This window comes from Leptosomus discolor, chromosome 13 (genome assembly GCF_034619465.1).
Source record: "Leptosomus discolor isolate bLepDis1 chromosome 13, bLepDis1.hap2, whole genome shotgun sequence".
NCBI classification, from domain to species: Eukaryota; Metazoa; Chordata; class Aves; order Leptosomiformes; family Leptosomidae; genus Leptosomus; species Leptosomus discolor.
This window is the reverse complement of record NC_141403.1, coordinates 20512358-20584446: the sequence shown is the minus strand read 5'-3', so window position 1 is coordinate 20584446 and position 72089 is coordinate 20512358. Positions and strand designations below refer to the sequence as shown.

Sequence of the window (72089 nt, the reverse complement as noted above, 5' to 3'; positions counted from 1 at the left end):
TTCCTAGCAAACACAACGTTTGTTGTGGGTTTTTCTAATTTCTCAAAGTGGAATGATTGGCAATGCAGCAGAATTACAGTGTTTACCCCCTTCACCTTCTTCATTTCATTGGCTAACTACCTGCTTCGGCCTAGGATAAAGTTTATAGGTGGGGCTCATCTGCAACTCAACCTGGAGCGCTCACACTTTCCATAAAACGCCAGTTGAGATGCCCAAGTGCCAGTGCTCACATCATGCCCTTCCCTCCTGCAGCCAAGTTCTGCCACAGCCAACTCAGGCAATTAACAAAGAACAACGAAAAAGTTTTCTTAACACTGTCCGTTATTCTTCACTAACATTAAAAATTTGCTTTTTATATATATGTTCAAATAAATTGCAAAAAGACGCTGTTCCAGCTGAGGAACTGAGTTGTGCTGTCCATGGGGATGTCACCACTTACCAGCAGTACTGCGAAAGCTTCGCGTCTGCTTCATGGGCAGATGCAGGCACATGCACGTAACATTTTAGAGGGTAAACTCCTGAAATTGTAGCATGACATGGAACATATCTCTCCATTCCAAGACAGACTTTTCTACTGTACCAGAACTTATTCTTTCTTTTTCACATCTCTAACTTAAGTTACAGCAAAACTACAACGAAGACTGCTCCCCACAAGCGCAACAAGTTCTTCATGATGTCAGGGGAAAGACAGCATTAGAGGAATTGATTTCTTTCATGGATTGGAAGAGTGTTTTCAATATATTTTGATTTTTCTCCAGCGATTCTCCCTTTCTATTTGATTGTACCTGTACAAGATACAAGTGGCAGGCACCATTTAAAAGGAAAAGGGGCAGGGGGGAGGCTGTAATTGTCATTATTCTGCTCTGTTGCCATCTGTTCCACCTATGGAAGAAAAAAACTTTTATTTCATTATCAAAAAGGTTGCAGAAGTGCAATTGATTTTGTTAAGAAGCAAAGACTCATTATCGTTCTGAAGACTGGAATTGTGCTCATTCCCTTGGACTCCCTAGATAACAAAGAAATAAAATTTAACCCAGCAATTCCTCCACCAGCAAAATTACTTGTAAATAAAGGAGTTCATCCTTTAGAGAGACTTCAAACTGAGTTAAAGTCCTTACCCAATGAAGAATTTTCTATGGCTCCTGGAAACTTTCCCTATTACTTAATTATTGCCATTGTTTAAAATAATCATTTTATTACCAGACAGATATCTGTACATGTATGTCCTCATAGAGCTAGGTACAATTACCTTATTATTTGTTCGTATTTTTCACATGAGAAATGAGAAATGGAGTATATCAAAATTACACAAGCAACATGAAAAAACAAAGTGATAAAAAAAGTCAAACTAAGCATATTGTTCTCTATACTGGAATAAAACCCATTATTTTAGCAAGATTAGCTATCCAGCTATTCACACATCACTGCTTCCATTATGGAAAAGTAATTTTTTTTCTTTTTTTTTTGCAAATGCTTACACTTAAAAGGGCAGGAAATTTTTAAATATTTTGTATTAAAGTGTAAAATTATCCCCCAAGATATGTGGGCAAGTAAGACAATCAGTCTTTATCCCACAAAACAGAAGACAGTTAAAATTGTTTGTGCCTGTGAATAGAGTACTTCACTGTTGTTCTTACGTGATGTCAGTGGTATTAGCCCTTTTGAGCACAACAATTTTTTTGCTACATACCTTAACATTCCCAGCCTTTCTCCACTATCTAAAAACAGCATATTTGACATTTTAGGACTGCGAGCAAGCAGTGGGCTGTGTGTGATCTGCGGAGAAGGGACAGACGGCAGCAGGGAGGGAAGGAGAGGTGAATGGACAGAAGGGAGATAAAAAAATCTCCAGTTACTAATAACACTGGTGGTGGGGAGCTGAACTGGGTGGAGCAGTCCCGGCATTGGACGGCAGGTACGGGGGAGAGGCCACTTCCACAGCCACGAGGGTGAGGTGTTCCCAGCGGAGCTCAGCGCTCCGGGTCTCACCAGCCAGCGTGGGAATGGTGCCCCTGGCCAGCTGGGAGCTTCTAGGTGCGTTTGTTAGACTGGTGATGCTACAGCACACGCCCCCAAAGAGGGGATGGGTGACCGAATCAAGGGGCACAGAGGGTCAAAGAACTGAAGTGACAAACATGATCAGAAAATAAAAGCAGTATCTGAAATTTTAAAAGAATTGCACTCAGCACACCATTTCATTTAAAGGCTTTTACAGCCAGAATACTGGTTCTTTGTCAAGAATACTTACCTTGATTTTGTAAATATGCTGTCATATCTCAACAAGACAAAACTCGTGAAATAAGTCATACAACTCCACCTGTAATTTGTGATGTGTTTTTCAGTGCGACTGCATTGCTTATTTTCAGTAAATTGCCTGTTCGGAGCTATTGCATTGCAGACCTGACGTTTTGTAAAACTGCTTCATGATTCTGTTAAACAGGAACAAGTAGAAGCCCAGAAAATTAACTGGCCTATTTAGAATGGGTGGTTGATGCCAAAAAAACAGAGCAAAGATTGAAATCAAAATTAACTAAAGCAATTTTCAGTATTTCTCTAACACAGAGGAACAGAGAAGAAACTTCTGTTACTGTGGGTCAGATAAATCCTAGAAATAGCTTTATTTCTTCTAGACATAGAGCAGTCTGCTTTGAGAATCAAACCCAGAAAACTAGCATAGATGGAGCTGAAAAGGGTCTTTCCGAAAACAGTTCAAAATGCTCCTGCCTTTCTGCATCCATGCCACCACAGTTCCAGGTGGAGGAAAACACAGCTCTCAATCCCTAGCAGCAGCTGTGACATGACCAGGGGCAGAACCACAGCCACTATCCCTAGGAGCAAAAGACCCCAGCAGGTGCCTCCAGCTTCTCCAATACCCGCAGAAAAGGAGCCAGTCGTCACTGAAGGGACAATGTGACTTATTGTTAACGATTTTTTTTCCTACACCTTCCGAAATACACGTCATCAATACTAAAATAGAGTATCATGAAGGCAGGAGACATATTTCATCTTCAACATAATGTTATGGGCAGAAAACGGTATTTTTATGTTTTTCCAACTATTTCAAAGTTTCAAATACATTGAGCCTACGGTTAGAGAAAACCAAAAAACAAACCCCTTGATTCTTCACAAAATTCCCCAAATAGAATATTCTTCTCATCACTTTTTGTGATTTTTTTTTTTTTTCCTTTCCCCTTTGGTTTTTATCTTCATTTTGAAACATCTGAAACATAGTTGAAAGCCTTTGGTACCAGAAACAATTTTGTTCTGGTAACAAACTTTGTTCTAAAACATAAAGAGAGGGCAGAAGGAAACCTTCTCCGGTTAGGGAGCATTAAGAGCATTACAGAAACATCTAAGAACCTCGCTGGTATGGGGAAAAAAGCAGAGATACTAGTGACCACACTAGGGCCATGGCTGCTGTGTGATTAATTACTCATAAAGGCCGAAAAGACAGGAGTGGATGAAGACTACAACCAAGACAGAAGAAGCTAGAACACTCAAGTCTGGTAGGGAACCTGATAACACAATTCTGCATGAAGCTGCACTCACTCCTCACTGCCCTCAGTGCTCAATTCCAGTACTGCTGGGGTTTTTTTGTTGTTGTAGATTTTATTCCCCACTCATTATAATGAATAAGGTAATGATTAATGCTGCAAAGCAAAGACTGATGTTCAATGCTGACACAACATCAGCATGTGGATCCCTAATTCTGTCAGTGAGGGATGTGGTAAGATACACATGACTGAATAGACAGAAATAGTAAGAATATGCTAAAACTAAAAATGGGATTCTAAACCAAAACCTGTGATACTACACAGATTTATCACATTGTGCTTTTGAACAGCTAACTTGTAAAACCTTCTCATGGCTCATCTCTAGTCCATAAGAGGTTCATCAGAATAGCTGGGGAGCTTTTCATACATGCTACAGGATCTACATTTCACCGCATGCATTTCACAGGATACTGGAAAGTAACAGTTTAGGGATCAGTACTATATTTGGGGTAAGAAGACTCATTTTGATACAGTTTACTTAAGGTGATTTTGTACACCATGTCTTAATAGCCCCCAAAGATGAGTGTCCTATCACCAAAATATTAATTTCTTTTACTAAAAGCTTTGTGATTCTTCAAATTAATTTTATCTCTCATCCCTAAATTTACACAGATTTCTTTCCATTCTTTCCCACTCCTTCCAGGGACATTTTCCTGGACACTAATGAGCATCTGTTCTTGGATCATCACAGTGATCCTTGAATAAAAGCTGCCTTCAGGTTGTGCAATTTCATAACAGTTTTATGATTTCTCAACACCAGTGGCTACTTTTTCCTGAAATTCCTGAATCACAATGGATGTTTTTACCTTGCTTTATTCATTTATAGGCTCTAAGCTGTTCAATCTCTTCACAGTATGTCTCAACCTAAAATAAGGCTCAATATTGCCTTCATACTTGTTGCAGGCAGCTATGAGGAATGAACATGTATGTTAGAAAAATTAATGAAACTATACATATTGGCCGGAAAAAATCACATCCTAGCAAACCCCTGTAAAAATCTTGCATTTTTAATGGAATCTCAAAATTCAGCAGCTCACTGAAATCTTAAGAAGAGCCACTACATTTAGATAATTTTATGTCTCCTCACTAACGTTAAAAACCCTCTGTACCATGCTTATTGAAAAACACTGAAATCCTTCAACTCTAAGTAAGGCACAAGCTGGGAAAAAATCTTATAGCTCACAATGTTACACACCTTTTCATCCCTTCCTGTGAGATGGACTCAGTAGAGGGTTCTCGTTGCAACACTACTTAAAGCAGAAGCTACCAACTTCCCCTTTCTCCAGCTACTCTTAATCGAAGCTGCCCCACAAAAGCCTTTTCACAGATGACCATCCCTGCAGGCTGATAACGCACCAGTGAATCCTCAGAAAGCAGCAACTAGGATATAAGCTCAACTATGAACTCATGCCCCGGTATCTCAGACTGGGCGTTGCATATATGTCATTTGCTGAAAGAGCTCTCTCTTGGACACATTGGAGAGAAAAAAGAAGTGACTCCTGAAGATCAGTAAGCACTCTGGAAATGTGTCTTCAGGTCAGAAACTTTGCTCACTTTGTCACCTATCCCATTTATGTTAACACCTTCAATCGTGCTATGAAATGCAGTCTCTCACACGTCACGTTAGCACTCAGAAAATCTTTAACAACGCTGTTTTATCCAGTGCCCCAGAGCAACGTCCCAGCCCTCAGCTGTTCCAGAAACAGAAAAAACTCTTTAAAATACCACTTTTCCTCTAGGTCCATGGTACTCTTCAATTTCTCAAGCTATACCTTTCCACAACCAACATCTCACACTTGTTACTTTGGTGTTCTTAAATGACATCAGCATTTAAAAGCATTCTTGAGTAATGCAGCGGTTTGCAAGATGCACATGTCACTTCAATGGCTTGTGATGAGGGAGTTAGGAATCACTGTTGGTCCTGGGAAAAAACAGCATGGACATTCGTCCTCTCTTCCTCCACGCATCCCACCCTTCCCCATCCTACACCCTACCCCTTCCTATTACCAGTGGCACCTCAAGCTGCCGCCACAGGCGCCAGGCAGACTGGCTGGATCACACCAGGGAAACTGCTGGCAGCGGGCCCTGCAGATTGCTCTCCTTCACCAACTATGGATACTGATCCACTCCCAGTGGCAGGGAGGGCTGTGTTCATGGAGTACCCTGGGAAATTGTCATGAACCAAAGCCATGTTTACATAGCACCAAACAGCAGCTAAGGCTGCCTGTATTTCCTCTGCAACAAAACACAGCTGGGACAGTGGCCACGCAACACACAAACAAGGAATTATCTTGAGAGTTTATGCATCTGTGCATAGACAGCACCATACAACCAGTGCACAGAGGTAATGGCAATATTGCTTACGAAACCATCAAACTTAGATATTTAAGCACGCTGCATTTTTATAAGCAGGCTAGCCCTGCTTCTGCAACACTTGCAGTGAAAGAAAATTCCTCTGCAGTCCTTAAAGGCCCAATATGTGCACGATAAAATATAGAATCGTAGAATCATTTAGGTTGGAAAAGACCTTTAAGATCATCAAGTCCAAACGCTAACCTAGCACTGCCAAGTCCACACCTAAACCATGTCCCTAAGTGGCACACCTACAGGGATGCTGACTCCACCACTTCCCTGGGCAGCCTGTTCCAATGTTTGACCACTCTTTCAGTAAAGAAAACTTTCCTCATGTCCAATCTAAACCTCCCCTGCTGCAACCTGAGGCCTTTTCCTCTTGTCCTATCACTTCTTGCTTGGGAGAAGACACGAACACCCACCTCACTACAGCCTCCTTTCAGGTGGTTGCAGAGAGCAATAAGGTCTCCCCTCAGCCTCCTCTTCTCCAGACTAAACAACCCCAGATCCCTCAGCTGCTTCTCAGACCCTTCACCAGCTTCGCTGCCCTTCTCTGGACACACTCCAGCACCTCAGTGTCTTTCTTGTCCTGGGGGGCCCAAAACTGCACCCACCATTCGAGGGGCGGCCTCACCAGTGCCCAGTACAGGGGCACGATCCCCTCCCTGCTCCTGCTGGCCACCCCATGGCTGACACAGGCCAGGCTGCTGGTGGCCTTCTTGCCCACCTGGGCACTCTGCTGGCTCATGTCCAGCCGGCTGTCGACCAGCACCCCCAGGTCCCTCTCTGCCGGGCAGCTCTCCAGCCACTCCTCCCCAGCCTGTAGTGCTGCTGGGGGTTGGTGTGACCCAAGGGCAGGACCCAGAACTTGGCCCTGTTGGACCTCGTACAATTGGCCTCGGCCCATCAATCCAGCCTGTCCAGGTCCCTCTGCAGAGCCTTCCTGCCCTAAGGCACATCAACACTTCCACCCAATTTAGTGTCGTCTGCAAACTTACTGAGGGAGCTCTCGATCCCCTCATCCATCAATAAAGATATTATAAGTATTTCACAGCTGCAGAGCTCTGACCTACCTTGAGGCTGTTTTTCAGGAGCACGTCGTTTGCGACTACGTGAGTATGCACTGGCAATCTCTTAGCGCTGTACATGATTCTAGGTCTTTTTTTAAGGCTGTATTATCACTTTGTGAGAAGAAATTTTGTGGGAGGAGGACATCTAGTGACGTGATATATATTTACAGGCTTAGGTGTTTCCGTGCACAGCTGAGCTAGCGAACTAGTGCTTACAGAGGATTTGAAGAGTTCTAAAAGTGTGCAGCTGACAGCTAAAAAACAGTAGACATGGGGATTTGATAGGACAACATCTTAACCACATAATTCTGAAATCAACCTTTTCAAAATTGAATGTTGTCAAGATTTAGTGATTATTGCCACACTTCTCATCTACAATTATGCCATCTCCAAATCTGGGTTTATACTGGCACTAATCGCCACCTACACAATCCATGCAGAATGACCATTAAAATCATGACACCATTAGCAGCAAAAGCTTCCCATTGAACTACGTAGATGCTCAGTGAAGCAGCAGCTCTGAAATATAGTGATAGTTCTCTTTATTTTTAATTTTTTTTTTTAATTCTCTTGAAAGCAAGAATTATTGCTAACTGATAAAAATCAGAGTAGTTATTTCACATTGTAACTCACCTGAACTAAGGTTTTACCCATGAAACACTAGAAATTCAAAACTGTACAGACAAATACAGTATCATAATAGTTGTTAGTACATGCTTTTGATCTGAATATTACTTGGAGAAAAAAATGCCATACATCACCAATTTAAAACAAATATCAGTATCAAAGTCATGTGAAAGCATTAACATCTGCATTTATACCATGTCCAGAGCAATATCAAAATACCCCTTTTATTTTTCAGAATAAAACAAAGTTATTAGGGTAAAATAATAAAATGAACAAGGAAAACAGTCAGTTAACCATTTCCAAGAAAAAGAACACATTATTGAAGATGTTGGTTAAATAAGGACTGATAGGGTTTTATAGCCATAGAGAAAGTGTACAAAGACATACATTTGCTTATACACATTTCTCTGTTGTTTAGTAATTTAAGGGCCAAAACTAGCTGCACCAGTAAGCCTAGAGGTGCATCTTGAACATCCTGGGTTTTCTATTGTACTAGCAGTATGAATCACATTTCCCATAAAATCCACTTCCATGCCTCATACAGAAGGATTATCTTTGAAGGATAGTGCCAAAAATGCACTTGCACTTGGGAGGACAGAGTTGTTCCCTGAGATTGCTCCCTTTGGTGAGGTGTATGACAAAGAAAATACCCACAACCAACATAGCTTCTGATTTCACCTTTTGTATGTGTATGTGTGAGAGACCACCTCCATAATTCATATTCCTAGCATTAGAGCAAGAAATTATGATAAAAAAAATAATCAGACCACCACTGTATTTAGGAAACAGCTCCTGGAAAAGCCATACCACAGCAGAAATACCAGAACATCTGGGCAGCTGTGCCGCACTGCATGTAGCAAACATCCCTCTAGCCTGGGCATTGACACCTCATACTGTGTTTTGCAGGGCAGACACATTCTCAGGGTCTTGTCCAAATTCACTCAGGAAGCTCATGACTGAGTAGGAAATAATAAGAAAACCACGGAGTCTGGCCAGCCCCTTTATGGTAAGCTGGACTTCTCCCGCACACCTTCTGCCTGGGGAAACAAACCCTGCCAGCAGCATACAGTGTTTGCACCAAGCTGGTAACTGTCCAGGGGGCAGCTAGGTATGGGGGCTACAGGCAAGTACCAACACAAGCAAACCTCAAAGTCATGGGGCACATCCAGGAGGATTAACGTGTTTGTTCAAATCATATTCACAGAATCACAGAATGTCAGGGGTTGGAAGGGACCTTGAAAGATTATCTAGTCCAACTCCCTGCCAGAGCAGGACCACCCAGAGTAGGTCACACACAGGAACGCATCCAGGCGGGTTTTGAATGTCTCCAGAGAAGGAGACTCCACCACCTCTCTGGGCAGCCTGTGCCAGGGCTCTGTCACCCTCACAGGGAAGAAGTTTTTCCTGATGTTCATGTGGAATCTCCTGTGCTCCAGCTTGCACCCGTTGCCCCTTGTCCTGTCACTGCCCATCACCAAGCAGAGCCCGGCTCCATCCTCCTGACACTCGCCCTTTACGTATTTATAACCATCGATGAGGTCACCTCTCAGTCTCCTCTTCTCCAAGCTCAAGAGACCCAGCTCCCTCAGCCTTTCATCACAAGGGAGATGTTCCACCCCTTTCATCACCTTTGTGGCTCTGTGCTAGACTCTTTCCAGCAGTTCCCCGTCCTTCCTGAACTGAGGGGCCCAGAACTGGACACTGTTCCAGATGGGGTCTCACCGGGGCAGAGCAGAGGGGGAGGAGAACCTTTCTCCACCTACTGACCACAAATTAAGTGATCACATCCTGGACTCTGGACTGAAACCCAACCATTGTACTAGGACAAAACCCAAACTCGAAGTGGACTTTTATGTTGGCAAATCTTATACAGTATGAACAATATAAATCTAGATATTAGTGGATAAGAGCAGACATAATAAAAAGTCATATCAAGGCAAGAAATTACCTGTTATTTACTTTGATAGTTACCTGATGATGGCTATAGCTATGAATTTACACAGAAGACAACTCTTAGCATTTCAATGCCAGCTTACCACTTCTGATAAGCAGGACACACAGGTGCACTGTTTCAGTCTTCTTCATAAGAATCATAAGCTGGTTGAATATTCCTCAGGTGTTTTCCAAATCCTCTTAAAAAAAATCTACATAGCAACCACAGTACTAAAACTACTGTGTCTTTTGTACAAATATCTCTATATTGCCCGATGCAGCTTTGTTATCCATCAAACTAGAAAAAACTACTCACTTCAATTCTTTGCCTTGCTTCCTGTTTTCACACACTTTATACACCTTTCTTCGAGGCTCTGAAGGTGCTGACTCAGAACTGGGAACAGAAGATTTGCAGGAAGGCAAGTCCTAACAGGGCTGATCAGGTTAGAACACACAGGGTAGGGCACAGCACGGTACAAACCTGGTGCTGGTATAACAATAATGACTGAAGTTGTGAATCAGTTTGTACTGCATGCATTTACCATGATGAAAATTAGGTTTTCAATAGAAGATAGGGAAATGTGAAAACTTTGGAGGTTTTGGGCAATACTGTGAATAAATATGAAGTAGTTTGCTTTTCAACATGTTATTTATCAAATAAAGTTTTTACTGCTTTTAATTACTGTCTTCATATTCAGAATATGTTCTATTTTCACAACTAGCAAAATTTTAACTGGAATTGAAGTACGTGTTGTATGTTGTTCCAAACCATCCACTGAAAGAATTAGGAAATATAACTTCAGTAGAAAAAGTCTGATAAAGAGGAAACCCTTCTTTCATCCCAGTGCAGAGCCCAAAGTAAGTGTTTTTCTCAATTTATGTTATTGGAATTTATCAGCCTGGAGACTGTCTGAACCAACTGAATTCTGTACTATTGCCTGTTGTGGCATTTCCTTAATAATTAACATTGGTATACAAAGCATATGACCATTTTATATGTAGAGAAAGTTACTCTAAATTTAGTCTAAATAACTAAAATTCATTCATTTTAGCTGATAATAGTCCACTGAAGTTGGCAGCAGCAAGAATACTGAGCAACTTAAGGAAAAGTAATGCCAGGTGACTTTTAGTCTTATTACTATAAATTATTCTTAAACTCCATTGATTATTGAAATAAAAATTCCATTTCCCTTACACATTGACAATTTCTTTCAAGGAGAGCAGAAGTTTTTTCCAGGCAGAAAATTTTCATCCCAAAGTTTTGTAAACAAAATTGGCATTGACATTGCTGTGATTATTACAGTCAAGCTTCTGATTTTTAATATTTTCAACCTGACAGATTTATTTCTTCTCAAATAAAAAAAAAGGCCTTCTTAGAATAAAAATATATAGCTTCCTTATATTTCCTGATTCTGAAAATTACCAGGTGCCAAGCTGTGAACATAAGGAAATTGAAGACCCTCGAGGGTGACCTTAAGAACCACAAAGGTGGGGAATTGTGATATAGTGGTTTAGGCAATTTCATTGCAGCTGCTTGGCACTAGAAAAATGAGAAATGGGTTTTCTATTACTAAATATAATGAATTCCCTTTCTGTCCTGTCACAAATTGTCAAACTTCATTAATGAGAAGAAAGATGTGGTGCATACATATATAAAGGGTAATATGAATATACATATTTAAAATGGAGAAGTGCTGCATATCATTACAGAAGGATTCTTTCTCTGGGTCAGATACGACGTAATTCTTTCTAAATAAGATATTTCAAAATTAGCTGACACAGCAATGTAATGCAACTTCTACATCTTCAAAACAATTTGTTATTGTTTGCAAAAAACGGCTACATGCTTTTCAGGCGCACAGATGCAGCTCAGTGGCTGTATTTCAGCATAATATTTAAACTGCATTTAACTTTAAAGCTGTGGGTATCCAATGGAACAAGGCACCTGCTTTTAGTTAGAAATAGGTTTAATCATCTCACTGAATCAGGGTATAAAATACATTGTCATTTAATAATAAAATGACTTGCATTTGTAATTGTCTTTGCAATCCAGTGGGGCTCAGTGATTTTGAGGACAGCGAGGGCTGTCTTTTATTCTTTTATGCAATACACGTACTGTCAATAAGAAATGCTCAGATTCCACTTGAAAATTGCTACAAAATACTCATAAATATCATTTAATTTGGAATTACAACAACAATGAAACTGAAGGAATCCACCTCATACAAATTTCAATTTATCTCCAGGCTGAAGCCTAGACTTCTGCTAGTTAGAAATGCTCTGGGAATGAAGGAGATGGCTGGAATCACCCAGGACCCTACACAGTCCATAGACCTCTATTAATCCATCAGATACCCTGAGGGACAATATGAGCTTACACCTGTCTTATAGGCAGGATGAGTTCCCCTGAGCCCCACAACCCTTTCTGGCACAAGACCCAACTTACACTTCTCAACTCTGTTGAGAACAAATTGTATCTGAACTTTCCAGAATGTTGAAGCAGCATTTTTACATTTAGTAACACCAAGAATTCTGCAGCTACCGAAATGAAGTATGCCCTACACTTCTATGGTCCTCGTTGGCAAGTAAAACACGATGGATGTCTCCTGTACAATGCTGTACAAAAAAGGGGATGCTGGAAGTCATCGAGCAACTTGAACACATCTAGTGTCATAGCAGAAAAAGTGCTTCAAAGTTATTTAAAATATCCTACTGATCGGAAACTTGAAACTGAAAGCTTTGAACCAGAGGCAGCAGAGAAGTCTGACCATCTGGAAAAGTGTTTTTCCTTTATTCTTCACTGGGCTAGACCAACATAGCTCATTCACAGTATGTGCTCAGAAACCCCGCAGCCCCAGGCCTTGTATCACTGTATTCTGGTCACGTCCCCTCCTCCAATAGACCCTATGCACAAAATACCGGCTCTTGAGGTTCACTGAAAGTATCTGTAAGTGAGGACTTTTTTTTTTTTTCCTCCTTTCTGAACTGTTCTGCAATCACAGACTCCACAGGAGGCTGTGTCCCTGTATCTAACCTCTTTACTCACTACCCAAATCCTCCACAACATTAATTAGATTGATGCTGGGTTAGAAAGGATTTTTTTTCTTGTATTCTCTGCAGTTACCTCAGAAGTGTCAAAGTTACATCAAACTTGATCACTGGATGTGCTCCATGGCCTCCCTCAGGGCTCCTGAGGTCCATCTGTCCTCAGCCTACACATCCAGCCTTCCTTCCAGTGGAAACCAAGACAGAACAGACACTGCAGGGGGTTGTTTGAATGCACCCAGCTGGTATTGCGTGCAAAGTCAGTGCAGTAACCTTCTGATTTGAACATAGCCAAAGGGGTTTTGCAAATTACTTATCCTTCAGAAATTTTGCTTTAATACTTTTCCCTGTTTTATGCTCTGTCCTATTTATGCAGGACATGCTCACTTCTCCTGCTTACTTAGCAATCCTGAATTTGAGAGACAGTTTAGAAATCTGGTAAATTTTTCACTTCTAGAAACTAAAACAGAAACAGAATATTCACAAGCAGTAATAAATAGGAAATCCGAATTTCAGTTCTGCAGAGAAAGATCATTTCATCTTCCTGACATATGCAGGCGTCCATTGCTCTTCGTGCCCACACTCCACCTTATAATTCTCTTCTAAGTAAAACAGGCTTAATTGTCTAAATAAATGTGAATTAAATCAGGGTGTGCATAACATCAGGTATTTGTCACACATGGCTAGCCATATTGGAGACAACACACAAACAAGTTCTCCGAGCATTCATCCCACAGCATTCTCCTAAGCAAGCCGGCAGCTCATGGCCTAGGCAGGTGCACACTAAGCTGGGTTAAAAACTGGCTGTATGGCTGAGCAGAGCGCGGGGTGGTGAGTGCAGTTCAATCCAGTTGGCAGCCAGTCACAAGCGATGTCCCCCAGGGCTCAGTGTTGGGACCGGTCTTCTTTAATATCTTTATTGATGATCTGGATGAGGGGATCGCGTGCTCCCTCAGTCAGTTTGCAGATAACACTAAATTGGGTGGAGTGTCCATCTGCTCGAGGGCAGGAAGGCTCTGCAGAGGGACCTGGACAGGCTGGATCGATGGGTCGAGGCCAGTGGTAAGAATTTCAACAAGGCCAAGTGCCGGGTCCTGCCCTTGGGTCACACCAACCCCAGCAGCGCTACAGGCTGGGGAGGAGTGGCTGGAGAGCTGCCCGGCAGAGAGGGACCTGGGGGTGCTGGTTGACAGCCGGCTGGACATGAGCCAGCAGTGTGCCCAGGTGGGCAAGAAGGCCACCAGCAGCCTGGCCTGTGTCAGCCATGGTGTGGCCAGCAGGAGCAGGGAGGGGATCGTGCCCCTGTACTCAGCACTGGTGAGGCCGCCCCTCGAATGGTGGGTGCAGTTTTGGGCCCCTCAGGACAAGAGAGACACTGAGGTGCTGGAGCGTGTCCAGAGAAGGGCAGCGAAGCTGGTGAAGGGTCTGGAGAGCAGGTCTGTGAGGAGCGGCTGAGGGAGCTGGGGGTGTTCAGCCTGGAGAAGAGGAGGCTGAGGGGAGACCTGATCACTCTCTGCAACTGCCTGAGAGGAGGCTGGAGTGAGGTGGGTGTTGGTGTCTTCTCCCAAGCAACAAGTGATAGGACAAGAGGAAATGGCCTCAGGTTGTACCAGGGGAGGTTTAGATTGGACATGAGGAAAATTTTCTTTACTGAAAGAGTGGTCAAACATTGCAACAGGCTGCCCAGGGAAGTGGTGGAGTCACCAACCCTGGAAGTATTTAAAAAACTTTTAGATGTAGCACTTTGGGACATGGTTTAGTGGGCATGGTGGTATTAGGTAGACGGTTGGACTTTGTGATCTCAGAGGTCTGTTCCAACCTAATGATTCTATGAGTCTATGAAATGCACCTATGCAACTCTGAGAAAGGGAAGACATCCCCCCACCCAGTAAGTCCAGCTCAAGTCAACAGTAACTGCAAAAACTAACAGAAGTAAGAAGTAGTAAAATCAGGATCTGTTAAGGGTAAAGGATTTGTTCTTAGAGTCAATGTCCTCAGGAAACCAAAGATGTCTCACCATTAATTTTTAAGAGTGTCTGTGGTTTGGTCCTTCTGGTGTTCAAATACTCATGAAACTGGAATTAGTCCTTTTAGCTGAAGATACCAGCTGAGATCCTCACCTGGTGCAGTGTCACAAAAAGCAATCAGTCACTTTCAAACATTACTGCCTATCAATATGAGGAGAATTGGACCTACTTACAACTGTAAAGCAGTAGTCCAGCAACTGATTTGCACACAGTTGTATGCAGAGAAACAGAATCATCAGCAGCCATTGTCAGTGGCAAAGTTATTTTCAGACATCAAGACCTCCAGTGGGAAGAGAGCAGCAAGGCTTCAGTTTCTTCCAAGACCATGAAATTGGATAGATTTAATTCTTTTAACTGACCTGCTAATCCATCAGTGCTCTAAACAGATCACTGGGTTTTAGCATAAGGAGTTCAAAAGACCAATGAAGGAGAAGCACCAGGTGACAAGCAGAAGTCACAGTTTGTACTGAGCTGGATGAAGGTCCATGGTGGTACACCCATGCATGCAAGGTGGATCTCCCCAGCAGCCGGGCTCAGCCTGCCTCATAGCTGGCCCTCAGATCCCTGTCTCCCCTGCTGCTGGCACCTGGACATAGGAGACCTCAAAGCCACAGACCCACTGCAGTTGCAGGTACCAACCATCTCACCAGCACACACACGTCCCACTTCTGGGTTCTTTACCCAGTGTGCAAAAACCAACCGACACGCAGAGTCAAGATGTTTGTTTTACTCCGGGTCTGCGCAGAAAAGGGTGCCAAGCGATAATTCACAGAACTAGCACACCTTCTGAGAAATAAGCCAGGTCTTACGTACAAAGAAGAAACTGCAGTGAAGTCAGTGGTTGGTTCAGCATTCCTCACTCCTAACTGTACATGTGAAAGCAGACATTTACCATTCCCTTATCTCCAGACTCCCACTGACTTTGTTTGAGGTCAGTTTGGCACCTCCAAGGTCTGAGTCCCCAGACACCCCACTTAACTACACAAGCCCACCTGGTTGCAGAGAAACCTGGAAATTTTGTGGCTGTTAACCCTTTTCTTTTGACAACACGTGCCCACACACCCAGAGCTGGCCAGGGCCACCCACCACAAACATGCATAAGGGTCTCATTCCTAGGCACCTACAGACCCTACGGTCTCTCCAGCAGCTGGCTGGGACTCTCCAGGTCCCCAATACCCCACTCCACTATGGTCTCGCCTGTAGAGACACTCGCAGCTCTCAGGCCATTTCACCTACTCCTTGACTGGTCACACTTGATCTGCGGCAATGTGTGGAGTGGCTGAAAGAAAATGGACATATTACGAACGATCCAGACTGAGGGGCCTCACTGTAACGACAGACTGCAGCTGTTGTTACAGACATAAGCAAGGTCAGGGAGATTAGGAAACTGCACACCTTGCAAAGAGATAAGGAAGGTGGACTGCAAGAACAAGAAAACAGAGCAAGGCGGGAGGACACCACACTGGGACCAACCATGAGAAGGCAGAAGGTGAATGGACAAGCAGCATTAACCTATTAACAACCAGGACTTAACGCGTGTGCCTTGTGCTAGTGTATAAATTGCTGTGCATCCCTTAATAAAGTGGCATTAACTTGATCACATTGGTCGTACATGTTGTGTCCGTGACTTCCACGTCAGCAGCGCTTACACACCCATTTGCACACCCATGCTCAGCCCAGCTGCTGGCACTGGAGGAACACACACCCCTGCGGTCCCTGACCCTGTTCCAGGGGCTGGTACATGGTCTCAGTCACTGGTCTCCCCAGTGTCTGGCACCCAGGCACAGGAGCAACCCTGACCCGTTGTCTGACTCCAGTCGCTGGCACCCAGACTCCCCACTTACCAGCCCCCACATACCACATGGATTGTCCCTCATCCAGGAAAAGCAGACTGCACTGATCAGGAGGAGGGCACAGCCAGACAAGCATGCGTGCAAAGAGCTCTTATTCCCTTATCCGTCTGTTTTCCCTGCACTTGTTCCTCCTCAAATCATCTAAATCCCTCCCTTTCCTCACATTTGTTTTTTCCCCTAAGTATCCCATAATAAATCCTGTGCAATCCCAAAATGCTCTTGCCTTGCATCCCACAACATGCCCTATTTCTCCAGGCAGCAACCTCCCTCAGTTCAAAAGGTTCTCCAGGGTTGACTCATGGCAATGGGTGTCACACCTGGGACATGGGCTGAGGCTCCCCTGGGACAGCCCTGGGAGGGACCAGACAGGGTGTCCCCTCCTCTGAATCCACAGTTTGGGCTCCTGTCTGCCTCTGCACCCCTGTGCTCTTCTGGGCTTGTGGAGATGGGCCTGTGACAGGCTGATGGCCTCCGTGATGGGCCTGGGAGCAACCCAGCAGGGTATGATTTGGGCTGTCCCCGCCCACCATTATCTCCCTGTGCTCCTTTGTGGATGTGCACAGGGAGCTTTTCCTCACGTAACCTAAAGGACAATACATTTATACTTTGATTATATTTAGAATGATGTATAAATATAACATCTCATTAAAGTCTTTTTTAGAACATCAAAATAGATGTCAAATTCCTTCACTATTTTTTCAAAAATTTTCATTAAAATGAAATAAAAGTTTATGTTGAATTTGTTGAATATGTAGAACTTTAGTTGAAGCATACCACATTTCCTAAATGGAGTATTTTGCTTATTTCAAAATACCTTGTTTGGAACTCCTCAGATATGCAAATTCGGAAAAAAAAAAAAAAAACAAGCCATTACATCCATTTTTCACCCCTTTTCCCTTGATTTTTTTCCATTCAAGCAGGTAAACCAAGAGGAGACTTTGCAGTGTTCCCTGAACATGACCCATCTTGGCTGCATGATATCCTCTAGCAACAATCCCATTGGGAAACCAGTTCTGTGCCCCTACACCCTGTTAAGGGCAGCTCAGGCCCCATCAGCCAGACTGTCCCTGCGAAGTACCGTTGCTTCTGTGGGGCAGCAGCCAAGTAAGGGGTGGCACCCCTGACAATTTGCTGCTTCCAGGCTACTGCAATCTGTTCAGTGAATTTTAATGAATTGGCTTTCCAGTTCAAGTATCCTTTTCCACTGTAAGACACTGGCACAGGTTGCCTAAGGAAGCCTTGGATGCTCCGTCCCTGGCAGTGTTCAAAGCCAGGTTGGACGCAGCCTTGAGCAACCTGGTCTAGTGGGAGGTGTCCCTGCCGTGGCAGGGGGTTGGAACTAGGTGGTCTGATGTCTCTTCTATGATTCTATGATTATACAAAACTAACTAAAAGAAAGAAAGACCATGAACATTTCTTTACCACTACAATGTGTATCTCTATTCTCAGAAAGTACAGAGCTTTCCAGGAATAGGCATATATTTATGCATACTTGTGTTATGCACTACACTCCTATGGACAGCTCAAAGGTCATCTCTAAACAACCTTACAGACTTGACATCTTCCACTTGGAAACAGAAGCACAGTGAGAAATAATATTGCCTTACTATAAAGATAAGAGAACACATCGGGACAGCCTGAAGCAATAAACTGCCCTCCTCGCTGCAAATAACAATGATGCCCGTATAGTAATAACTGTTAAAAAAATAACAGGAGAATGTACAGAACAGTTTTGCACAAGACTGAGGCAACAAGTCACTTACGCTGCTACGCTTACTTAAATTGTCTGTCATGTTTCCTAGGGACACAACACAGCTGGGTAACACGTACTGACAGATGACAGACTGTGTCCATAGAGTTATGGAAACAGTGTCCTGCAAAATACTGTTCACTGCAGCAAAATTAGCGCTTAAGCTAAAAACTGATGGGCACTTTTTCTTTTTGTCAAGGTTCTCACGTTAAACCGTCCCAGTACAACATAGTTAAAGGAGCAAGTAGTGTAAATGCAGAATTACAAATATTAAAGAAATTTCATATCAAATAGTGTGCCAAAAGGACAAGCACAGAAGAATGACTTTGTTTTCTGTGGGTTTTAATAATAAAAATTTAAGATATTTTCATCAAAGTAGGACATAACCCTGGGATATCATGAATAACAGCTCTACACTACAGAAATTGTATCACAACTAATAAAGTTCCTCACTCAGAGCTGCCAGGTTATAGCTCATTTTAGCTGGCATGACAAGGAAATGTACAGGGACTTTTAACAGAATGGGATCTTACTAACAATTAAATGTTGCACAGACCTTGACCCAGATTTCCATATTTTTATTGTTATTACTGAGTGGTGCATTTCACTGGCCAGCAGTATCACCAACTCCCCCCCAGATTACCTTCAGACTCCATAACAGCTTTCCTCCGCTGCCTCACCTGAGCATGGGGTTATTTCAGCTGAGCCAACAGGTAGATTTTGCAGCTGCCCCAAGAGTATAAAATCATCTTTTATGAATGAGAGGCAGTGAGTGAGCAGAAGTAAAGTAGTTTCTTACAGGAACAGTCAGCCTCAGGAGCAACAAGATTGATGGCCAGTATTAACAGCAAAGATAAACCCAAGGCAGGGTGCCAAGTATTATACAACTTGCACAACAAATATTTGGTAGCCCTGTCCCAAAGGCCACCCCAGAGCTCATGCATCTTGCTGCACTGTGGCTAGACAGCTGCAGTTTTTCCTCTTACCACACATAGCTGGTAGAGTTTTTGACCAGGTAATATTTTGTATTTGCTTGGTTGCCTTGTCCCATCAAACAAGCCCAGGCAATCAAAATTTCTGGCTGGGAGACATCCAACCAGAAGTGGAGAGCAAATGCAGAGAAACTGGTAGAACTAATGCAAACATCCCAGGTTTACCTACCCCAGAGGCTAATATTTAAGAGGGCAGGCAGAACCTTTGTATTCCTTCAATATCAGGCACATGCATTAAACAGCTTATTCTAGCAGGGTACTGTGCAAGACCTTAAAGTTGGGCAGGGTTGTAGTTTGTCTTTAAAAAATGAGTGTTATATCACTCAGGAAGAATTAAGAGTCTTAACTGTATTTATTTTCTGTGGTCCTAAAATATAACCTGTCCCCGAGAAGCCTGGTGCCAGGCAACTTCTTTGTACTTGCCTCCTGGTAACGAATTACACTCACGTGGGGAGATAAACAATTCTGTGTTGTTGGCCATGACAAAACAAAATAGCTTGTGTGCTGAGCATCCTACTCACATAACACACTTTTCATAATTGATCTACAGGATAAACAAGCCCATGGAACACACAGTAAGTTTAAAAACCCAACAAATGAATCAACCTGTCTCACTGCTTGGAGCCCCTCACAAAGCAGAAAAAGCCTGAAATACGCAATAAAGTTGCTACAAAATGCACCACACACATACTTCTACTGAATTATATGTTTGGATTACCACAGGATTTCAGCACGCCCTAATCATGAACCATAACAAGCCACTTCAATCAGCATGATATAAATGAAAAAAAAAAAATACACCATTCCAGTGCAACTACTCTGAGAAACATCTCAAAAGTAGAATGCAACAAGTGCTTATAAGCATCTTTCCCACAGCTCAAATTATAGGAGTATAATTTTGCTGCATTTATAAAATTATGTTTAGAAGTCAAATATGAAAATGTTGAGGAACTGGTTTATGGTGTGTACAAGAAACCGTGGGCAACTGAGCCAGCCCTCAAGAATTTCTGATTATGCTGTGTCTGAAAAGCTAAACCTCTCCTGCTTTTGCAAGTAGAAGCATTTAATCATGTAGTATTGGCATGTCTTTGTTTCACATCCCAGAAGATGGCAGCAGTCCCACAGTATTTCATGGCTTCAGAGACACTGTTTGCTCTCAAGCCTGTTTTTTTTTACAGCTTTCTCTAACCACTAAAGTAGTAAATATTCCTCATCATCACTTTACTGCTAACATACAATTTGTGCCTGACGATTTACCACCACCTATTCACAGGGGGTTTTTAAAATTTATTTTAAATTAAACTAAAAGGAAACTAAATTCACTTGTACTAAAACACTTTCTTAATAGCCTTCTAAAAGGACCTTCTAAATATTATTTATTTACTGACACTAAGGAGATATTAAAAAATACTAAAAGCTCCGTACCCATCTTAAGCATTACATTCTTTTTCTCCAGCTCCTCCATAGAGGTTTAACAAAAGCCTGAGAACTATGAATATCTGCATAAAACCCCCATTTTCTCAGACTTGCAGTAAAAGAGCATGCACTTCGTTTAAACAAAGCTGGTTGATTATGTTTGTTTAAGGAGGGATAGTTTAGATTAACACAATATCTATATTTAAAAAAAAAAATCACACTTCTCATATCACGAAAAAAGGAATAAAATGTTCATACGATGTATGACCTGTAACGAATTATGACAATCTTAGCAATGCTTGTATTTCATCAGTGCTAAATGACACACACCAAATGCCATAGAAGAAAAGTGCAAACTCATGACAACCCAGTGTCCTGAAACGCCTTGCTAGCAGGCCCAGACCTCATGAAGCCCAGGACTGCACATGGATTTGGTGCTAGAGACTAGAACCACAACTGCTGACTTTACATTCTTTCAATTTTAGGACCCTACTCAGGATTTCTGCTGAAAATCTGTTTCTTCGTTTCATAAGGAACCTTCTGTTCATCTTGGAATGCTCTGGGCATGAACTCAAGACTGAGAAAGACTCCTAGCACCCTCTGGAAATTATCTGTAACAAGTGAATAAAACTAAAAAAGTGAACAAAAAGGTGGAAACAGAGAACTTAAATACCTGAAGACTCAGTCCTTGCTAACTACCAACTACAAAGCAGCCAGAAGGCAATGGTTACCATTGTTAGCACGTAAAAATAGATTCTCACAATGCTTTCTTCATATAGACCAACTATTTTAAAGCTTAGAAATTCAGTTTTCAAGGATCTTCTGATTATTTAAGGAAAGTTCTGGCCTAAATAAGTGCAGAGAAAAGCTTGGAAAATGTGTGCCAAACAGGGGTTTAAAAAAAGGCATAAGGCAACCTCTGCCTATGCTCTGGCATCGCAAAATTTTTAGGCAACTTGTTACATTGGGGGTCTGACTGGCAATTGTGAAAGCTTGAACATGGCAATGAATGAAGCAACTTGAATTCATGTTTGGGACTGAAACCAGAACTTTGGGTTTTCCAGTATTTATCTCATTGTCCTTTGAATCAGCTTCATTTAGAGAATTTGAAGTGAACACAAAACAACAGATCAAAATCTAACAAACTCTAACATTTGCTTTCAGTTTCTCCCTTCATTTCCTAATTTCTCATAACAGTCCCTAAAATCCATTCTAGGCGTGAGGCACACTATAAATAAACATCCTTTCCCTCCTGGTACTGTATTCTTTCCTTTAAGCAGACTATCATCCACAAACAGTGAGAGAACACACTCTCCTGGAAGCACAGACAACACCACCACGGTCAGGCGATCTCTTTCCTCCCTTTGCTCTAACCCAAGTGCCACCTCAGCGCAGGGATGCTGCAGCAGGTCTCACTCCTGCCCGGCCTGAGCAGGAGGACAGGGAGGGAGCGAAGGGCCACAGCCCACCGAGGTGGGGTGGGCGTACTTGTGAGCCCGCCTGCCCACTCCGTGAGGTTCTGCTCTGCACCGGCGTGCCAGGCGAGCTCCATCACCAGCCACTGAGGTGAGGACACCTTGCCCCAGGGTAGCCCCCGACTCATTTCTAGAAGAGCCCCGTCTCAGAGTGCACAGGCTTACATTGGGCTGTCAATCCACCTCTAACAGGTGGGGACAGAGACTTTAAAATGGCCATGAGGGAAGGGAACCATCCGCATCCCCTGCCTGAGGGCCTGCCCTCCAGCGCCATCTTACCAATGGGGGTCCAGGGGTGATGCCTTGCACCCTCCTTCCTTCCTCTTTCCTCCTTCCCCTCGTTCTCAGCTACCCCAAGGGCCAAGATTTGTGGCCGTGTTCACCTTTAAAAGCATGCAGTCACATGTGCCTTTTAAAAGTGTTGGGACGGTACTTCCCTTCGCCACCTCTCAATTCAGTTATTCTCATTAGGAGTACTGGCTGCTGCCAACGTTAAACGAAGTTACTGGGTAAAGTTAACTGGAGTTTTGAACCTTTGGGGAATTGTCATTACTCCTTGTTGCTGTGTGGAGATTCACAACAACTTCCCCTTGTCCCACCAAGCAACAAACGCAGAGGTGAAAAAGACCAATTTAAAAATACATGTTGTCCTGCCTATCCCTGGATGCTTCCTTTGACATCGCAGAGTAGCCTTCATAAAGCAGTGAAAGAGCACCCTGAGAGTCAGGTAGAATTACAGTGCTTAGAGATGGTAAAGGTATTGATATCAGCTTCAAAGCTTCAAGCACAATACCCACAGCTCTGTTCCATCCCATCATCATACCAGAAATCTAGTTTTAAACCATCCATTATAGATCTGCAGAGAACAACCCACTGCCCTACCTGACGTTGGCTGGTGACAGGCTGCATTCCACAGCACATGCAGAAATAGAGAACTGTTGTGAGTACATGATCTCTTCATAACCAAACCCCCTCAAATGAAACAGTTGATTTTTCATCTTAACTGCAAACTTCGTCACTTTTATTAGACTTTCTGAACACTGACAAAATCATTCAGCAGCAGAGGCTGAAGAACTGATCTCTGCAGGGTGTCATAAGAAACAATTCAGAATCAGGCATGCAGCGATGTCATCCAGATTAGGTCAAAAAAAAAAAAAAAGTAGTTCTGTAAACCCAGAAGGTCAAATATTCTAGTTTCCAAATACATAAAGCCGGCAGATCATGGGACTTTTGCCTTCCAAAAGCAATTCTGGATTTCCCATTGAAAAAACAGAATGGCTTACAGCACTGGGATTATTTATGGAAATATTTCAGTTGATTAGCTTGTACAGTACCAAGAATTCACTGGATACCCAAGTATGTATTATTTGTGCTGTTATACATGGAGATGTGAAACCAGGCCTCACAATTTCAAAAGGTCCTCAAATGCATCCAGAGGACAGCACCAAAGCTGGTGAAAGAGCTGGAAGGCATGTCCTGTGAGCCAACGCTGAGGGCTTTGGGCTGGGCTAGTTGGGAGAGAAGAAGGCTGAGAGGCAACTGCATGGCTCCCTGCAGCTTCCCAAGAGGGGAGGTGGAGAGGGAGGTGCTGGTGTCTCCTCCCTGGGATCCAGGGAGAGGATGTGTGGGAACGGTTCAAAGCTGCATCAGGGGAGGTTCGGACTTGACACGAGGAAACATTTGTTTACCAAGAGGGTGCTCAAACCCTGGAATAGGCTTCCTGAAGTGCTGGCTGACGCCCCAAGCCAGTCACTGTTGAAGAAGCATTTGGGCAATGCCCTTAATAACACGCTTTAACTTCTGGTCAGCCCTGAAGTGGTCAGGCAGTCGGACTACATGACCATTGTAGGTCCCTTCCAGCTGAATTCAACTCTTCAATTTGACTCTATTCTTCCTCCCTCCTTTCCCTACCTTTCCCCCATGCTGAGGAAACCTTTGATGACATTTCTTCCCAGCCCAGCCCTGCACTGGCAGCAGGGATTGCACAGGCAGTCATGTCCCACCCTAGGCATCAACTCTGTCACTTTCTGGGAAGGCAGCATGTACCTTCTGATGGGGGCAAGAGCTGCTCATTGTCTCAAGATCATTTGATCACAATAACAAATTTGCAAAAAGCACGTAGGAACAGTGGTTTAAGTCTTCTATGTTCATCCAGTCTAGCTGGGTTTCCACAGGACAGCAAACCCCCACATCTCTGATGCTAGTAAGGCTCAAAGATCAAGCCTTCAGTCTGAAGCAGGAACTGCTCCAGAACTAAACGGCTACAAAATATTTGATGGGAGCAATACCTGTTCCTTTCCCTCTGGACTTTTCCCCTATATTCATTTTCAGAAATGCCAGAGCTGTTTCCCTTGGAAAAACGTGCTAAAACAAAAAAGAGAGAACAACAGGACTCGATCAGAGCAAAGGTCCATCTGGCCCAACACTCTGTCTCCAAAGTGGCCAACCACAAGTGTCTAAAGGAGAGCACTCGAGCAGTGGAGATCCGCCTCTGCCACAGCGCTGGGGGTACCCACAGGCCTCAGTGTCTGAGGCCATGTCTACATTCAACCTGCACCTGGGGCTATAACAGTTGCTCTATCACCCAAGAAACCCTCACCAGCCAGGGAGGGGAAACGGGGGAAAAAGAAGAGTGAAACCCTGGGCAGAAGTACTACAGGTTTAATGGAAACACCACCAGTACCAAAACAGACATATTTAGCCAAATGAATATGCAGTCATCAAAACTTACAGGAAAGCAGTCCTTGGGAGGAGCAACAGGAGGAACAGAAGATATCCCAGCAGGAAACCCAGACACTCCCTCTCCTCAGCAAACCTCCCCCCTTTATAACGCCCATGACACGCTGGGCTGGGCTGCACCTGTGTCTCACTCAGGGCAGCTGCCCTGGCTGACTCAAGCTGCTAATGGCCTGCCAGCATGGCTGGGCTGGGAGTTTGTCCCAGCCAAACCGGGACAGACTGGCCTCCCCTAGGACCCCTTCCAACACCGTCTCCTGCCAAGGGCCCAGGGAATATCTCAGCCCAGCCTGAGGCCTCCAGCCTCTGCCAGAGCCATGTTGTAGGTGTGCCTGTCCCTGCCCCTCTCTCTGGGATGGGCCTGGGCCGTGCGCTGCAGAGAGCTGCTCGCCTGGACGGAGCCCTCAGACCCAGGTGAGAGCTTGTCGTGCACAGCTCTGGGCGTAACAGAGCACAACTGTCCTGCTCTGGTCCGGTCTGTTCTGTGCTATGCTGTGCTACCCCATCCCATCCCATCCCATTCCATCCCATCCCATCCCATCCCATTCCATCTCATCCCATTCCCTGCGTTCAACATGACTTGAGTAACGACGCGGCTTTATTTGCCCGAAATGCCAGGGGGCTTTTCAACGCTAAAGTCACTTTCAGTGACACAAATCAGAAAGGCTGCAAGTGGAAACAGAGTTTTGTCTTTAGATTTTATTTCATTTCACTTTATGTTTATTTTTGTGAATCTGCTTCCGAGCCGACGCTCCCGAGCACTGACACAACGCCCGTGTGTCGCCAGGAGCAGGCTGATGCGTTCTTCAGTTCAGCTGGAAAAAACATCCCTTGCAGCCTGGCGAGGGGCACTGCCAGCGGGCTCTCCTCAAAGAGCCAAGGATTTGAGGTGAGTCGGTGGACGAGAGAGGAGCAGCAGGCTGGGAATTGCAGAGCGGATGGTAACTTCTGAGTATAACAGGTGCTGCATTTCATCGGTTTTCTGGTTTCCAGAGGAGATGCTGGACACAACATCTGATTTCTTGGGAGTGGCACTTAGGAGGAGGGTAGAGACGAATGCTGTCTGGCGTGTCTGTGACGGGTGGCATTCTGTCTTGCAAGTGATGAAGAACCTGGTGAAAGGAGGAGCATCCCAGTCAGCAATGGATTTTCTATAGTTTCGGCCGATCTCTTGCAGCAAGTCTGTAGAAACAGTTGAGGCGCCGAGGTCACAGGCATGGCACAACCGGCCTCGGATCGGTCGCAACTATGTGCCGGGTTTTCACACGCCGCGGAGGAGTCTTACTGGTACGTGTTATGGTTGGATGTGGAGCGGAGCAGGTGAGCCGGGGGTGGGAGGGCCGCTCTCAGGAACAAAGCGTATATTAAAGAGCATTGTGTCGTGTGCTTGCAGGTGACCGAGGGGCACAAGGCAACGCGTGGAACCCGGCATTTACGCGGTGCGGCCGCTGTTAAGGACCGTCTGCAAAGATGAACGGTGACCCCTGGCAGCGTGAAAGTAGCAAGGCAAAAGCAGCATGTGGCGGGGACCGTGCGTGTCCCAACATCGGTGGAAGGGAGGGCAGTTTGTCGTGCGGGCAGAGGGAGCCAAACCTACTGCGAGACGCGCGCACCGGCAAAGCAGCTCCGGGGTGAACGCGCAGAGCTGTGCAGTAGCTCTGGTGTGTGTTTATACAGGTCTGTTCTTTATCCAACGCTGCTGTTTGTCTTAACCTTTGTGCCAGAGGCGCCTCAGGCATGCTCACCTCCCGCCACGATCACGGTAGCTATCCGTCACGATCACGGTAGCTATCCGTCACGTCTCCGCCGCCTCAAGTTAGCGATGTATCGCCGCTCAAGCGCTCCAGGTGAGGCAGTTCAAGGGCTGCCGCTGGAGTTGGGTGAATCTGCTATTCTGGCAGGTAACTGGTGAAGCAGAGAGGTTTGGAGTGAGGGATAGAGTGAATGGAAGTTGAATGAGCGTTAGTTTGTGAATGTGTCTAACCTTGTGTGCGTGAATGTGTTTTGGTTTTTATTATTTCAGGTTCGATGTAATGTTGACAGTCAGATATTGATTAATTAAAATTAAAAAACCCAACCCAGCTGGGATTTTTGGGTTTGTGTTGTGTTTTTTTTTTCTTTTGCCCTGTCCAGGTGTTGTGTTTTTCCCCTGGTCCCTATCGCTCTCTGTGGCACTGTTAATTGCAAATGTTTGGACAGGGGAGGGCCACGGGCCGGGGTTTTCACAGGCAGGGCTATTTTGGAGGCCTGCAGGAAGCCCACTCCTGAGGAGAGCCGCAGACCCGGGGTGGCAGGCAGCGGGCGAAGGGCAGAGCGGAGAGGGAGGGCTGGTTTGCAGGGTAGGCGAAGTGAGCGTTGTGCATGTGTGTGGCTTTGCCTGGTTGTGCGGTAGTATGCAGTAGTTGTTAGCACGTGGCAGCTGGAGTTGAGATATTTTTCTTTTCCAGGCCTCGTATAAAAAAAAAAAAAAAAAGCAACCTCAAAACAAACAAACAAAACGAACAAAAAACCCCAAACCAACATAGTCTAATAAGAAAAACATCCAGTCAGGATTTTTTTTTTCCCCTTGCTGGTTTGTTTGGTTTTTTTACCGGGTCCCAGTTGGTCCGCACAGAGATGGTTACCACCAAATTTTGGGTGGCGGAAGGCCTAGAGCTGGGGTTTTTGCAGGCACTTGGGAAGGCAGCAGGGTACTTGGTGGGTTCCTGAAAAGCCCGACAGGATCCCTGGTGGGCTCCTTAAAAGCCTGGATAAAGACCCAGCACGCTCGGGGAGTTAGTAGGGAGCTCGGTGTGCTTTGGGAGAGTCCAGCAGAAGCCACAGTGCACTTGGGAATGGAGCAAGGGTGACAGCGGGGTTAAGGAAAGACCACTGGATGCTGTGGCGCTCTTGGCAAGTCACCGGGGAGCTCATTCGGCTCTGGGGTGGGTGTTCCGCTGGTGCTGCTGGCGGTGGCAGCTCTGGAGCTGGTTGGATGTGCAGGCATTGGGCTTCAGTCACGGAGAGAACCGGAGTCGTCTTTTCAAGGTTGGAGCTGTGGGAAGGGCCCAGGTTCAGCGGACAGTGGGGAAGTGGGGGAAAAACAGAGATAAAAAGGAGAAAGGAGGGGGACTGGGGGCAATGGGGGCAAAGATGGGCAAACTGGGGAGAACTGAGGCAAATGAGGAGAAAGAAATGGAGAGCAGCAGTGATTATCCCCTTTGCCGGTTTTTTAATTATTTCTAGGTTTTCCTTAGTGCTGATGTTTTTCACATTTTCTTTCTCAGTGTTTTTGGTTCGCTGTCCCTGTTTAATAATTTTTTCATTTCCCTATTACCCATATATTTTTTTTTTCTATGCCTACTTTTATTATTTCCTCTCTTTCCTTTGTGCTCTTTCGTTTATTTTTTTTCTCCACTTTAGTTCTCTATCACTGTTTTCAAATTTTTTTGTCTCCTTAGATCCCATTTGCTGTCTTATTTTGGCACATTTTAAAATGATTTTATGTGTTCCTCTGCACCCTCACTATTTAGATATTCTTTCTACCTCAGCGTTTTCTTTTGCTGTTGCTATTTGTTAGTTCTTTCCTGTCTTGCTACTTGGGCTATTGTTCCATTCTTTCCTGTCTTAGTCTCTTGGCTTTAAAAATTTTGTTTCTATGTCTGCTTTTATCTAGTTTGCTGGTGGTGCTTTTACATTTTTTGTTTGTCCTCTACCTAACCACTTTTGAATCATTTTTTTTTCTTTTGACTCAGCTCTCTATCCTTATTTTTAATAGTTTTCAGTTTCTGGAGTACCCAGTCACTTTTTGAATTTACTTTTGACGTGCCTCTCTTTGTCAGCCTTTATTTTTTAGGTTTGCTTGTCTTGCCTCATGTGGCTTTTTATGTTTTCTGTGCTTAATTTTATCCCAGCTAACACGTTTATTTGTTATTTCCTTCCCATCAGTCCTGAAGCCTGCGTTTCCTTTATGAATTTTTTTTTTTTTTTTGCACAATCTATTAATTTAGATCACTTTTGAATTTTTTCCCCTCTCAATCTCTTGGCTTTAAAAAGCATTTCTACACGTGTACTGGTAATCTAGTTTGCCATCCCTTATTTTCAGTTCTCTGCTGACTGTACTGTAGCTTTTTGCATTTTCAGGTTTCCTTCTCTCTCTCTCCTTTTGTTAAGCTGTCTATCCCTGTGTTTTAACCCTTTCTTGTCTGTTACATACACTGTCGCATTTGAGTCTTTCGTCCTTTATTCAGTTTGCACTCCCTATTTTTTTTCCATTTTCCTTACTCTCTGGCTACTTAAATTTTATTTTCATGTCTCCACTTATCTAGCTCCCTTTCCCCTGTTTTAATTTTTTTCCTGTCCTGTACTGTATCGCGACGTATTTTCAAGGTTACCACTAACTGTTTCTGAGGATCATGAAGGCAGGAAGATCACGGGGGCAAGCCATGATGAGGAGTCTGCTGGCGGATACAACACCCACCAACAATGCTATGGATCAGTCTTCATCAAAGTTGGAAAACCATCACCTCCCTGCTTGCTCTTGCATTCCTGGATGTCTGCGCCTCTACAAAAACCCAAGGGGAATTTCAGCAGCCCTGAAGATCTAAGGCTCAAGTGTCATTGCTGCTAAAGCATTCAGACTGTCTACAATAGCTTCCTTTATTAAGTAACATATTCACAACAGATCATTAAAAACTAACAGAACGTTCTATCACTTTCAAGTTAGTTCACTGGAAAGCGCGTTACTAGTAAACTCACCACAAGATGCTTCTTCCGTAACGGAATCCTTAGAAAGCAATTTCTCTTTAAGAACACTTCTCACATTAGCTCATCAGTCCTGGAGAGCGACAACACAGACCACAACATTAACAAAGTTAAATACGAACATGCTGTGACTTATGAAATCAGGAAGAGCAGCTTTCCTATAGAAAGAATAAGATTTACCTTGAGAATATATATGAGGACTTTCAAATGTATCATTTCTGGAGCTGGGATAGTAATCTGAAGTCTAGATTTCTGCGTGGAGAACATCGGGAAGCAACAGGACTTCATAAAGGCACTAAACGTACCTGGGTGCAAAGGCAGTCCCGTGCTTACTTTGAAACCATCCTCGACGCATACAGATCAGAAGGTAACTTGTAAATTTGCTTCTTTTGAGAACTTTCAGCATTCTAGGTCTGCAAAGCTCTGCACAGCGAAAGCCTCAAAGATGTTAAAGTACAGATGTCATAAACCACAGAAAAAATTACTCTCAGAGGTAACAGTAGAATAAACCTCCTTAAATATTTAAAAAGGCTTCAGCCCCTAACATAGAAGTGTGTCTGTCCGAAACTTAAGAGCCACAGGAAGAAAATATGTCTGGAAACGAAGTCACTGTGCTGGAACCTGAATGCCGTTTTTGGAAGCCATCTGGAGCAAATCCACGGCACGAAGCATGCCAGCCACTCTGCCGAACACGCTGCCCTTTGGCCCCAAGCTGAAGAGCCTGCCAGTCGAAGAGCCGTTTGCCCAACTGAAGGCAATTCCCTTGTCCTACCACCCTTTGCCCCATCTGCAGTAGCAGCAGCTTCCAGACAACTTTAAAGTCTTAGAAGACAGAGACTGCACAGACGTTTAGCAAATCAAGGTCCCAGACAAGCCTTATTTTTCTGCCAAAAAAAAGGATCAGGTCACTCACCAGCTCTTCATTAGACAGTTCCCGAGGTTAATCAATCACACCAGTCAGGGGTGTGTGAGGTGTGTTTTGTCTTTTTTAACTGCTCTCTTCCCAAGCTTCAGCTAAACAGGCAGGAGAAGGGGACTTGCACTTTCTGCGAGCACCTTCTTTGTGTTTCTACCTGCCAGACCTCAGCAGAATTCCACGTGGGGGTTTGCATTCATATACAAAACTCCATGAAAACCTTCTTGCTTTTTCTCTCCTACCAAAGGTACAAAATACTGCTTTTATTTAAGGTGGTGTTACGTGTGTCTCTGACTCTCTCTGTCTTCCCCTTCATCAGGGCCCTTGCTACAAGTGGGGAGAAGCGTATGCCCCAGCAGTACAATTCTCTTTTTTTCAATACAGTAATTGCTTTTAGTGAAAGACTGGGAGGCATTTGTGGCGTAAATGGTTTTGCTCCAAGTCTGACAATATTCATTGTATATACGTATGACAATTCATACAAGAATTTGCTTTGGCATAAATTAAGAGTATTGTAGATAGATACAGGTAACTCAGTGTAGAAACAGCAGGTTCTCATGCTTTCTTAGTCTCTGCACAGAATACTGTATTTTAATCGTTCTTTGGTCAAACTGAACCAGAACTGGAACTTGCCTGGCTATTTCCATCTTCTGCAAGTCAGCTTTTCCAGATAAAAGTAGTCTTTGGAGCAGTATTTTCTAGCTCACCTCAGAACTTTAGAATGCAAGATGACATTGTATAACCATCTACGCAGACTGTAATTAGCAGAGAAGTGATTCCCTGCCCTGCCTTTTTTTTTTTTTTCATCTAAACTCCTGATTTATATAAAATAAGTTGTCATACAGTTCCTTCACGATGAAGGATCAGAGTCAATACACCCAAATTTCAGCAGAGTCCACCACTTGTGACCAGGGCTGCCTGCAGAGTCACGGTCAGGGGTGTTGGGCAGATGCCACTGGCTGCCCAACCGCCTTAAAGGACAGCTATGGATAAATTTACTTCTTTATGTCTGTCCTGGTTTGGGCTAAACCAGAACTAATTCTGCTTTAGTGCTTTAACTTCTCAGTTCACTCTCCTCTAACTAACGGCACTTTCTGAAACAGCAGCATGTTTTTCCAGACAGTGACTGCTCCAGCAGTGCCAACCCCTGATGGTTATAGTTCGTACCAAGGCGTGGGATGGAGAGGCCCTGGCTTAGACTTGTCCTTGTAGCGACCAAGGGCACTGCTGAGTCTTGTACTGCGTGTTGGGGTGCTGGGAGTGAAAAAGGTCACCCCTGCAGGGAGGAGCGAACCGGGCAGGTGACCCAAACCTGACCCACAGAGTGTTCCACCCCACGGACGTCATGGTCAGTGTAAAGCTGAGGGGTCACCAAGGTCAATCTCTCTTCTTCGATGGCTGACATCTGAAGAGGACTCTGTCTGTCCTTCTGTCGTCGATCCCGCCCCATGCGTCCCTGAATCCAGGGCCTGAGTCCAGCTCCTGCATCCCGTCCCTGTCTGCTGCCCAGTCCAGCCTGGGCCTGCCCCAGTGCCAGCCCTGCAGGGTGGTGGGGACGTGTCGTCATCAGGGTGGGGGCAGTTGGGTTCGGTAGTGGTGTTGTATCTATTTGTACATATTGTATACATTTCCTTATTTCCTTATTCTTATTATCTTTTCTCTTATTGTTATTGTTCCATTAAAGCTGTTTTAGCTTTCTTTTCCAAACCATAAAGTCTCTCTCCCTTGCTCTCTCTCCTTTTCCCTTTTGGGAGGGGAGAGGGGTTAATAGAGAGCGTCTGTCATTTGTTAGGGGCCAGCCCAGCCTCAGCCCGTGACAATGCCAGCTTTAATTATATTCATTTGGGATCGTGTAATCATTCAGGAAAGCGACTGCTACCGCTGTTCGTATGTTGTAACGATGACTGGAGAGGGAATCTGAGTGTCATTCATCGGCTACCCTGCTTTCACCCCACGGACAGGTTCAGTTAGCACCTATATACGTATTATCATACGTAACACCCCGTATAGCCCTACGCCAGCCTAACACTTGCTCCTGTTCAAACGCCAAACAGTTACAGAGGAATTTTTAAACACGAGTACAATCAACTGTTGGAAAGACGAGCAGACTGTTGTAAATGGAAAAGCAATTCAATACACCATTCGGGGAATTTTATTTAAGAATAAAGCATAACTAGAATATGAAACAAGCATTCAAAATCAGAGAGAGAAAAAATTAAAGTGCTTGCTTTAGAGTAAATTAGAAACATTTTTCAAAGGTGTACGAATACAACAAATACAACTGTGTGTGGTTCTTTTTCTTTAATGAAGAACAAGTAAATTTGATGTCTTAAAAACCTTGTTCACTCTATGGTTGATCTCAACATGACATATGTAACTCACTTTCTAAACCAGGAGACTATACTTATACTGGAAGAACAAAGGCTGAGGTAATTGCTGACTAGAAAACTTTGTTACAGAGTCACTTGACATCCCAGAAGTTTTCCCAATACTTGGTATCATCTTGTTCAGGAGGCCACCAATTAAAAGACCAACTCGAGGAGCACGGGAACAGAACTCATGTCCATGTTTCTTTTAATTTTACTCAGAAATATAAAAGTGCAAGTTCTGTAAATTATCAACATTTACAGTACATCACAATAAATATGCCACCTTGTGACATCTAAAAATTCTAGCAGTTTATTTGAAATGAGTCATATTGAGATAAAAACTGCATCAACATCAACAAAAATACCTGACCCAGTAAAGATAGTCTTAACATATTAACTAGCAAGATGCATATTCTGTTATTGCTATTAGACCATGCCTCCGAGTCCCAAAGTATAAAAACTTAGCAGTTTACAGAAAATACCATTGCAATTCTTCTCATCACAGGCACAATCTAACATAAAAAAATAACGTTGACATTTACAACGTAGGAGATTCTCCTACAAGGGGAGAAAAAAAAAAATTAATACAGAAACAGTTCTATTCCAGTGATGATTTGCAAAATCCACAGAAAAGCTGCAATCTGCACAGAGTTAAACTGTTACATGAATACACAGTGTCTTTCCATACCCCCTCCTGCCCTGGTGAGAACACAGGCCTTTTAGGAAGTCCGCTACAATTTGCTAGCTACCTCCAAGTATGCAGACCCTAGATATCCCAACACAAATCGCATGCAGGTGCTTTGTGTCCTGAACAGCCCAGTCTCACATTATGTTTAAACAGTGTATTTAAAAGGAATTTTGTCAGTAACTGTACTGTTTCTAGCTATTTATCCAGAATGGACTCTGTCTCTGCAAAACATTAAAAGTCAGATAGGACAAAATAAGATTTCAAGTACATTAAAGCTCATTTTTAAAGTCGTTATTTGAATTCTAAGTAGTCACTATATATACACAATAGATTGTTTTCTACTTATTTGCATTGACCAAATAAGGTTGAACACTCCTTTATGACTCAATATTACTGTCAAAGTCGAATAAAAAAACCCCAGTGTACTGCCTGTAACACACCCAGATCATAGAAAAATAAAACTGCTTTTTTAAGAGTTAAGAGTCTCTGCTGTCCTTCAGGAGCTGCAACAGAAGGGTTCTAACTGCTCTAGGAACACCCGTCATAGCAGGAACTGTGTATTTCTAGAGAGAAAAGTGCCTCAACCATGTCATTTGGCCTACCAAATAGGATGTATTACTCTTCTCCTCCATATCAGTCTTGCTTTAGATGCAACCTCAAAAGCAAATCAATGAAGGTTAGGCATGGGCAAGGTCTACAACTTTGGCAACATACTCTACAAAAAGGTAAGGGGGGGGGAAAAAAAAAAGTTTAAGCTAAGGAACTGTTTAAGGCAACCTGACCAAAGTAAAGATAAGGCTTTTGGATAACTAGTTCCAAGGATATCCAGTTTTCTTGGCTTTGCAAAGTAACATAATTCAACTAACTTTCTGGTCAGATTTCCATTCATAAGCTTCTGTAAAAAAATATTTACCTTCCTAGAATATGATCTTAACTGAATATAAAACCAAGGAGACACTACATACTACAGACAGAAGTAAAAAAAGCTACAGATGAGCACACAGATGGCCAAGTAGTAAAAACCGTACTGCCACTTTACAAGTTTTAAGCTCTCCGAGGTATTTCTTAACGCCACAGGTCTGAAATACCACACTCTGAGGATATCGTAGTATCGGTGTAACTACCAAAGTAGATTTTTGGGTTTGGGTTTTGTTTGGCTGGGTTTTTTGATAGCTTTAAAGGTCACTGCTATAAAGATTCAGTGGCTTGAATGAAAAAATATGTGAAATTACTACATCTGGCCTATATATTCAGAATATTCAGAATATTAAGAGCAGAAGTAAGAACTGCCCACGCTGTAATTCCATGTCAAACAAAGTAAGTATTTGGCTGGAATGTACCAGAAGCAGAGATCCTCAATATTGATGTAATTTATATCACAAATATCAGCTGGGTTGGGAGGGAATGAACGATGAATGGAAGGGGACATGAGGTTTAAAACCCACACGAGTCATCATGAAGTCTCCAACACCAGCCACTAAGATTTAGTACGATCTGCTTTCTGTGGCTGAACAGTTTTGCTCCTCCTGAAGAAAAAAAAAGTGTTCTGACCATTCCCAACTTCAACATTCGCACCAAGTATTTTTATTGTATTATTCTAATCAAAACAGAAGTGTTCCCATTGGCATATTTTAGATCTAGATCTAATTTAAAAGGTAAAAATCACACCTGCCAACATTGTTGAAGTAAATCACGTGTGCTTATTTAGGCTCACCCACAGAGTTACAAGCAATTGAGTTCGGCTTGGTTTAAACAAAATAAAAATTGAAGAGTTAAAAACACAAGGTCACTTAACCTTCTTCCTGGTTGATTTACTTTTAGTTAAAATGGTAACGTTTTACTCAGCCATACCAACTCTGACCATACTAGGAAAGTGTCTCTGGCACAAGCGGTTTTCAGAAGAAAAGCTGGTCTTCCCAACAGCTTTTTCTTCTGCTTCATCTTAAAGTGCAGAAACTGTGGGAAAGGATAACAAGACTTCCCGTCCGTCACTGTGGAACTACTTCCCTTAGAGAGGCTAAGGCTGCGTGTATGCGGACATGTAATCTGTTCTCAAAGTCGTAGCCGGTAAATTCCTCCTGGGAGGGGGGAAAGAAAAAGCATACAACCATCAGCCTCCTTCGCTTTACGATACAAAGATAATGTCACTGCTAACGCTTAAGAAGTCATGTTACAAAACAGTCTGAAGGAAAGAGGTGAACTGGAGATTGCATGTTGCAATATCCCCACATTACCCAAAGTAACAGAATTATTACAGAAACTCCAAGCTGGTGAAAAGAGCAGAAAGCTTCCATTTCCAACAAGCTGTTCGGATCTCTTGCAGTTGGAACAGCTCCTAGGAATTTCTGCGACTCTAAAAGCTCTAGAATATTCCACCATGTCCAAGGCAGTAACCAGTTGTAACAGATAAGGAGTGAACAGTTGTAGTTTTCAAACTTTCTGTAGCCAAATCTTAGCACCTCACCAAGTTTTTCACCTAACACTCCAGGAGAGGTCACTAACGTGGGCTCTGTGCTAACGACTGACCTAGAAATACTTATCTACGTACCATACATACCTGTGCATCATATACTTTAATGTATATCTACATGATGGTGCTGCAGATTATAGGCGAGGGGCATCAATACTTAACATCCACTCCCCCTGCCCCAAACCCCCCAAAACACCTCCTCTCAAATGCCTTCATCTGAGAAAGACAAATTTGAAGGGTCCCAGGTTTTACCTTGGCTTGGAGAAGTAAGGTTTTGCCTCTCGGCACAGTCTACAAAGAGACAAACATTGCATTAGAAACGCATTGCAGATGTTACAGCAAGTATCTTACGTGTACGGCCTGGTCCGTCTGGAATAGCACCTCTATCTCAAAAACAAGGTATCGAGCAGACAAAATCCTGTCAAATTAGGAAACTAGAAATACTAACGAGCCACCCAAGAAATCCAGCATTATGCATTTCTCGTCTTCTACAGAAAAGCAGAAATTACAGCTTTAAACACAAGTTGATGATGACGATGGCGAGCTACAACAACGCGCAGGGCAACAAATGAGGCTACAGATAAACGACTAATTGAGCAATAGAGTATTTTTTGTTTCTTAACCAAAGTGTAAGCCATTTCTTTACAAAACAAGTTACTGGATTTTAAGCATTAAAAGTTGTTTCAGAAATCTCAATTTCAAACTCTTAAGGAAAAATGTATATTTGCAGATTAATATTTACTGAAAGGCTCATGTTTTATTTCTTATCATACAGTATTATTCTTATCATACATTTTTATTTTAAACCTTACAAATAATCAACTGCCTGATAAGCAGATGGAAAAAATAAGTTTTCTTATTCAAATATATGAATATGAACTTATGTATTTATATTGGTTAAATTACATTCAGTGTCTAAAACATCTACAAAAAAAAATCTGTAAACTTCTTAACGTAACCACATTAAAATCTTAAAGAACTTGACTAGAACTAAGTTTAAAATTACAAAGATGATTCAGATAACATGATAAATCAAACATATAATTATAAGTAATTTTATTAAAGTAAAGTAAATTTAACAACAGCATACTTTTTATACTAACATGCATATTCCTATCTGTACCTGTTGTTCAGGTCTTTACACTCAGTCCCTCGGGTAAATGTGATATACAAAATTCTATTCCTTTCTCTTTCTTAATCATTATAGTGCTCTCGCACAACCCCTCAGCAAGTAAGTGGGATTTTCTACAAACAGCATCCACTCACCTCTAATTCCAGCTCCTGCTTTCCCCCACCCCATCCCACTTGATTCAAGTCAAGCACCATTTACCCCCTCATGGTCCGAGAGCCCCGAGGGGGAGTTTCCTGCACGTCCTTCACACACTAAGCACGACCACAGCTTCTCAGTGCAGCTGCAAGCCACGGGCTGTTCAGTCCTCAAACACCCAACACGAAGCAAGTTGGGTTACTGTGTGCACATCCTCCACGTAAAGCCGGGAGAAGGAAGGAGTGCTCCCACGTGCTCAAAATCTTCAGATAAAAGGAACAAAAAGTGGCGGGTGCTGAATTTGAGACACACTTGCAGGATCAAATTTAAATATGAACACGGAAAGAAAGGCCACAGGAACGTTACTGGACTGAGACCTCCCTGGCAGGCTTCAAGGCCCAGTTCTGTCACAGGGCAGCACGGTTTTCAAAAAAGAACAATTATTTTCAAAAGCGTTTTCCAGCTTTGTCCTTTGTCACGATAATCGCTTTTATCGATTTTCCTTTCCTTCCCTCTTTAAGGGGAAGGTTCAGCTCAGATGATTAAATCTGACAAGATTAAAACCAACTGAAAACAGAACCTTAAGAACATGAGATACTCTTCAGCCCATAAAGTGTACTTTATACACTGCTGACAATGATGTGTGTCGCTGCCCTGTAACCACTTCCCTAATGATTCAGGAAGCACTACACTCCGTCTAGTGGTGTTACGTGTTTGAGGAGGGAAACAGCACCGAGACTGGTGCAGAAGTTGCCCTAGTTTAAGATTCTCTGGGCTCCCGAGGAGGCACGGTAAGTGCAAAAAGATGACAGACTGTTGGCCTAAGGTAGCAGAGATGCAGCTTATCAGCTCCATAGTATCATCAAGCTCCCATCTCGGCTATGGTATCGCAGAGCCCGGCCGTGTTGTCTTTACTCTGCTTCACCCCCCCGTGTCATTTCTCTCAGAGGCAGCACACCGAGCTCCCCTGGTGTTGCCAACATCCAAGGCTGCAGGCTGTGTTGCCCAGGGTCTTACCACGGAACAGATTTTTTTGCCTATCAGCTGCATTCCACCCTGGAAACTCCCTCATCACCGCACAGGGGAAGGTGCCTCAATTGTAGTCACTCCACAAACAAGAACGGAGGGACCCTAGGCACTCACCGCCCTGCACGCACCTCCACACAACAAACCCCTGCGTACCCAAGGCATTCTCGCCAGCCCTCTGCTGCCACCAGCAGCAGGAACGCTTAGGCAATGAATGGGAAGAAAGGTCTTTGAGGGGCGACGGAAGTATTCCCATACCCCAGTGTTTACACACCCTGTTTCCGTAAGGCACATACAAAAAACCGGGCATCATGGCACGATCAAAGGGGTGAAAAGTGAAGTCTTTGTGGCGCTTTTTGGGGCAAAACACTAAGTAATAATCGCAACAATGTGGTGCTACACTCAACAAATTTTTGCTTTACTGCTTGCTGTAGGTTTGCAGACATGTTCATTTAACTGACACAGAAAGATACCACTAATGGTCAGGAATGTAACAACTGCCCTGAAGAATCCCAGATTGTCTCAGGCTCTGGTTTTGACATAAAAATAAAAACCCAGTATCAACAAAACAAGTCATTGCAGTGTTATCGACAGACACACTAAGCTCCTCAGAATGTCCTTATAGCTCTCAATATTGAAAAATGAATTTAGACGTTACCTAAAGCGCATTGCATTTCTTGGTTTGCATAAAAAAACAAAGCAGAAAGTTTCTTTATGGTAGGTATAAAATGAAGTTTTAAAACTTCACATACATTATCAACTATAAACTTTGTTCCATTGTTTGCACAGGATTATGTTGACTCCTCACCCTAATTTTAAGAATTTAAAAGCAGGTTATGCTGTTATTACCTCTGGATTGTCTAACAGAAGACAGCCAAGTTCATAGCAAGCATATGGCTGGACATAGAAGTTGTTCTGACGGCACAGTTCATCTTTAGCAGCTCGCTGAAAGAACTATATAAATTAAAGAAAAAAAAAAGAAACAAAATATTACAGCAATACATTAAAGTTGACTGATCCAGAAGCACCATTCAAGTTTTAAGGACCAGAAATTAGCCCAAAGCTAAAGTGGGAATACATTAAAAACTTTCAACGGTAGAGATTCTTTAAGCAGATGTTTTTACCAACGCTGCTGTATCAAGGCAAAATTATTTGTTTGGACTTTTACCAAGTAATATATTGACTGTTTCAAGAGTTTTCAACTTCATATTGAAAAAATACTAGATCTAACAAGGAACTTTAACATCAGAGATGAAGCACATGGATTATTTAAGATATGCTTGAGAGAAGCAGAAAAGAAAAAAAAAAAGATAAAAAAATTTAAAGCCAACATCAACTCCCTTGTTGCTTATGTGAATTGCATGCTATTTTGGGAAGGGAAAAAAAAAGTTGTGCCTGGAGCAGTGGCAAAATTATTCCTTCCTAATAATTAAACCTTTGGTCTGGAAGTCTGGAGGAAAAGTGGCAAACCTGTGCTTTTGAAAGGTCAATCTCCAAGTTATTTTTTTTTTAAAAAGTTCAATTTTCTTTGTTGGACAAAGTAAATCCAGCACAGCAAGAACTTTTCCGTTCTTCTTCCCAGCTTCCCCTTAACTATGGCTCCTACAAACCACTTTAGCTGCCATGTTAATTCAACATAGCCAACTACTTTTACAACAACACAGAATACAATGAAGACATGCTAAACCATCAGACTCGAAAAGAACCCGACATACTCTCTTTGAACTCACAAAACAAAATGGTCGATAGCACTGAAAGCTAACGGCTTGCTTAACACTCTTGCTCAACAATATTCACTGTTTAACAGAATAGCTCATAAAATAGGATTAATGGTGTAAATTATCATTTAACAACTTACCTGAACAGCATCTTCAGTATTTCCTAAGCATTTGTGTATGGCACCAAGAAGCAAATTCCTCAAACCAACAGCCGATGAATCATCAACATCCTGACAAGCTTAATGAAAGGATTCCAGTAAACAAACAGGATGGATTGAAATCCTTCCTTAGACAAGAACTGTCGTCTATGGTGACTTTTAGTCTGATGATTAAATTTAACCAGAAAAAGGAGATGCCAGTAACATTAATATAAATCAAAGTAATTGGGTTTCTCTAAATACAACCCATTTTGTATGAACCTCATCAAGCAATCTGTCACTCGTGAGAACAATTCCTAACAGGAACGAATGGACTGAAGTCAAAGGCGGTTGGTGTGTTCTTCTCACAAGAGGAGGAGAATCCATTTCTCTACTGATCTTTGAAATAGCCACTAAAAGGTACAGTTAAGAAACAAATCACCTCCCCCTGGTGTTACAGGAAACTGGTTTGTCCCAGGTATTGTAAAACAAATACATAGTCCAGCTTACAAGGAGCACAGGTCTAGCAGCTCAGACCAAGCTGAGTTCTTCTGAACTGAAGCCACGTGACAGACACACAAAAATCTGTACTTAAACCCAGACTAGGGTATTTCGGCATCACAATTCTCAATGCTGCTGAAAGGATAAGGCTTATCTGCTAGACCTTAGCGGGTCCCCAATCCAGCGACAGACTGTGCCTCAGCTGAGCAGCGCTCTGCTTCCACGAAGAACTGAGTCACGATGCGTGTAACCATCTCTAGAAGAATCAGGGTCCATTTTGATCAAGCCTATTAGCGCCAGCTCTGTTAAATCACGGCTCTTTCCACAAGGAGCCATGTGCACTTGCCTGCACCCTCACCTCCATAAAGGCTGGGGTACTGGGAGGCCTGCAGGGCTTTTAATCCCTTCAAAAGGAGCTGAACTGCTGCACGTAGACCAGTAGAGCTCCTTTAACATCGCATTCTGCCTCATCTGATAAAGCCCCCAGAGCTTAACTAGCTGAGCATTCACAACACAGTTAGGCCACAACCCAGATAAGCCACCTATGGATAACAGAGTTGGCTGCACAAAGCATTTGGGCATTACACAATACACAAGGCTGTCAGCGCTCGCGTATTGCAAGTCTCCAGTTACTTGGCATTGTACTTACAGAGACACATGTGGATACACAAATTAATTCTTTCATTTTTAAGTCAACTTCTAGCCCTGAGGAAAAGCCTGGAAACTCACCCCAGCAAATTACACTCCCATTGTTCAAGAGAAGAGGAAGCAAATTAAAAAAAAACAACCCTATCATCTCGTCATTCTCGAGATACACGTAAGGCACAGCAATAACACTCTCATTGTGCAAAAACTCTTCAACCAGCGATCGCTGATGCGGACACATCTGTCAGTGTCATACTTACAAGAAGTGTATCTCTGAATTTTAATCTATACTGCTATTTCACATTAAAATGTGAACCCCTGGCTAGAAGCTCATACAAGGAAGATCTACACTGCTTCTGAGCGCGCGGGAGGGAAGCACATATTCTTTATAACCTCTAAAATTGATTGTTCTGAAGGCAAACGACAGACAAAAAAATCCTGAAATTTATTTTTATGTAAGTAAATCTCATTTTCAAGCCTTCGCCATTATCTTTAGGACTAGAAAATTAGGGATCTGAATGTAACCCGCTGCCATCATGCAATTTGAAATGGACAAATTATCTTAAATTAAATACAGAACAAAACACCACTAGTCCTGACTCTTGACTTAGACTGGTAGTTTTCTAGCTTAACGCAAAAATCATGCACAACCCCCAAAATGTCACAATTACAGAAAAAAGGAAGTATCTCTGTCGACATTTTTTTGTTTCATTTTCTAAATGAGCAGGTAGTAACTTGAAACTGTTCACAGAATGCAAGCAAGACTGATGGCTGGATGGAGGGAGGAGTATTGAGAACTTCATGATAAACACTCCTGCCATAAGGTTCATGTGACAGACATCCAAAGACATCTGCAGACTGAGAAAGAGGCAACCATAAAATGCTCCTTTCACCCCAAGAAAGTCCCAGCAGCCAAGATAAACAGAACCCTGACCACATCACAGATAGCGTCACAAGCTACATACTTCCTCTTAGAGGAAAACTGACATGCAGAAATTAATTGGTAGTTTTATATTTTTTTTGTAGCTACTTTTTATTTTGTAGCTGGGTTTAAATGAGTTAAATTTGGCTTAGTGACTTCGCACAATAACTACGATGCTACTGTTTCATTTTAAACAATGGGCAAAAATAACTGACTAAAAAAAAACCCTGTATCAGCAGGTAGTTAAAATCCTCCCCAAAACCTATAAAACCGGTAAAAATGAAGCATTAAACTGAATCTTAACGGGTCATTAATCTTTTGTTAATCTGTTTCGCTACAACACATGCACACAGGTTTAAATTTTCATGCTACAACAATCAGCTGCTCCACATAACAGAAGAAAATTATACACCTCGTTTTAAAAAGCAAATAAATCAATCAAGGAACCATTTTATACCTTGGCTCATGTGCTGTAAGTTCGAGAGGGAACAGTTCGGAAGGGCTTTCCATAAGTACAGTACTTCAATGGACGCCAGGACACAGAGCTCTTTGGTCGGCATTTGTTTTCTAAATCTATCTGCCTGCAAAGTGGGGAGAAAGAGGGAAGGGAGATCTGTCATCTGTCCTTTCGTAGGGAACGTAAGTCACAAACAATATATCACAAACAGGAATTCTGACTGTTCCATGAAAGCATCCAACAACTTCATGAAAATAAAGTCGGTGGTAACTTAGCTTAAAGACTTTAAAGCTAAACAGCAAAATCTTTCCATTAATTTAAGGGCTTACATATTGATCAAAACTAGAGCTTCCTTGTACGCAGCCTGGTTTATCTCACTGTATTTCACAATCCCAAGTACACACCGACTGGATGCTGAAATGGTAACATCTGCAAGATCATCAGTTGGGAGATATTTCCTACACGACTCCCAGCTTTCCAACAGAACTAAGCCTCTGACACGCAAGACAAGATAAAAAGGACTAAAAGGCAAAGCTAGAAGGAAAATTACCAAAGCAACTACAGCAGCACGTATTTTTATCTTTAATAATTACTTCAGTTGTAAAGTGAATAGCTAATTCCCATTTCCTTTGCTAGGTCCTTAACATACACGACACTACTGTTTTGCCACTAATTCTACAGAAGCAACACAGCAGAAAACAGATACACCCTTCAAAAATAAATACTGGCAAAGAATGCAACAAAATTACTGTACTGAAACAAGTCAGCCTATGCTCAATCAAACCTTTTTCACCGAAAATTGTTCAATCTGATTGTTTTTTCTTTTGAAAAGCTTCTGAACTTCCTTGAACACATTCTGAGCACCACCGACATCACCAGTGGCTCCTTGACACACTGTAAGAACACAGAAACAAAAATGTGTTAACACTGCTGGGATATGAAACAGGAAAAATTAAGTTTAGATATCATATGGTCACTGGAAAGAACAAACTCACTTCCAGAAAGGACCTAGACTGGGGAGTTGACAAGCATGCAAATCCCAACTCTCCCAGGTACCCTCTGTGACCATTAGCAAGTCAGTACTTCTTTTTCGTACCCATTAAAGGAACCAATGCCCCCCCAACCTCCAAGGACCGATTCACTAAATCTTTGCAATACACTGTTATGTGACCTGTTACTACACTGACAACCACAATTGTATCTACATTGTGGGGCGGGGAGAGAGAGAGAGAGAAAGTACTTTGTCACATGCACGTGCGTGCATGCAAGCGTTCATGATATAAACAAACCAAATTATGTCAGTCAAGCCTGGCACGAGGCTGCATAAGCAGCAGGCAGCATGGAAGGCACTACATGCACTAGTAGTTTCAAAACAAAGATGTGCCAAAACCTTATCACATCACTGATGTACCACTTACCCAACACCTCCAATATACTCACCTGCTGTTAAATAAGCATAGTAGCACTGGGACCACCTGGATTCATTTTTAAGCCTTTCAAAGGATTCAAATGCATCTTTGAAATTCATCTCTATCATGCTGCACCACCCTAAAACCAAGACTAATTTCACTTCAGAGAAAGCACAGTAATTCAGATTTGGTGTCAACATTACTGAAACACGGTCTGTTACAAGAGCTGCAGCTAGTTTAACAATTACCCCAGTAACTGGAGAAGTTCAAAACAAAACAAATGAACGACGTACATTTAAAGCCTGGTTTAAATTTACTGGGAAGCGTTGAACTATACGATTCCATACAAAACAATTAATCCACTTCAGAGTAACCACAAATCTATACAGACAACAAAAGCTCTCTTTTTTTTTTTTTTTGTAGGATGCTGAAACTTACAAAGCTACTACTTGCTCCCTTATTCTTCCCCACTGTGACAAGATCCCTTAACAAGACACATTTGAAGCTTGAAGCAACATATCTTCTCCTTCCTAAAGACTTGCAGGCAAATTAAGGACATGTATCATATATGGCTAGCAATAGAAGGAAATTAAAATTAAATATAGGTCCTGCAAACTGTGAAGCTTCACTAGACCAATTAGGTTTTGGCACAGAAATGGTGATTCCACAGACAAATCTGATTAATTAATGTCCCATTTTAAATAATATTCTGTAGGTGAACAGTTTGCCCTTGATTCTACAGCCTACTCTCTGATTTTGCATCACCTTGTACCTGCAGAAAACTTTAAAATTATGAAAAATCATTGGATTCTACTTGCCCAAGCAAAAAGACAGGATTATTACCATAATCCACCCAAGACAAGGGCCAGATTCTAAAACCTTTCTTAAAATCCTGATAAAAATAATCCAGTTCATTTATTGAAGTTGCTAGCCTAAACCTGAGAGTGAGCTATTTAGAGTATAAACATACCCAACTTACCTATTTCATATAAGCAGACATGTTGAATCTCCCTTTGGTCTGTTGCAAGTTCCAAAGCGGTATGAAATGAGGTCAAGGCACTATTGATTTGACACTAAGAAAAGTGAAAGAAGAAAAAAGAAATTCACATGTCCAAAATTTAAAATCTGTTGGATAACTTGATTTTGATAAAGAAAACATTCAGATTTCTGTTAATAGGCATTTAGAAATAACTGTATGGTTAAAAAAAAAATTGAAGCGTTTTACAGACTGCAGCCTCAGGTTGATTAGATGAAAGAGGCACAATATCCCATTGAGAAGAAAACCTCAACATTCATTTCAGACTCTAGAGTATTTTAAATGAGCTAAAACTCACCATAGAGCTAATAGTTTGAAGGAGAAGGGCTAATATTAATTCAATCTACCAGCTCCACATTGCAAACCCTTTGCCCAGCTTCCCTCCTCGCAGCTCTCTTGACCTCATCCCTTCTGAATGGAAGTGTGGGCAAATTATGACAAAGCCTTTATTTACAACAATAAACAAGCATCTTAAAGAGGTCTCCTAGAGAACAGATTTTTCCATATATTTCCTGTTCACGATATGAAACCTAATACAAAAGCCAAACTATGAGACAAGTGAAGAATCACCACTACAGCAACTCAGATTTATATTTCAATTAAACTTTAGACAAGACGACAAAGCCCTTGCTTGCAAGGTACTAACAATCAGTTCCACCATGTGCAACAGTAAAAGTTAAAACATACAATAAGGAACTTGCATTCTAAAAGCCAGATAAAAGAAGAAATGTAGAACACTACAGACTTAACAAATGGGGGAGGGGGACAGTAGAGGAGTTTAATAAAGCAACAAGGGTCACCAATAACTTGCAGCCCATTCAGATCATCTCTCAACCTTAAAATTCAGCGGCTGTATCTCATTTGCTAGGAAGTCCGGAATTCACTGGCTTTGTGCAGTAAGCTTTTGAGTAATCTCATTTCTACTCTTATTAGTCATTCCACATTTAAGAGTCATCTATTTTTAGCATCTGCCAATAAAGTTCATTTTTCTGCACAATAAGAGTATCTTTAATGTTTAATTTTATATATTTTGAACTATTTCACCTTTTTCCACCCCTCAGTAACCACTTTAAGTAACAGTTAATAGAGAATTTAGAAATACTGCATGACATCTAAGAAGATAAAAAGGCATACGACATAAAAAAACATTTTGATAAAATCATTAATTACCAACAGATCAGCAAAAAGAGGCTGACAGTTTTGTAAGAACTACAATGACAGCTCTTTTGACTACCTTAATTTCTAGTTTTCCCAGTCTAGGATGGGACTTCTCCGTTACAATCATCACAAAGGGGGTGATGCAAATCCACATCAAACTAGTTTTATATGCAGACCCGCTATATATCCCAATATGGCCTATACCTACTTTAACAGCATTCCTATATTAATTGTCACACACAATTAAAATAATTTATGCAACAGAAGAATCTTCAAGCCGCTCTCTGCTGGCTAAGCATGTATGTGAAAGAAACCCTTGAAAAAGCAAAGCTGTCATCTACGCGAGCACGACTGAATTTTAAGAAAATCCCAGCAAAAATCTGCAGCATTAAGACTACATACACACAAACAGAGCTCTAAAGTGATTTTATTACATTTTCTTCTTTGTCACGTCAGGGAAAACTGGTTTAGTTGCTAAGGAACAATTTAACCAGAAATCAATACATATTGCATCAAGACAGCGCAACCGCCAGCAAAGGGATCCACAGCTGTACCAATATAAACACTGTGCACTTAGAAAATAAAGTGGTGATTAGACTAAGAAGCTTGTTGGCATGACAGAAGAATATACTACACAGAGACAGGTGAGTTAGACTTGCCCTCACAGCTACCAGGGAGCAATGTACACCTTGTTTACTTTCGTAGCAGCACGTTCTCTACACTACACATCACTCCACTGATGCTGCATCACCCCAACACAACATCCTGGAAAACAAGTGTTACGAGCCCAGTCTTTCAGAAAAAATAAAATAAAATAATGGAGGCTTAAAACTTTATTTTTGTGCTAAGTAGTTTAGAAGTTCAGTAAATCTACGTTTTGAATGCTTCTGAGGAAAATGCAAAAAAAAGAAAAAATTAGTCCTCTGTGAAGATCCTTTGCCTTCTAGAAACCTACAAAACCTAAACATTTGAAAACATAAATTGCTAGGGTATGTAGGGTATGTTACTCCACAGAAGGACTAATGGTAATTACATCACTGTCTGCAATGCCATACACCAGCCTGGGGCAGCACATGAAATACTGACCACCTAGTAATGTGCAAGACCAGTTAGTTGAATATTCAATCTTCTATAATCCATTTCCCTAGCTGTCTAGATCTCTCAAGTGTTTTGACATCTGCTTAAGTTTTCCTTAAGCACCAAGCTCAGTAAGTACATTTCAGAGACATTCCTTATTAAAGTTTCAATCACCTCCAGGGATTGTGAAACATTCTGCAATACAAATTTCTATTTTTAGTGTTAATTCTCAAAATAAATTAACTCTGTTTACTGTTTCAGAGAATAAACAGAAAGAATTATAAAGACCCAAGAGTCTACAAGTATAACAACAATGCTGACACTTGAAACTGATGTTCTTGAGGTTTAAAATATATATATATATATATACGCGCACATAAACACACACTTACTTGTAATTACTCCAACAGGCATCACTCATGCCTCTCTTTGAAATATGACAAAAAAGTTCATCCATAAAATCTGTATATTACAGAACTACATAACCATAAAGAGATTAAAGCTAATGTGAGAACCATAACTTTACATTTCTTGACTTCAGATTAAAACCAAAAACACCTCAACCCACCAACTAAGCATCTACAGAGCTTCCCGAGCCAACACATTTCCCCAGAGTTGTTCCGAAATCTTGGGGCATTCTTCCTCTCTCAGGGCCTCTCTATCCTCAATCAGCACTACGAATTTGTAAAGCTTTTAAGAAGTCATACTCATAATTAAGGGGAAATCAGCAAACAATATCTAAAAGGGCACAATTTACACTGAAGGACACTATATGGAAATTTCAAAGCCTCTATTTTCTACTCCTTAAACCACCTTCCCCCATTTTTAACTAGTCATGCCACAATATCAAAATAGAGTAAAACTAAGATTCTGTATTTTATACCTTTGAACAAGCAACTGGAGAGGCCAGCACAACTCCTGAAAATAACTCTTGACATTATACAAGCTCTGAAAATTTCTTTACTGAAGACATCGAGACTTTAATCCAGAAAATTCATTTAAGACTTTTCAATGCTTATTATTACTCTTGCCCTCAGTTTACTTTTCCATGCCACACTCTCCTGTCCCTAAATAAGAACAATACCACTGATGCCAAAGGGAAGTAAAAAAGCAAGAGTATTTGTCAGCATTACATTTAAGCCCGCAATACCAGTGGACACCTTCACCAGCCTGCACGTCGAACACGCTGCAGCACGCCTGAACGTGGCACTGGTGCGCTGCCTGTCAGCTGGAACAGCTGGTACTTTTTCCTTCAGACTCTGAACATGCACCTGCACCAACTGAACTCTAGAGATCAAGTCTCAGAACCTGCGTTTTCTGTCCCGGCCCCAGAGACTTCTTGTTTATATTTACACCCCAATCAAAGAGAAGCAATCTTGCCCAGTTCACAACTTTGTCAAACACTTGGCTTTTGCTTTATACCCTTACAGCTCTCCACAAGAAGCTAACAACCTATTTAACTATTTCTGAGTGGGGTGATTTGTACTATTTAAAAAAGCAAATGGAGATTGTTGGGGTTTTTTTTAAAAAATTGTCACTGATTAGGAAAAAGGGGGGAAAAAAAAAATCAGAAAGCCAAATTGCAAGCTGGAAAGCAGAAATATGTAAGATTCAGAACACCATTTTTTACTCTGCCCCCTCCCATGCTACCACCATGCCCATCTGTCACTGCTGGCCACAAGACCACACTTGAATAGCCCAAATCACAGTTTCAATAGTAAACTGATATTTATTAAAATAATTATAATATTAGACAATACGCAAATGGATGTTAATATTTTTATTTTCATAGTAATAAGAAAGGCCCAAGGGTACAGCTGGAAACACTGAATTTTTCAGACCAGTGGGTTTCAGCAGCTAATACACTAATCACATTTTTAAGCACCCTCTAGGCACAAGTCTAAAACATTATTATCACTTGTTTTCAGTAGCTCAAGCTTACATGAAACATCATTATCAGCTTTAGTGGAAAGTATTTCAAAGACAGAAATAGACATACACAAAGAAATACTTGTGAAGCTGGAATACATAGGAAAACAAGAAAAAGAAACCAAAAAAGTTCCAAATACCAAGTCATACTCCAGCAATCAACACAGTTACAATTTCTAACTGCACTTGCAGTCACTTTGTAGCTGTTCCTAACCTAACAAATTTGATTTTTACTGTAAGAATGCAACATGCATATAATTGAACCAAGACCATTAAAATCTTTCCCACTCAGAAAACAGAAATACATCCCAAAGACTGACAGATGGCCTGTGAAAGTGCAATTCCTCAAATGCACTGTTGCTTTCAGAAAGTCAGCAAAAAAAGAAAAAACAACAGTCAAATCCCTTGAAGAACATGCCTACAAAATCTGATGGGCCACTGAGGCCTGCCCCTCTGTTCTGTTACTGTTGCTGCCTCCCTCAAAATATTACACTGTGTTTGAGAGACCACCAGTATTGGATCTGGATTAGCTCTTGTAATTATGGTGCCAAGATGAAGGGTTTGAACATTCTGCGTTTGTGCTTTTGTGCTGGGTTTTCTTGTTAATGTAAATTGCTCTGGAAACATTCTGGTCTGATTAAACTACTCAACTCCTGGCTGCTGCTTTTAAGTACTCACCACCATCTTATATGACCACAGATTCTTAAGAATAAGTCAGCCAAAAACCACAAGGCTGCTGCAACAGCATTCACAAACACCTTTTCAGTGAACAGATTTCTGCTTGGTTCGGAGCTCACCCTTGGCAACAGAAAACATCCTAGTTCGACCTCTTAAAAGGAAAAGCAGTTATTTCAGGGAAATTATTGCAGAGAATTAGCTGTAAATGAACAATACATAAGATGAAAAGGGGAAGACAAATGTTATGTACTCAGCAGATAATACTCAGATTTTAGCTTGACAAGCAAAACTGAAATAGCTATTTACACCAGAAGAAACTCATGAGAGACCAAAAGCACTTCCTTTTAGCATAGAGCTACAAATGTATCTAGTAGCTGAAAAAATTTCAAAGTGACATCAATTCAGACAGAAGTAGTTCAAAACCACGTTTGGCATGTGAACTTCACCAGGAAAGAGTCAATCCTTTCCTCTCACTTACCTTCCCGTGTGTCTCTATCTTCAGTCACAATTTCCTGAAGCTTGCACGGTTCATTCACATCAGGAAAACACAAAATAACAAAGGGTGGGGAAGAGAAATCAGTCAAAAGGAAGAAAACATGCAATACCTCTAATCGCTGTATCCTTCCCTTGAAGAACATGAAGAGAGAAGAATTTGGATAAGCAGATTCCTTTTTTGCAAGAATTTCTTTTGCCTCTTTCAATCCTGCCTTGTTATCACTGCCATCAAGGGCAAAAAAGGGACGAACGACTGTGTGGTACCACAGCAGAGCTAATCTAAAAGAAACAAAAGAGTAAAAAGGATTACAGCTCATAAACAGAAGTTTAGGGATAACATTCTACACAGGCAAATTTTTAAACGATTCTGAAAGACAAAGATAGATATGAATCTTTTCTTATACAACTTGGCTTTAAACCAAACACAATACTATTGCCGTGCATCAATGTTATCCTAAACTGCACCTTAACGTACAATTCAGTGCACATGACCCAAAGGTAAAGTAACAGTCAAGCTCATAGCATCAAAGCAGTTGAACCTTAAGAACCCTGCAGATCTTAAAAAAAAAAAAAAAAAAAAAAAAAAAGAAAAAAGAGAAACCCACAGGAAAAAACTTTTGAAAACGAGTTGTTCATTAGCGGTAAAAAAAAAACCCAAACAAACAAAATCAACTACAAAACTGAATACATCAGCAGACACACTCAAAATCAAGGTCAAGAAGAAATACATCTGGTGTTCAGAAGGGCAGACATCCACATGACCTCTACATCGCTCCTGGAAACAAAGGCAGAGCACACAGATTTCCAAGACCATCTGAAGGAGGAAACACCCCCCAAAAATACCATTTTTCTTCCCCAGAAAGGAGAAAGAACAAATCAACAGGAACATTTAATCTTAAACTTTCTTAATCTATCAGAAATCCAGTTCTCAAGCAGAAGAGCCTTTAGCTCTGCTGTCAATGTTCCAAAAGTAACATCTGATGGTACCTGCAATAGGCCCAGCAATAATTAATCAATTTGGAGAGAATGGAATAATAAAGCCACCTATGAAGGCAGTTTAAACTATGTCTGGCTAACCCTTCACCTCATAAAAAGACCTGAAGGCAGTACGAAGGCTTGGGAAAAAGAGTACACAAAAATAATCCTCTAAAAATACTATAAGGGAACATCCCACTTTACTCAGATGCTGAAATGAAAAATAAACTGGAAAAGATCTTTGGATAAATAGCTGAGAGATCAATGACTCATGCAAAATAGTATGTTCTCCGTAGTGGAGAATGTAACTCAAGTAAATTTACACAGCCTTAGGGGGTGCTTTTATTTACTCTGATGGCATATAAGTTATAGACATTAGAACAGCAGGTACTCAAGAATCCAGCAAAATACTGACACAAACCCAAAATACATGTAAATAACAGCAGAGAGATCTCATACACTAGTAAGTGATGAATCCACTAGATCATAGCATGTTAAACAACAAACTACAAGTTTATTTTACCTGCTGTTGTTTCCTTTAAAGCAAAATGACTTTTTGGTTTTGACTTTTTTCCAGTTACTTTTAGTACTAAGTTATCTACCAAAGCATTTCAATATAGCTACTCACGTAGCTAAAGGGGCCTTCATGTCCTTACTTTCACTTGCATACATCAGTGAAGAAAGCCCCTGTAGGCGGTCTCCAGGAAAACCCAGCAGGTTGATGATTTTGAGCAGGTTTGGGGGCACCATGGATATGCAAAGATGAAAAAGTCCATATCCAAAGCTAACAGCACCTTTCAGTCTGTTTAGCGAATCCTCCGTTACACCTTCTGCAGCAATATGATTATCATTTGCAGCATCAGAAGTCAAGGATTCCTGAGTTGCTTTCTTCTGATATATTTCCTGAAGTGTATTAATGTCCGTATAGCACTTATTGTAAATTTTCCAGGCTTTTCGGAGTATCCACCCACCTTTTATGTATGCTAAAAGTCAAGGAAAAAAAACATTTCAAGGACATATTTCGTAAGTGGAACATAGTAAGTAGTAAATGCTAGTCACAAACTCTAGGATGCTCTCTCTATTGGCATTAACTTCTTGTACAAAGGATTTCGTAATAACTACTGTCCTATCAAAGAGGTCTTTCATAGTGGGCACTACAAACTTCGGTGCTTTTCAAACAGAGACTCCAAAACAGCATGCAATACAAAGGGACTTCCCTTCAGCTATGTAGCAATACAACTGTCAGAAAGAAATAGAGACATTGAAGAACCTAATGCTGGATTCTGCTCCATTACAGAGTGGAGATGAAATGGCTGCCTGGCAAACAGAGAGAAGTAAAACTCAAAGAAGAGATTACACCTCTTAAGCCCAAATGATGTTAAAAGATGATGCAAAAACACTAAAAAAACACCTTCTTTTGGGTTAGATAATAAAGATTTTCAACACCATCATTTCCCTGCTCCTCATATGAGCACAAAACCTTATAATTAAGAAAAAAAAAACATAGAAAACCAATAAAGAATGCATAAATTTTGTGGCTTTAAAACATTTTTAAGTCGGGCCTAACTTCCCCTATTTCAAACGCAAGCTGTACCTAAATTTCCCCAAGTATTTGGTCTAGAGCATTCTCAGTTGAGAAAGAATTCTCCATGTCATTACTCCCTTTACAGGAGGATAAAGACAGGCACAGCATCAGAAAATGAAGATGTCAAATCTGCCTATTTACACAGCATCCATCTGGGTTATAGCATACCCTTGGATAATGACAAGTGGTAAACAGAAAACAAACACAAAATATACTTGTACATATTAATCGTAAAAGCAGACACCAGCATTTTGTCCGTGATAGAGTCCTGAGTGTTAGCAACTGCAGTGACAAAGGAGTTAAATAAAAATGAGAGAAAATAAAAGCATGGTTATAGCAGCAGTGTTCTAAACAGGTACCAAGAAATTTGCAGAGATCAGCACTATAAGTGATGCCAGAATTAGATCATAACAGGTGGGGCGTGTCAAAGAAAAGGAAAACAGTATTAATACCAAACCACTCTCTATAAGCCTTTGACATCTTCGACAAAATCCTTCCAATTACCAAAACACATTTCTAGAGAAAGTACCACCACAGACTAGCCTACCCCTTTTCGGATTCTTGTTGTATGAAAAGGGCATGAAGCTAGTTTGATAGTCTTAAGAAATCGCACCGAGAAAGACTGCAAAATTTGTATTCTCACTTGTGACAGAAGGGTTCTTTCAACATGAAGTATTAAAAAAATTAGTCCTCTATCTCAAGTCCCATATTAAAGTGTTATAATAAAAAAAACGTGAACCCCTGCCACGATTCAACTGCATTACAAGACTAATGTTAGTTCAGTTTTAAGCAATTAGGTCGCTTTTTGGCTGCACGGCATGTTTTCAAAGTTATGTGGCTCACCACAAGATGAATGCTCATACAACTATGCATAGCAATGCAGCAGACAATAAGTAAAAATCCGCATTTTACTTATCCTATATATAGTGTTTCTCCTAATAGCCAACGATTGTGTTCTGATGAACGCATCAAAGGGAAAGGATATGATGGGGGGGAAAAAGTACAGTTTTAGGTTTTACTTCCACCAGTGTGCTGTCATTAACAGTGCACTAACACCGCATAACCACAATCTGACAAATTAAAATAATGAACTTCTGACTTTTTAAACACAAAAATTAAATCAAGCCAAATCACTGAGCTGATTTTCCAGCACGAACTTCTGAAAGCAGTCAGACCCACAAGAGCAGCAGTAAATATCAAGAACAGGTAGTTCAATATAGAATCATTCAGGTTGGAAAAGACCTTTGAGATCATCAAGTCCAACCATCAACCCTGCTCTACCAAGTGCACCCCTAAGCCGTACCGCCAAGCACCGCATCTAAACAACCTTTAAACACATTAAGGGATGGTGACTCAACCACCTCCCTGGGCAGCCTGTTCCAACACCTATTAAGCCTTTTAGTGAAAAATTTTTTCCTAATGTCTAGCTTATACCTACCCTGGTGCAGCTTCAGACCCGTCCCTCTTGCTCTATCATTAATTACCTGCGAGAAGAGGCCAGCACCCACCTCTACAATGTCCTCTCAGGCAGCTGTAGAGAGCAGTAAGGCCTCCCCTCAGCCTCCTTTTCTGAAGGCTAAACAGCCCCAGCTCCCTCAGCTGCTCTTCATAAGACTTATTCTCTAGACCTTTCACCAGCTTTGTTTCCCTTCTCCGCGCTCTCTCCAGCACCTCAACCTCTTTCTGGTACCGAGGTGCCCAGAACTGAACACCGTACTCGAGGTGTGGACTCATCAGCGTTGAGTACAGGCGGACAATCACCTCCCTGCTCCTGCTGGCCACACTGTTCCTAATACAAACCAGGATGTCACTGGCTTTTTTGGCCACCTGGGCACACTGCTGACTCATATTCAGCTGCTAGTGGGAATATTGCTGTAGAAAGCTAATATAAGTTGTTGTGTTACTAATTTTAGGATGAAATTATTTGTAATGCATCCATGAGGGCGGAGAAGAAAGTCTGAAATGTGTTAGGCATATGAGAAAGCAGCTTGCATGTCATCATATGCTTCTTGTCAAACTGCTCCAGGAAGAATACAAATTTTTACCCATCCACTGAGCAGAAATATTTGTCTGCCTCCGAATGCCTTTTTTTTTTTTTTTTTAAATTACTCATTTCAATAATCTGGTTGCTATTTTCATACAAAAATGTGATAGAAACAAAAGATGTTTATACATAATCAGAAAGATAATGTATTCAAAAAGCTGAAATAATGGATCCAACAGTTCAGCAATTGCAGTAACCACTTGGAATTTTATCTGAAGATTTCAGGTTTATTTTTACTCAGTAGAGTAACCCAAATATACTGCCTGTTCTGCAGTACGCTGCTACCCACTTCAGTTCTCTGAGCAGCAGATAAGAGAGAAAGGGGACAGTCACCACCCTCAGTTACAGCATCCAACCCAGTTACGTAGCTGCAGAACACATACTGAACTAAGAAAAAAACTTCAAGGGGTGGGGGGACGATAACACACTCCTCAAACAAAAACCCAGAACTGCATCAAAAATAGTAAGAAAACCTTTCTGCAGCACTACGCACACAGCAGACAGAAACACCCCCTGAATTTCTGCTAGCTAGAACCAAACACATTCTTGATGACATGGCTTGGAAGAAACCAGGTCTGCACATCACAGAAAGCATTATGTCCTTGACTGAAAATCTTAGTGTTATTTTAAATAATCCGTACGTGACTTTCCTGATTCCTTTCAACTAATCAGACAAATTTTCACTGACAATCCAGTCTGACTGCCATCTCTTGGTCGTCATTGATTTGGCAAGAACCTGGGAATGCACTCACTTTGTATATGACCTTGACCACATTTTCTATAAACTTATGGATAAAGGCCTGTTTTGAGATTATGCAAGAGATCCAGGAATGCAAGAGAAATTAGAAACAGCTTAGCAGCGGAGATGAGGAGGTTTGTATTCGACCCGACAGAATTAACCTCTTTGGCATGCAAGGAAGCACTTTGGTGACCAGAGAATAAGAACTGATTCAGCAGTTCCATCTTCAATACACTTCATTTAAAATTCCCTTCACTGGCAGTTTGTCATCTTCCTGAGTTGTCATAAGCGCAATAACGCATATGGGACATTAGAATTTTCCCAGTGGCCTGGACTTACAGCATCTTTTATCTTGCAGGCCACACGAAGCACATAGATGCTACTCATCTTCGTACCAACTACTCAAATGCCTCTATGGGAACATGCAAATTATTCCAACCTATCTAAGGAGAATCCGTTGAATACAATTATTGGTATGAAAAAAGCAGAAAGCTGTAATCTGTAGCAATCCAACTCATTTTATGATACTACTGCCTACACAAAGGTAGAACAGTATCTCTGCAAGTGTACCAATCTTGGCATGTTTCAAATGGAATTGTGCTCTTACAAAACAATCATCTTTACTGATAGTCATATTGCCACTTTATGATCAACTTTATTAAAATGGTATCATGCAAAAAATGTATCCAAACACTAAAGCCACAGCACACCTGATAACTCTTGCTTTACAAATGAGAGCACAGCCAAGTAGACTTGACAGTCTGCTACAATAATTTGTCTTTGTAGACGATCTATCATGGATAGAGTGGATTTTCGTCCATCAACCTGTTTGGAACATACAAACACATAAAAAACGTTAACAAAGATAACATAGAATACTAGTCCAAATCTGGCAAATTCACAAAAAAAAAAAAACACACAAAATTAACTGCAAGTGGCACTATTGCAACGAAATTAACTCAGCATTTTGAAGTGCAAAACAATGCTAAAATTTGTTTCACAGGTCATCAAGCAAGATCCTACTTAATAAACAGGGAAATCTACACATATACTATCAACTATTTTTCTTACGGTTCTACAAATACTCAGAACAGATATACATTTCATTTAACTATTACTAAATGCATCAGACATGCAACTAGAAGATACTACATAGGAAGAGCACAGAAAGGGGTATATGACAAGTGGCAGGGAAAATACAGCACCTCTTAAGAGCAGAGAGTTAAGTATGTCAGGTTCAATGCTTTTTACCAAATAACTGAGTATTGAAGAGAAATGGCTTCTGTTTCTGCTGTAGATCTGCTGTGTCACACTAGGCAGGCCACAAACTGGACCTTTCTATACTACTACTTTCACTAGTTCTCAATCTGCATGTTTTATTCTTCCTTCATTATTTAGAATGAAAAAAAAAGTAATCTAAAAAAGGAAGGAAAACTCCCTAGGAATATGCCTGGCACATAGCACTATGCAGCCTCAGCGTCACAACTTCTGAACACTACTAGAGCATGTATGAATCAAAGTCAGCCTGAATTAGGCTACAAGCTTCCTGAAATAATTTTAGCAGGTCATTAATTTGAGGCATTAAGAAAATAATTACTAACATCAACACAACCTGCTGCTTCAGAAGAGGAATTACCTGACTCTGAGTATTTTATGATAATTAGGCAATTCAAGCAAAATACTTGACTTAATTCTAAATTTATTACTAATCTCAATTGCTCTTCACATATCAAAACCCTTCTATTCAAAATACAAAGAGGAGAGAAAGGAAGTTTCCAGAAATATTTATCCAATACATAATTCCATATTTTACAAAACAAAGTTCTTACATTCTTTTTAATTTTATTCTTGATTGTTTCTATAACTCCAGCTTCTTCACTTTCACAAAGTTTCTCTGTAGCTTTCAAGTCATCACACGCCAATTGCATTTTCTCTTCTTCGAATGTCATCATGGCATTCTACCAAAACCCAAACAGATTTGAATGATAAAGTCACAAATATTTTTATTTTTACAAAAGCTATAGGATAGTAAAAATTTTCATTAAAACTTGACAATGAAACTTACTTTTTAAAAAAAAGTATTAATACACACACACACCAGTACACATAATTCTACACAAAAAACCCACCAATCTAGAGATCTGAGAGTGCTTTACCAAAATTTCAAGACAAATCAGAACGTACCAAGTCCTAACCCCTTGTCTTAAAGCTTCATATGCAAACCGAGTGTACTGTCACACTACATTAAGCAGAAATTCACAGAAATTAATTTTCAATTATTGTTATGTAAAACATGATTTGCATCTGTGCAGGTACTGCCTCTATACAATTTGCTCATACAAATAACAGGCCTCCAAAGTCAGTAACAGACAACAGCTACTGCATTTTTCAAAATAATAACCACAATTCCTACATATGTAGGAAGGAAAAAAAAAAAAAAAAAGCATCCAAGCATCAACTACTGCTGAACCAATTTAGAAAGAAGTTCAGGACAAGCAACTTCTTTTCTTGATGCTTTATTAAACGAAAGCTCTGACTGACACAGGCACAAAGTGCTGCTGCTATGTTTAGAACAGTAGCTAAGCAAGATACTTCCAAGATCCACTGATGCTGCACTGTGATGTTATACTGGTTCAGCGCATCAGTTCAGATAAGCAAGCCTGAGAGATTCTCCCTCTTTTCTTTCTCCTCTTCACTGACTTAAAAGCAAGCATAAGCCCCAGGAGGTTTCCTAACTAATATATTTTTCCATATTGCACAGGCTACAGACACTAGAGAGAATTCAAACTAATTTAATTTACAACATACCTATTTCTGGCATATTATAATAAATTCTGTCTTTAAAAGAGTATTACCATAGATAATTTCTGGTGTGATCTAAGATTAAGCAGCAAAGTCAGAATAAGGACCATCTAAAAAAACCAAGATCCAAACATTTTCTAATACATCTGCTCAGTTTTTATATAAGATATTCTCATTTTTAATACATAAAAAAAAGCTTTTAGCAGAATCTTTTGTCAGTCAATATTCTCAGTTCTCCTATATTTGAAAAGGAAGAAATGCAAATGGATTGATTCTACATCTTGCACCCTGCAGTATGGATGGAGAAATTTTCAGTAGCAAAAGCTATGAGGAAAATGGAACTTATGAGTATTATTTTATTAATACCTCTACAGCTCATTTAAGGGAGAGTTTTATTATGGCTCTTTTAAAGGAACACATAAATATTTCATACATTTGAGAAGCTGAATCACAGAACCTTTACCTTCTATTTAAACCACATGAGTAAACAAGTTTTATGTAACATAATGACTGGTTTTCAAGCTACATTTAATCTAAAACTTTGAAAAACTTAAGTCTCACAAAAAAGAAGCACACGCACGCACATACAAACATTAACCACAAGAAGAGAGATGTATACTCTGATCTCATCTACTCACCAAAAAACTGACAAAACTGGCTCCAAAACTCATTAATGGACTATGGTTTCTGTAAAGAAAACAAGATGTAGTTACTATATTTACACATATTTCCTATTGTAAAGATCCGTATTGCATCTCTCGATTTTAACTTATACATCTGAAAATAAATCTTGAGGTTTTTGTATCAAGTTACAAACATATTCCACAAGATACAATGAAAACGGAAAGCCAAAAGCTTCATCATTTTTACTAAACTGAACGCGTCTTAAAAGATTTTCAAGCATTAAGCTGCAGATATTTTTTCAAGAGAAACCACTGTCATCAAAATACATTCAGTGCAAAAAAAATTAAGAGTTACAGAAAATTAAAAATCTGGTAATTCTACTCTTCTCTTACGATCCATCACTCCAATTTTAACCTAGCAGACAAACATTAACTGGTTCTATTAAGAGATTCCCACTTCTCCCTGTTCCCATGAATGTAAGTCAACCTACCCAGATTTTTTTAAAAATTCATTTGCCACATAAATTGTTAGAAATATAAAGTTCTTACAAGGCTTACGGATTTATAGCTGCTTGGTTTCATATGCATACGGATTTATAGCTGCTTGGTTTCATGTCTATGATACTTATCTTACCAGACTACATGGAACAGTTTTGAGACACTTCACCTATTCTGTTTGCAGGGGTTTACCAAAAGGTTGAAATCAACTGCTAGATCAAAAAATGCAGACAAGCAAAATCTTGGTAATGTATGGGACAGGTGTCAAGCTTCAGGACTAAAGTAGTCACACAGACCATAAGGCTCCAGTAAGGCCACACAGAAGACACTTAAAAAAAATTCAGGATCTCAGCGGTACCACTGATCCACACTGCTCAGCAGTGGGCGACCAGGGTATATAAAAACACTGACTTCCAGGATTTAAGAAGAGATAATATTATGCTACAGGTATATATATTGCTATAGTACAGTATGCCATTTCCAACTTAATTCTGCAAGCATTAAAGTTGAGTTTTAAAACAGGACAGGCACTTGAAAAACATGGAGAAAGTAGTATATCATTTATTACAACATGAATTTCCAGTAGTAAACCCATATTACAATATAAGAGTTGGTACGCTTGTTTTGTTGTTTTTTTAAAAAAAGTAGTCATCAATACTTCACACACACACCTTTTCTCACTTTTTGATTTAGCATAAATATCTAAAAGCAAGGACATACACCAGAAGAAAGAAAAACAGGGAAGATCAACAAAGCAAGTTAGAACAGCAAAACCTTCCCTTTTTAAACACATTGCTCAATTCGGGATATGCGTATAAATGCAAGATCAACACGCCACGTTTTTCCATTATTTTCACAAAAGAAAAATAGGTTAGGTATTTTCCCCTTTGTTGGCAGGCCAATAAAGAACAGCTGCCAGTAAATCAATGCCTCTGCTATTCAGTACCTGGACTGCTCCTACCAACAGCGGTGTTACAGAGCAGCAGAAGTCAGCTACACAAGTTACACTCCCTGCAGCTGGCACTTCCAGCACAGCTCCTGCTGCAGAGGGCACGTGGCTATCTCATCATCCACTTTTCAACCCATGAGGCATGTGGGACCCATTCAGCAGCCAGCCGTATCACCATACTCCACAGCACATAACCGCCACAATACGTCTCAAGGTCACACCTACTGCATTATCAACACCCAATGGATCTAAAACTGCAGAACAGACCAGCACAAGAAATATTTATATTTATGTCCTTACGTACAAAGCTGCACTTACATCGTACTTCCAAGGAAGCTCAAAAATAAAACATTTGTTTCATTTTGGTTAATTTAGTTTCATGTTGGTTGATGAGAAGCTCAACATGACCTGGCAATCTGCACTTGCACCCAGAAAGCCAGCCGTATCCTGGGCTGCATCCAGAGCAGCGTGGGCAGCAGGGCGAGGGAGGGGATCCTGCCCCTCTGCTCTGCTCTGGTCAGACCCCCCTGCAGGGCTGCGTCCAGCTCTGGGGGCACCAGCACAAGACAGACACGGACCTGCTCGAGCGGGTCCAGAGGAGGCCACGAAGATGCTCAGGGGCTGGAGCAGCTCCCTGGGAGGACAGGCTGGGAGAGTTGGGGGTGTTCAGCCTGGAGAAGAGAAGGCTCCGGGGAGACCTTAGAGCGGCCTTCAGTGCTGAAAGGGGGCTGCAGGAAAGATGGGGGCAAACGCATTGGCAGGGCTTCTTGTGATAGGACAAGGGGCAATGGCTTTAAACTGAAAGAGGACAGATTTAGATCACACATAAGGAAGAAATTCTTCCCTGTGAGGGCGGTGAGGCGCTGGCACAGGCTGCCCAGAGCAGCTGTGGCTGCCCCCTCCCTGGAAGAGTTCAAGGCCAGGCTGGATGCGGCTTGGAGCAGCCTGGTCTGGTGGGAGGTGTCCCTGCCCACGGCAGGGGAGTTGGGACTAGGTGATCTTTAAGGTCCCTTCCAGCCCAAATCATTCTGTGATTCTACGAAATCTGAGCTTCCTTAGATCTACATACACAGAAAAAGCAGTTCTAGGGAGGCAAGCAGGTAGGCATCTCTAGATAATCCATCTTTCATACTGAAGGCCATTCAGAACAGAAACTTGTCAGAGAAAGATTGTTTATCAGACTGAATTAGAAGTACTCAACCATAACAGTCTTTAACTAGAACCAGAAAAATAAAAACACATGATGTAAGAAATAGTTAATTAGGTTTGCACTTCTCAGTAAGATCCTTAGAACACAGTTCCTGAATATTAAGTTTCCATCCACACTGAAAATGTTACTTCACACATAAATCCACAAAAATTATCTCAATGGAATAAAAGATGAGAATGGAATAAAATATGAGCATCTCAACACCTGTAAAAGATTTACTTGTAAATGTGTCAAGTATTACACTCTTATTAAAACTTTGTACAACACAACCAAGACTGCGAGGTGGGTTTTCTCCCCCTCCAAAACACGCATAAGCAAATCAAATAAGCTTAGCGACACATGCATTTGGTGCTCAGAAGAAAGTAGCATCCAGGCATTCCTCAGGACTTGACAAGAAAGACGCAAATTTTATCAGCCAAACATAAATACAAATCAAATATTGTGGAATTATAGAATACATCATAAAAGTGTTGCATATGAAAACATTTTAAGTTCTAGACTACTTTTCATTTTCTATGAGTTTATAAAGAAAAAGATCCTCCTGTTGTAGAAATAGCTACTGAAGTTTTAAAAAAATAATTAAATACATCAGCTTTAGCGGCAAAACTGATCCCCTGTCTATAGGAACAAAATTTTCAAACACAGCAACTTGAATAATGCCAGGTTTGGGAGCGAAACCAGTAAAACTGAATAAACAGATTATCTGTATCAAAATACAGATGAGACTCAAACAGCACATATATGCTGCTTCAGCAGCTCAACATATATACACACACACACTAATTCATACATACTATTCAAACATTCTTAAGCATGCACGTATATGTGTGTGAAGGTATCAACATTTAAATACAAAAGGTTTTGAAAGCCTTTATATTCCTTTTTTGTAAATTTTAAAAAATGAGGCAGCAGCTATTTACAGTTGCGAGCCAACTGCTCTTCCAAGGTAACAAAAGATATTAAAGGACTTACTGCAAGTAATGAAAATTTGTCCAAGTATTCTTTAGTATATTCATCCAAGGAAAACTGAATTTTTTCCCCAAATAAATATTTATCTTTTCAACTGATCTTTCAATGCCACATCCCCACAGAGGGCACTCTGACACACAGAGCTCACTTTGTTTACAATTCATCCCCCATGATCAAAGTCGAGACAACAAAAAACTCTGAGCACCACATTACTCTGTTCTGAAATTATCACTAGCTGTAATACATGAGGTAAAACGCTGCAGATTAGTTCTTTTTCATTTTCAGTCACTCAGTCTATAAAAAGCATTGTTGTTACAGCACATATGGGCTGTAGCACATACGGACCCTGAAGCAAGGAAACACGAGACATGGCATTATACCGTGTCTGGGAGATGCTTCTGTGGAGACCATGGAGTTTGGAAAAAAAAACATGAAAACTTTCCTGCAGGAGCTCCTCACACAGAGTTTGTATCAGCACCAAACAAAACAAGGAACGCTTCCACCACATCCCTATAAAGTCACCAGGAGAGACTGCAGCTGCAGCTTTATGGAAGATCGTTTGTTCAGGTAATTTCAGCATTTAAAATCCATTTTAAACCACCACCGTGTTTAGTGCTCAATCTTTACAAATATTATGTTGACTGATTAATTCTTCAACAGTTGAGGGCTATCTTTTCCTCGAGAGCTAGGAACGAAGTTTGCAAGGGCACAGTACTGTCCCAGTAAATGCTTAAGCCATGACTAATGATGACAGTAAGCTTCTGAGAAAAGCATCAGTCCCCGAAAACAACCCTCAGCTAAAAATCCTTATAAGTGACCTTCAACATCAGATGTGACTTTACATCTTTTGGCAGATTTCAAAAAGTTGTTAAAATACAAAAAAAAAAAAAAAAAAGAAAGAAATGAGGCAGCACTTGTGAAAATACTAACAGCCCTATTGATGCTGTCAGGAGTTACAGAACTGAACACAGCTGAACATTGGGACACTGCACTACACAAGTTGCCCTCACTACTTTGAAACAACCACCTCCATTAAGTAAAGAAAAACCTCAAGACTTTTCATTAGCTCAAAGATGATGAAAAATTCAGTCTCCAGACATATTTTGTAAAATACTGTTTGCACCTCACCTATCAAACTAGGACTCAGAAAATATCTTTATTATAAGAAACTGTGCTATTAACACCATTTCCACAAAATGCCACAGGAAAAGGTTGTACGTATCAATAAAGCTGGTATGTACAGCTGAAGTCATAAGCTTAAAAGCACTGCAGTAGACCTTTCCTCCAGGTAGATAAACTGGTGTTAGATGAGACATCGCTTCTCCCAATACACCCTAATTCACCTCATGAACGGTGAATTCGCTTTCACAAGACAGGTGTTTGCCATGCCCCATTGTCACACATGATGTCAACATTCAGGCATTTTAAGCCTTCGCTAAATGAGGCTGAGATAATACAGCCCAATTTTATCATTAAAAAAGAATCAGAACTGAGGCACATCAAAAGAAAAATCAGTGAATTCTCAGTATTTTCTTTCTTCTACAGCCATTTCCACGACAGTATTTCACTTCCAACTACATCAGCTTCTAAATCTATTACAGCCCAGCTCGTGTTTACATTCAAGTAATGGAATTAACCCACCAACATTTCCTCCTCGCTCTTCTAGGCACTGCTACTTTAACCACGGACCACTAAGAATCCCCATCATCGTACTGATAGTGATGCTCAAGTTGAAACAAAACAAATTATTTTCCTCCAAAGTGAGGAGTAAAGCATAATGAAAAATTAAGAATTCATGTAAGTTCACTCATAAATATAAAAGCAGCTATTGAGTATTTTAAAACAAGTAGACATATGTATAGCCTATATATGAAGGTAAGTAATTTACTGCAACAACATATGAATCCTTCAGTCATTATTGCATCACAGATTACTCCTGAATATATTCTAAAAATTATTTGTGAAACTACAAACATAAAACAGATCTTTACATGTATACACATTTCATCCAATACCGGTATACGAAAGAGCTAAGGCAATGTAAGTGTCCTGAAAGCACTACACTATTAAGACACAATTGAGAACTGCAAACCTGTATCTGGCATTTGCAGTAACTAGTACAACCAAAAGAGAAATCCAAGAATATAAAAAGAATAATTCCGCAGCCCTGTCCCATCCAGTTTTTACCTGATTTGTTTTGGCCTTCTGCAAACGAATGGGGAATTGTTTTGCTCTAACTTCAGGCTGTTAGGAAGCCAAGAAAACTCATTACAACTCAGTGTCATCCAGCAGGTATTCTTTATTGCGGCGCCGGGCAGCACGGGGGATGGCTGCTTCCATGCGAGCGCGCCCAAGCGTTAGGATTCTTGCCTTATATTTCATGTTTATTCATTATATTTCTAAGAAAAAGTTGGGTTATTCTAATTATTTCCAGGAATTCATTAACATAAGTTCCTCCCATAGTCCCACCCCAGTCCGTCCAAGTTACGCCCCTGTCAGGGGTCCTTGGTGGTTGTTGGGGATGAAGGTCCGAGTCTTCCTCAGGGTTGAACTTGTCCTGTGGCGCCTGCCCTGCACCATCCTGGGTCTTTTCCAATTTGCAGGACCAGCTCTTGCTCGCTGCCCTCCCTATCTCTCCTGCTTAGTCTTCTGTGTTCCTTGAGCCCCACAGTCTGACTGGAGGATTCCACCTGGTGTCCTTCGCTTGGCGCGTTCTGCTTCATCCATATCTTTAGAGTGTTGGTCAGTTAGTCCGCAATGGATCTATGCATAAGGGTCAGTACAAATCGGCCTTCCTCCCTATCTCTAAAGGGTGGACAGCAGTTGTTTTCTAAAAGCCAGTTTTCTAAAAGCCAGTTTTCTAAAAGCCAGTTTTCTAAAAGCCAGTTAGCCATTCTTTATTACAGTTAAGTTTAGATGCACAAGAATATCAGAACACTGGGAACTATGAGAAGCATTTTAAATTGCACCTTTACTTTGAAAACTAGTTACAAAGCTGAGAGACCAGATAGTTATAACATATCAACTGATTTGTACTAACTGACCAGTTCTGGACTTTTGCAGAGTCTTTTTCCACTGTAGGTTCAACTAATCTGATTGAAATTACTTTCCAGGACAAACTATAGCAGCTTAACTGACATCATATAACTTAACATTCTGAGCTCCTGAAGTGTATTAAAACAAAAACATATCACAATAGCTTGAAATCATTTACTAAAACTAGTAGATCAAAGAATGGGTGGACTAGCAAGACTGAAAAGTCTTTACAATATCTCTTATCTTTCACAGAGTTCATTTCTTCAGTGTTAAAATAAGATCTGCTTACTATCACACTTCTTCTGGCATCTCCACCAAATCCGACTTCTACCTTCCAAGTTACAAACTCAGATTTTTGTTTAGCTTTCTGTCATCTTTCCTTGGATTCCGAGTCACCAGATTTTGCTCCATATACCTAATGGACCCTTTTTAGCACTTCTTTTGGTGACAGCACTTCTCTCTGTCATGAAGGCCACAAAACTAAGCATCACATTCAATATGCTTATCTCTATGTACCCAGGTCTTGAAGATTTCAACTATAGGACTCTTAAAATCTTCCTAATCTATCCACACAACTGGAAAACTGATGCTGGTTTTAGGTGCATGACTATTACTGTGACACGTTCTGCCTAGCCTTGAGCAATGAAATCTTACCTCACTAAGGTACACGTTTATTACGCATTGAGAATATTGCTGCTAAAAATCACTTCTCTTATACATGCCGCTCCTTTCTATACATCCATCTAGCTGCTGCTCATCTGCCTATCACTGCGATAAACAAAAGCACACAGCGTTGCTACCAGGGCACTCCTGATGTATTCTCACACTGCCAATCAAGATGCCCTCTCCCTTCTCCCAACTGACTGACGTCAGTTCCCACCCTGCTGTCCTTATCTTTAGAGAAGCTACCAAAACATCTACTAAATCACTTTATTTCTGTTCCTCAGGTTCCTTTTCTGAGGTCCGGAAACAAGAATTTCAACAGCGGTTAGACTGCTCATACATGGGCCATAATCTACCTGCTGTTCAATGCTGGCTTAATGTCACCTTGTCCCAACTTCTATCTGGGTCAACAGTATTTTGAGTCACAGACAGCATTTTAAGTCAGTAATATTGGGTTCAAACACGTACCCACAATAGAATTTCTGGTCCATTACTGAAGTTTGTATGTCTGTTAATATGTATACTGTAACATGTCAGAACTTTAAAAGTTTCAGGTTTTTAAAGTAACTGTACTAAGCTTTTTTTCTCACTTTCCCATTTGCTCCAACTTCCCATTTTCTCCATGTTCTGCTTTACCATAGCAGGTTGTACAGTATGTTTTCTTATACTGACCTCATTCTCTAAATCTTTACACATTTTGTCTTAGAATCACATTTCCTCTACATCATCTTCCTTTTCTTCTTTGGAGATGAGCTTATTACATACATTTTACTTGTCCATCTTGTACCATTTCTCTTTTCATTCAGATGCAAGTTAAAAACTTTATCAAGCCTTCTCACAAGTAAGAGTCATTCATGCAGTCAAACATTTCCTTGGTAGGAGACAGAAGATTGTTGGATTTCTTGTAAGATAATATCCCTGATCTTACGCTTTATGTTGTGAGTCACCATTCAGATAAAAAGTTCCTGATTTTATTTGACACTGTCTTCTCTCCTCTTAGCTGGAGGAAGTTTTTAAATCATTTTTGAATTGCAAATGCTCTTAAGAAGTGAAGAATCAGGAAAAAAAAAAAAAAGTCTTTTGACAGTTTCTTCTTTTAAGTGTTTAGGAATCCACAAAGCTACAAGGGGAAAAAGAACTCTCCCATTCCAGCTTTCTTGCTAATGTCAGGGTGGTTCACCAAAGCGATACCACCCCATGGGCTGACTGTGGGCTCCATCTCCAACGCCTGTGTCCTTGGTTAACCTCCACATCTCTTGCAGCTTTCACAGGTGCTCAAAGCTTAAACCGATGAGAACTGGGATGGTGTCAGCACTGTACAAGCTGAATAGAAAGATTGATACCTGACAGTTTCAAACAGGAGTTAGCACTGTGGGGACCAGACACCGCTACAAGGAATAAAGACAGTGGCGCTGCCTGCTGCAGATTTCCGAAAATACTACATCCTTTGGCATTTGATTCATGTTCAGAACGTTGTCACCACTAGCAGGTGGAGGATCTGGACTTCTTTAAAAACAATAGACTCATGAAAAAGCATATGCAGATGTTGATGCTAGATAATTTTTCAAACCCTGATAGCCTCCTTCAATTTAAAACAAACAAGTTTAATTCAAAACAAAAACAAGACACAAACTACACCTGACAAATCATTAACTGCTTTACAGTGACAGTCAATGCAGTTCTAACTACATGTTGTACCCGTCACGTCCATCTGACTTCTTCAGGATCCAAGTAGATACATACAAGCTCTGAACACCAAAAGACAAAAACTACTCTCCCTTGTACAACACAGAGGCAACGGTTCTATAGCCCGTAACTTCAAAGCACCACCACTCTTCAAAGGCAAGACTTTACTGGTGCAGCCATACATATGAACCACAGTTGTCATTTCTTCCCTGGTTTCCTCAAGGACTGCATTATGACCAGCTTTCAAACGTAACTGATTTGGGGCTCATCAGCCAGCTTTCTGGAAGACGCAAAAAAGCAGAAGAGCAAAGAAAGAAACAGATCCTTGGAGTGACAGCTGTCCATAGGCTCATCAAGCCTGCCTACTGTCCCATAAAGATATCAGCAATGATTTGAATTAATTTTTCACAAGATCCTTCAGGTGGCAAATGAAGAAAAAAAATTAAAGCAATAAACAGAAATTAGTATTCTTGCTTCCGCTAAGAAACAGTTTTAACTAATTTAAATTATGTCAACAATGAACCTGAAGTTTTGCTGAATAACTGAATTTCCAAACAGTATTGTTCTTAGACAGTTTCTGTAAGAAAAAAAATTTCGATTCCTCCCCTCACTTCTAGGATTCACCTGATAACCGCTCGGCTTCTGAAACAGAGCTAAACTACCTGCACAGGCTGCAGTCTAGAATTAACACTTTCTATACGAAAGGTCATTTGAAATACAGACAACATACACTCACATCAAGTTCAAAAAGCTGCATTTCACCAGACATCTTTGAGCTCTAGTGCTGCAAACTATAAACATCCATATTAAATTACAGAGAGATCCAAAGAGCTGCTCATTTGGCTCACCAGTCCCATTTAGGATGGGTTCTATTTCATAATTGCAAGCCTACACCAACAAAAATATAGTCATTTAAGACTGTATTCAAAGAAACATCACAGCATTACTCAAGCTCTTGTAGGAAGAATGCATCCAAGACAAGTACAGAATCAAAAACCGTTGGGGGGGGGGGGGGGGGGGGGGCGGGGGCGGGGAATCAACCTCACTGCATGTGTCTCCAAAATCCAAATTTATAGGAGGTTGAGAATACTTTGCTGTATCTTCTCTAATGTGAGGTTTCAATGCACAGCTAATCTGCAATTCAATAAAGGTCTACTAGCTCACAGCAAGAGGAACCCTGCTACGAATTCTGGGATGAGGTAGACAAGGCTGGAAATTTTCACAGTCATTTAAAAACTAAGACAGAGATTATCAATTTATGAATCATAAAACCACTTAATCTAATGAAGGAATTCCTATTTACTCCTTGCAAGTAGTGTTTAAAGGGCAAGATCAAACAGTACACTGAACTTAAAGGCACTTCTTGATAAAAATCAAAGAAAAGCCCACACCTGGAACAAAAAAAAAAAAAAAGGTAAGTTTCTGCATTTAAGAAATTCTTAGTAATAAATCTTCTAGATAACCAAGAGAACAATTTGCAGAAGACATCATTATTCACCGTCAAGGAAGGACTAAACTGCATTTCGAAAATGGGAATCTTAACGATTTTACTCCCTAGCACTACTATACAATATAAGCAGCAACCCGTATTTAGAATTCCTAGACTACTTCCAGATTCACACTACTGAGAGAAAGCAATGGCACCACACAACCAAAAGTGGAGGAGACAAAACCTGAGCAAGCATTTCTTAACTGGCACCTTAAAAAGAATACGTAACACAGAAACAACCAACAGGTTCCTTAGATACCTATAACAATTGACAACTCCAACACACTCAAAAGATAAGTAACTCACAGGGCGCAACCTCAGATGAACAAGTGCTGCATGTTACGCATGCGAGGAATTTCGAGACCTTACTTGTCACCTGCAATATTCCAGTTAGTTCTACACAACAGCGTTATGTACGTAACATAGCAGTATATACTAAAGACGAAATGACATGTTTAATATTAGGCTGTGGCAGGTACACAGTGAAGTTATTATTCCATTATTATTAAGGGGAGTTTTAATTTGTCAAACTCCCCCCACTCTACAGCTAAACATCCTTTTTGTAAGTAAGACTTAATTACATAGGTACCCCATCGTTATGAAGTGCTATTTCAAGTCAATCAGTCTTTTTTAATCACACAGGCAACAGCAGTACAGTGCATATTAATTATTTAGACTGTATGCGCAATTACAGCGGCTCAAGCCTGGGTGGAATGCATTAGTCCTCAGACAAAAATCAAGGGCAGGTACGGGCAATATTTTCTTTAAGATTGACTTACACGGTTGTGTTAACGCCATTCCCACCAGATGGCTACTTAACGCACAAACCTAGACATGATGTACGGAGGGATTATGAACATAACCTTGCAGCCCGGAGATAATCACAGCAGCATTCAAGGAGCTTTTACCGCTACCCCTTTCGTAGGCTGAAACCAGCATCAGATCATATCGGAGCATGGGAGAGAAAACCCCCAGGAAGCGTCTCCAGGCGCACGTGTGTGTTTACTCACGCACGTTTGCGAAACGCAGCCAGTGCCACCGAGGGACCCGCCGCCCCCTGCCCGGCCCTTCCCCACCCCTTCAATAGGGCGACAGGCACTTCCACAGCGACACGCCGCCCCTGCCACCAACCCAACGCGCTGCCCCGCAGCCACCCCGCAAAGCCGATCCGCAGTCCCCAGCGTGCCCCCTCCCCGCGACAGACCGCGGACTGAGGAGACAACCTGGGCCGCCAGCCCTCCCCGCCCCGGGCAGGGCGAGGCTGCCGGCGCCAAGACCCCCTGCCCGGGGAGCGGGGCCCTGCGCTCCTCACGGCCCCGCCGCCACCCTGGGGAGGCCGCCTGAGGGGAGAGTGAGGCCGGCGCGGCCGCGCAGGTGGGTGACGGGGAGAGGTGCGCGGAGGCCGGGCCACCGCCGGCGGGCGGAGGGGGGCGCCCGGGGCCGCGCCGGCGGGGAAGGCGCCGGAGGAGAGGTCGGCGGAGGGGCGACGGGGGCTACCTGTATTTCTTGAAGAGCTGGTCGGACTCGCGGAAGCCGTTGTTCAGCAGCATGTTGATGCCGGCCAGCGCCAGCTCCGCGTCCTCAATTGGCAGCGGCGCTTCCCCGTCCTCCCGCCGCGGCGGCGGCTGCTCCGAGCCGGCCATAACGATGAGGAGGCAGCGGGACCCAGCCGGCTCTCCCCTACCTACCTACCCACCCACCTATCTATCTGTCTGTCTATCTATCTATCTATCTACCCGGGTGGCTCGGTGCTGCCTCGGCGTGCCCGCAGGGACGAGCCGCGGGCGCCCGGTGCCCGTGGAGGCGCGAACGCGGGGCCGCCGCCGGGCCCTGCTCCCCCCGCCCGCGCTGCGGCGACCCGGCAGCCGCCTCGCGCCCGCAAGCCCTCCAAAAGCAGCGGCGCCCGCCTCTCTCCCCAGCGCGCAGGCGCCGATGGGACCGCGCATGCGCGGGGGGGGGCTGTCGGCGCGGCTGCAGGCTGTGAGGGGCAGGGGGTTGTGAGGGAGGCGGGGTGGCTCCGCTGTGGCGGGGTGGCTCCGCTGTGGCGGGGCTCGGGTGGGAGACGGCGCCGGTTCGCTTCTCTAGGGGCCCTAAGCTGCCCTCCTTCGTCCTCCGTTCGGGGCCGCCGCCCCCTGGCACCGGGGAGGGAACGGCGAGCCTCGGCGGGAGGGAGGCGGGAGCTGATGCCCGGCTTGAGAGGAATTTGTGTGCGGAGCTGGCTTGTTTTGTGGCCCTTAAGGGTTTTTATTCCCTCGGTGTGTCTTCCCTCCGCCCGCAGCCCTCTCGCTGCGCTGGTGGTGCCGGCAGGCCGCTCTCCCTCCCGCTGGGCGGGCTCTCCACAGCCCTAAGGC

General features: G+C 41.8%; 1 protein-coding gene across 1 annotated transcript; it reads right to left on the bottom strand.

Annotated features, from left to right (window-relative positions):
• Positions 1 to 35533: 35533 nt before the first annotated feature.
• TTC39C (tetratricopeptide repeat domain 39C) lies at positions 35534 to 71381 on the bottom strand. Its single transcript, XM_086472639.1, has 14 exons — positions 71236 to 71381; positions 59254 to 59302; positions 57643 to 57771; positions 56524 to 56638; positions 52074 to 52428; positions 50581 to 50749; positions 45077 to 45170; positions 44129 to 44236; positions 43473 to 43582; positions 42689 to 42812; positions 40167 to 40264; positions 39158 to 39262; positions 36268 to 36306; positions 35534 to 35623 (listed from the first exon to the last, which is right to left on the bottom strand). Exons 1-14 carry the CDS (start codon positions 71379 to 71381, stop codon positions 35534 to 35536), a joined length of 1731 nt encoding a protein of 576 aa, XP_086328765.1.
• Between the last annotated feature and the right edge of the window lie 708 nt (positions 71382 to 72089).

Coding starts and splice junctions, on each gene's coding strand:
- TTC39C (XM_086472639.1), bottom strand. CDS start 71,381: ATGGCCGGCTCGGAGCAGCCGCCGCCGCGGCGGGAGGACGGGGAAGCG. Junction 59,303..71,235: donor CAGCTCTTCAAGAAATACAG/GTAGCCCCCGTC, acceptor TTTTCTTTACAG/AAACCATAGTCCATTAATGA. Junction 42,813..43,472: donor AACAATTTTCGGTGAAAAAG/GTTTGATTGAGC, acceptor CCCACTTTGCAG/GCAGATAGATTTAGAAAACA.